Source organism: Carassius auratus, unplaced genomic scaffold (genome assembly GCF_003368295.1).
Source record: "Carassius auratus strain Wakin unplaced genomic scaffold, ASM336829v1 scaf_tig00030555, whole genome shotgun sequence".
Lineage (NCBI taxonomy): Eukaryota > Metazoa > Chordata > Actinopteri > Cypriniformes > Cyprinidae > Carassius > Carassius auratus.
In genome coordinates this window covers 10,330-82,418 of record NW_020525863.1, presented here as the reverse complement: position 1 = coordinate 82,418, position 72,089 = coordinate 10,330, and the positions used below count along the sequence as shown (strand labels likewise).

Genomic DNA, 72,089 nt, shown 5'->3' with positions numbered 1-72,089 from the left:
AATCAGTCATTTGAATGAATCGGTTGAATCTCAATGACTCACTCATTAATGGTCACTTGCTGTTACTGACTATTTTTTTCTTGTTTGATATTTTTTCAAATATTATTCAATGTATTTTACTCAAGTAATATTCTAAATGGTGACTTCAACTCCTACCAAAGTAATTTTCTGGTAATATATCTGAACTTTTACTTGAGTATGAGTTTCAGGTACTTTACACACCACTGGCTGGAAGCTAATATTAAAATAAATGAATTCAGTTGCTGGTTTAATCTGAGCTAATAATACCACAGAGCATGAGAACATGAGCTCGGTTTGAAGAATAACGTCAGCTGTTTAATGCTTGCTGTAGCCTGAGGAAAGAGCCACTGTTACTGCATATCAACCCGAGGAAAACCAGACAGCAAAAATAATTGGAAAAAGCAATTCAATACAAATCCTCGCCTGTGAAAGACCATTTCAATACTGCTTACCTCAGCAAATATAGACAACACATGCTTTTAAATTTACTGTTATTTTGTGTTTGCCTGAAATTCAATCTTGTTGTGCTTCAGGTGCATGTGTGTATGGAGAGAGTGCATTTAAAGGGAAACCCACTAGTTCAGGATATTTGTAATTTCCTTTGACATCCTCTCTGTCTTGAGCTGATTAAATATCCTTGGTGTGGTGTGCAATGATATGAAACCAATGATGATAAAAAAAAAGGACAGCATATTAGTATACAAGGCATGCACTAAAGCGTTTTGAGGTGATATTGTGCAAAAATATGCAAAAGTAACTCCTCATGAATTGATAATCTTGTTTCAGGATAAATCGTTATGTTTGCAATTACAAAACTTTTTAAATATGTATTTATATAGCTTTTTCCACATTTTATTGGTAGACAGAAGGCAGCTTCAGGACAATGTTTATATGCACTTGTTTTATATACTGTGAGAGCAATAAAATGGGTTTTTCAGATGAAGGGATGCAGTTTTTAAAGTATGAATTGCTCTAACATGCTGATCCACAGATGTTATTTCAACATTGCTTCAGGTTATTGGATTCATTATGCCAGCCAAAAATATTGTATTTACTAAGCTTTATTTTGATACATTTTTACTAAATGTGATATAAGAATGAAGAAAAACACTAACCACAAGGATTAAAATTAACTTTTATATTTTCTCACAAGTCATACACATAAAGAAACATAAGGTCAAAAGAGGGACAATTTAAATATATGGAAATAAGTGGAAACAAAATAATGTGAAAGATGTCAATGATATACCACATACATACAATTCTAAGTTTAAAGATCTCTGTGGTTAAATAATGAAGACATGAAATAAAACTATATGTAAAATGAAGCCATGTTCAAAAGTGTTTAACTGAAGGCTGTATTTTCTATATTTGAGTAGATAGGATGCTGTTGTAGTGCCACAACACATGATAAAGTATTAATTGCTATGACATTTGATTGACATCTGTTCGCCCGAGCTTCCTTTTTAAGCCACAGAGAATGACAGAGAGGAAGACATGAGCCTGTCACTGAGATAAACACACACAGAGAGAGCGAGAGAGAAAGAAACTTGCTTTAAACCTGACTTTTGTTCTCGTTCATAAAGACAGTCATAGTCCAGAGGATGATGTCAATGCTCAGACATGGGTGAGCGGATTAAACCTCTTTTTTTCTGTTTTACACAGCGGAACTTCGATGTCCTGTCTTTCACAGATGTAGAGTCTGCTTTATTTAAAATCTCTCTACTTTTAGCATGCGTTACAGAACTCATTTTACCTACCTGTTGCCTACCTATCAGTATGACCAAATGAAAGTGATTAATGGAGAATATTCTAACAGTTTTGTAGTGAACTGTACTGTGTAAAAAGTTTTTAAAACATTCGTGATGTGGACAAAATCAGTGATTTTGAGAAGATTGCTTTAGAATTAGTCTTAGACTAAAGGTCTGGAATCTATTTGATCTTTCATTGGCCAAGGCCTGCTCATGAGGCCATTTGACTGACATATCAAACAACCAAAATCACAGTTTGTGTTGTTCATCGTCATGTTTAAAGGCGTGGAAAGGTTGCCACAATAACAGACTCTTGGACATATTTTAAAGATTCTATGCTGTGAACTTGAAATATTTCACACACTTTTGAAAATCCAGTGTTTAGTTGATCCTGATATTCATTCCTTGTCACCATTTTAAACACGGGATTTTGGTGCCATGGTATCTTTGTTTCCAGGCAGAACATTAAAGAAAGCAACACATGTCTCACTGAAATCCTGTAGAATTCAACCAATCCGATGACGACTTAAACACTCCTGAAGTGTTTCCACTTTTGTGTGCCATATGCATCAGATGTTCAGCCAACGGTCCATGGTCGTGACGTCTGAGGCTGAGACTACTTTAGAATTGACCAAATGTAAGAATGTTCAAAAGTAGCAACCCATTATTATCATTATTCAAAATTCTTTGCTAAAGGACATCAGTATAAATTGTAAAGTTAAATAATAATAAAAAATAGCAGAGACAGATTTAGAGCTAGAACAAACAGCAACACAAAAATAATATGAGTAACAGGCTAACAGACTAATAATTATTTTAAGTCTTTAATAAGACTTTTTCAACAAATATATTGTACTAATTTTGACACAGGCACTTTAGAAATTGTGTTTTAATATACTACCAGTCAAAAGGATTTTGATCAGTAAGATTTTAATGACTCTTTTGCTCACCAAACCTTCGTTAATTTGTTCCAAAATACAGCAAAAACAGTAATATTGTTAAATATTTTTAATTAAAATGTTATTTATTCCTGTGATTTCAAAGCTGAATTGTCAGCATCATTACTCCAGTCTTTAGTGCCACATGATTATTCAAATATAATTCTAATATGCTAATTTGCTGCTTTAAACAAACAACAACAACAAAACCATTTATTATTATCATTAGATTTTTTTTTTCAGGTTTCTTTGATTAATAAAAGTTTAGAATAATAGCATTCATCTGAAATAGAAATATCTAAGCTTTTGGTATAGTCCATGAGTAATGTTAAAACCTGCTAGCCTGCACCCCGACGCGGACGTCCTCAACGCCTCTCAACTCGCACGTGTCAGTGTTTACGAATAGATTAAATGAAACAGGACAAATTTAATCTTGTCAAACTATATATCATTATAAAGATCTAAGCCTCATGCATCGACGACAGATATCGAGCTTCGCGTTAGTTCAGTCAGGCCACGTTAGTAATGCTTGCATCAGCTGACAGTCAGCTGTTCCTGACGTGAACCAATCCAATATTGACACCTATCACCTGCGGTCTATTTAAATTCCCATTCTTCAGTGTCTCTTCCATCGCATCGCAGCTTGCAGTCGTTCCTCTACTATAGCATTGCGTGATTGTACTGTGCTCCCATAGCATCTATTAACAAGTAGGAGTACAAATAAAGTATCATCTGGGAATGTACTCAGTTACTAATGTAACCTTGGTTCCCTCAGATACGGGAACGAGTAATGCATTGCTAGCCGTGCTATGCAGCTGCACGAATCAGTCATTGCTTCAGTCTAAATAAACTGTGAATCCTTTGGCAAATGTCCACTTATATAGCCAGATGGCTCCGCCCATTCTGGCAGGCTTTGTCGCCATAGGCTTGTGCAGCACCGCTTCCGACCCATTGGTTAGTTTTTAATGCCCTGCATGAACCAATGGCTATGCAATTTCAATGCATGATTGAAAAAAGTTCAGTTCAGGAGAAAATTATATATTTTTTTCCCATAGCGTCTTTCAGCAAGACACAGTACTCATTCCCATATATCAGGGAACCAATGTTACATTAGTAACAAGTACGTTTCACTTTATTCTCACCTCAGATCACCTACCTGGACTATGAAAGTTTACAACTACTAAGTTCCAGATCCGGTCAAGATACTCACCTGCTGTCTTACCTCTTAATCACCTGTTTTATAAAAACATTGTAACACTTACCTCAAGTCTCCACCTGACTCACCAGACTCTTTAAGGCCCCGATATACTTCAAACATAATTTCGAACAAAATCAGGCTCAAACGCTCAAAAGTTCATTTTATGTTCAAAACGAACATAAAACGAACTTTTGAGCATTTGAGCCTGATTTTGTTTGAAATGACAGTTTGAAACCACTCACCAAAGCAAACTTTTTGGGGAGTTCGTTTTGGCTCCCAAACATCTTTGAGCTATTGTACCATTAGTCTGTGGCAATTATGCAATAAGCGGTTGTGTTCTTGAACTCCAGCTTCTTGACATGCGATTTTTGTTCTGTTAATTTCACACTCAAGGGCAAAGGCCTGTTTCAATAAGGAAGTTTAACCAACTCTGAGTTGTCTTACTCTGAGATGGTAAACTCTGAGTTCTCGGATTCAGAACAGCTGAATCTATTTAGTTCAATAGACTCTTGAGTAGTTTGGCTTTAGCGCATGCACCACGACTATGAAAAGCCATGATCAGTAGAGCTCCAAAATTGTGATTCACCATGGCAACAGAAACTAATAAAAAGTCTTCAGCATACTTTCGAGTCAATGCATAACTTTTATTCTTAATCCCTGTTATAATATAAAAGGTAAAAAGTGGCAGAAAAGGTAAATTATTTGAGTTATATTAATTTCTGTCATATCCTACAGGCAAAGAAAATGAAAAAAGCAGCTAAATGAAGTATAAGAAACATAATTTATTCAAGGCTAAGCTTTAAGCATAAAATGTTCATGAGTGTAGGCTTCATGACTTTACAAGCATTTGACGTATTAAATAAATATCATTCAGGATCTATTTCAGTGTGCAGCAGCTTTTTCCACATAGTTTAGAGCTCTTTTCACATAATTAAATGTTCTCTAATCCAAACTGTTGCTTTTCTTAATTAGAGTAAATTAAATTAACATCTGACTTCTACTCAGTCAATGCCCCAGGCAGGAGAACAACATCTTAAAGTGACTAGCAACATAAATACACTGTGTCGAATAATTGAACTGCTACAAATATATCTGCACCTATACAATTGCTCGCGGAGAGACTTTAAAGTTTCAGAGGAAGCATTTAATTCCAAGAAAGAAATTGAAATGAAGCTTGGTGTAGACGACCCAGAGTTATGCAAAAAGAAAACATATATTTCAAATAAATGTACTGCTGCTGCTGCTGTTGTCTTAATAAGCCAATTTAAAAGGTATACAATAAATTAGATGCCAAAAGAACATATAATAATAAACCTTAGTTTTTTTTAAATCATGACACCACATACAGCAAAAAAGGTTTAATAATTTATCTGTCACGGTTTTACGCTGCCTGAAGGAATACGGAGTCGAGGATAAACAGAATAAGGCTTTTAATATATCCAACACAGGGGATATCCAACATGGAGCACAGAGGTAGACACACGTAAGTAGCAAGTGGCAAATGAAGACCCGACAAAACAGAACTGAAAGGACAAGGCTTAAGTACAAAGGATAATGGGGAAACACAGGTGGATGGAATAACTAAATTAACAGGGACATGGAACACATGAGGAATAGAATTGACACACCTGGGAACTAATCACGGAAGACAGAAACTGGGTCACTGGGGCAAAAACACTAAATGAGTCCAGGTGTGTGACATTATCCAGTTTAATAAAATAAATTAACAATAATAAAATAAAGTAACAAGTAGGTTTGTGTTATTGAGATGACTCAGATATTTTTGCCACATCATTCTAAATTTTCAGACTATGAGTCATTCAAACTTAAAGGACCGATTATGGAAAATGGTTCTTTTGTACTGCAAACATGACACTTGACTCTGAACTGCTGCTAATCATTATTATTTTGTATATAATATTCATACCATTGGTACCCAATGTGGAGGCGGGTTGGGGTGTAGAGGGTGTTTACCCTTAGCAGAGTCTGTAAATCTAATTCTTTGGCTTAATGGTTCTGATTTCGTTGTTGAAGTTCAAAATTGCACTCATACGGTCCATTGCAAAGATATATGGACACTCCAGCTCGCCCTAAGCCTGCCATCAAACCCTCCACTTCCCTGGACATCGGGATCATCTTTTCTGCCTTTCTGCTTTTCTGTCTCAGACTCCAACCCAGTTGTTAACCCAGAACCCATTCCTAAAAAACGGGCCAGAGAAAAAGCAGAGAAAGTCTAAGCATTCAGCAATTACTCAAGTTCCCAAGCTTGTCCTAGGATTGACTTCAGTTCCAGAATCTATTTCAGAGTCCTTTATGAGTCTGCTCCAGTCCCAGAGTTCAGAGTCCGATCCAGTTTCAGAGTTCTGAATCGAGTCTGTTCTAGTCCCGGAGTTTGAATAGGAACTCACTCTAATCCCCGAATCTTCCTGAGAGCCTACTCTCACTAATAAATTCCTAGTGAGATTCCTAAGTTTATCTTCAGTACAAGAATTTCATCCAGACCATGCACCCATCTCAGAACACAGCTCAAGATCAGTTCAAGCATCTGACCAGAGTGGAGAGATGGCTCTACTTCCTGACCAGAGTCAAGAGAAGGCTGTAGCCCCCAACCAGTGGCAAGAGAAGGCTTATGTTCCTGAGTTTAGCTCAGAGAGGGCTCCAGTCCCGAGTTTCGCCCAGAGAGGGCTCCTGTTCCCGAGTTAGGCCAAAAGAGAGCTTCTGTTCCAGAGTCTAGCCCAAATATGGCTCTAGTACCCAAGTCTAGCCTAGAGAGGGCTCCTTTTCCCAAGTTTAGCCCAGAGAGGGCTCCTGATCCAGTGTTCAGCCCAGAGAGGGCTCCTGTTCCCGAGTTTAGCCCAGAGAGTGCTTCTGTTCCTGAATTCACCCCAGAGAGGGCTTTTGTTCCCGAGTTTAGCCCAGAGAGTGCTTCTGTTCCTGAATTTAGCCCAGAGAGGGCTCTTGTTCCTGAGTTTAGCCCAGAGAGTGCTTCTGTTCCTGAATTCACCCCAGAGAGGGCTTTTGTTCCCGAGTTTAGCCCAGAGAGTGCTTCTGTTCCTGAATTCACCCCAGAGAGGGCTTTTGTTCCTGAGTTTAGCCCAGAGAGTGCTTCTGTTCCTGAATTTAGCCCAGAGAGGGCTCTTGTTCCTGAGTTTAGCCCAGAGAGTGCTTCTGTTCCTGAATTCACCCCAGAGAGGGCTCTTGTTCCTGAGTTTAGCCCAGAGAGGGCTCCTGTTCCCGAGTTTAGCCCAGAGAGTGCCCCTGTTCCCGAGTTTAGCCCAGAGGGTGCTTCTGTTCCTGAATTCACCCCAGAGAGGGCTTTTGTTCCTGAGTTTAGCCCAGAGAGTGCTTCTGTTCCTGAATTTAGCCCAGAGAGGGCTCTTGTTCCTGAGTTTAGCCCAGAGAGTGCTTCTGTTCCTGAATTCACCCCAGAGAGGGCTCTTGTTCCCGAGTTTAGCCCAGAGAGTGCCCCTGTTCCCGAGTTTAGCCCAGAGAGTGCCCCTGTTCCCGAGTTTAGCCCAGAGAGTGCTTCTGTTCCTAAATTCACCCCAGAGAGGGCTCCTGTTCCAGTGTTCAGCCCAGAGAGGGCTCCTGTTCCCGAGTTTAGCCCGGAGAGGGCTCCTGTTCCTGAATTCACCCCAGAGAGGGCTCTTGTTCCTGAATTCACCCCAGAGAGGGCTCCTGTTCCTGAGTTTAGCCCAGAGCGGGCTCCTTATCCTGAATTCACCCCAGAGAGGGCTCCTGTTCCTGAGTTTAGCCCAGAGCGGGCTCCTTATCCTGAATTCACCCCAGAGAGGGCTCTTGTTCCTGAATTCACCCCAGAGAGGGCTCCTGTTCCCGAGTTTAGCCAAGAGAGTGCTTCTGTTCCTGAATTCACCCCAGAGAGAGCTTCTGATCCCAAGTTTGGCACAGAGAAGACCAGTGCAAGTTCCAGCTCCTGACCAGAATCCAGTGCAGGCAAAAGTGGATGCCATTGTGTTAATGAGTTTTATAATCTTGCACATGTTTTAACTTTCAATCCAGTGCTACTGTTTACTTAAGTTTAATGAATGATTTAGATAGAAATCCGTTCTACTCATGTTTAATGTTTCTCTCTTTTTTTTCATGAAGGAGGTCCAGTTTTGTTTAAAGCAACGTGTGTAGACTGTACGATGAGGACACCAGTTGACTCGTACGCTAAAACGCACGTTACTATAAATGAATAAAATGTCATTAGCATGCGCTAGTGGTAAACAAAAAGTGCCTGATAAATCACACTTTAACGGTTGTATTTTTTATATATGTTTTATGTGAAAAAAGTGGAAGCAGCGAAAGAGGAAGGGATAATAGCTTGAGGTAAGCATTTTTAGTTTTTAGCGCCATGTCACATTGTATTTTATTTTGCATTTTTATTGGTTCAGAGTTTCAGAGTTCTGAATCGAGTCTGTTCTAGTCCCGGAGTTTGAATAGGAACTCACTCTAATCCCCGAATCTTCCTGAGAGCCTACTCTCACTAATAAATTCCTAGTGAGATTCCTAAGTTTATCTTCAGTACAAGAATTTCATCCAGACCATGCACCCATCTCAGAACACAGCTCAAGATCAGTTCAAGCATCTGACCAGAGTGGAGAGATGGCTCTACTTCCTGACCAGAGTCAAGAGAAGGCTGTAGCCCCCAACCAGTGGCAAGAGAAGGCTTATGTTCCTGAGTTTAGCTCAGAGAGGGCTCCAGTCCCGAGTTTCGCCCAGAGAGGGCTCCTGTTCCCGAGTTAGGCCAAAAGAGAGCTTCTGTTCCAGAGTCTAGCCCAAATATGGCTCTAGTACCCAAGTCTAGCCTAGAGAGGGCTCCTTTTCCCAAGTTTAGCCCAGAGAGGGCTCCTGATCCAGTGTTCAGCCCAGAGAGGGCTCCTGTTCCCGAGTTTAGCCCAGAGAGTGCTTCTGTTCCTGAATTCACCCCAGAGAGGGCTTTTGTTCCCGAGTTTAGCCCAGAGAGTGCTTCTGTTCCTGAATTTAGCCCAGAGAGGGCTCTTGTTCCTGAGTTTAGCCCAGAGAGTGCTTCTGTTCCTGAATTCACCCCAGAGAGGGCTTTTGTTCCCGAGTTTAGCCCAGAGAGTGCTTCTGTTCCTGAATTCACCCCAGAGAGGGCTTTTGTTCCTGAGTTTAGCCCAGAGAGTGCTTCTGTTCCTGAATTTAGCCCAGAGAGGGCTCTTGTTCCTGAGTTTAGCCCAGAGAGTGCTTCTGTTCCTGAATTCACCCCAGAGAGGGCTCTTGTTCCTGAGTTTAGCCCAGAGAGGGCTCCTGTTCCCGAGTTTAGCCCAGAGAGTGCCCCTGTTCCCGAGTTTAGCCCAGAGGGTGCTTCTGTTCCTGAATTCACCCCAGAGAGGGCTTTTGTTCCTGAGTTTAGCCCAGAGAGTGCTTCTGTTCCTGAATTTAGCCCAGAGAGGGCTCTTGTTCCTGAGTTTAGCCCAGAGAGTGCTTCTGTTCCTGAATTCACCCCAGAGAGGGCTCTTGTTCCCGAGTTTAGCCCAGAGAGTGCCCCTGTTCCCGAGTTTAGCCCAGAGAGTGCCCCTGTTCCCGAGTTTAGCCCAGAGAGTGCTTCTGTTCCTAAATTCACCCCAGAGAGGGCTCCTGTTCCAGTGTTCAGCCCAGAGAGGGCTCCTGTTCCCGAGTTTAGCCCGGAGAGGGCTCCTGTTCCTGAATTCACCCCAGAGAGGGCTCTTGTTCCTGAATTCACCCCAGAGAGGGCTCCTGTTCCTGAGTTTAGCCCAGAGCGGGCTCCTTATCCTGAATTCACCCCAGAGAGGGCTCCTGTTCCTGAGTTTAGCCCAGAGCGGGCTCCTTATCCTGAATTCACCCCAGAGAGGGCTCTTGTTCCTGAATTCACCCCAGAGAGGGCTCCTGTTCCCGAGTTTAGCCAAGAGAGTGCTTCTGTTCCTGAATTCACCCCAGAGAGAGCTTCTGATCCCAAGTTTGGCACAGAGAAGACCAGTGCAAGTTCCAGCTCCTGACCAGAATCCAGTGCAGGCAAAAGTGGATGCCATTGTGTTAATGAGTTTTATAATCTTGCACATGTTTTAACTTTCAATCCAGTGCTACTGTTTACTTAAGTTTAATGAATGATTTAGATAGAAATCCGTTCTACTCATGTTTAATGTTTCTCTCTTTTTTTTCATGAAGGAGGTCCAGTTTTGTTTAAAGCAACGTGTGTAGACTGTACGATGAGGACACCAGTTGACTCGTACGCTAAAACGCACGTTACTATAAATGAATAAAATGTCATTAGCATGCGCTAGTGGTAAACAAAAAGTGCCTGATAAATCACACTTTAACGGTTGTATTTTTTATATATGTTTTATGTGAAAAAAGTGGAAGCAGCGAAAGAGGAAGGGATAATAGCTTGAGGTAAGCATTTTTAGTTTTTAGCGCCATGTCACATTGTATTTTATTTTGCATTTTTATTGGTTCAGAGTTTCAGAGTTCTGAATCGAGTCTGTTCTAGTCCCGGAGTTTGAATAGGAACTCACTCTAATCCCCGAATCTTCCTGAGAGCCTACTCTCACTAATAAATTCCTAGTGAGATTCCTAAGTTTATCTTCAGTACAAGAATTTCATCCAGACCATGCACCCATCTCAGAACACAGCTCAAGATCAGTTCAAGCATCTGACCAGAGTGTAGAGATGGCTCTACTTCCTGACCAGAGTCAAGAGAAGGCTGTAGCCCCCAACCAGTGGCAAGAGAAGGCTTATGTTCCTGAGTTTAGCTCAGAGAGGGCTCCAGTCCCGAGTTTCGCCCAGAGAGGGCTCCTGTTCCCGAGTTAGGCCAAAAGAGAGCTTCTGTTCCAGAGTCTAGCCCAAATATGGCTCTAGTACCCAAGTCTAGCCTAGAGAGGGCTCCTTTTCCCAAGTTTAGCCCAGAGAGGGCTCCTGATCCAGTGTTCAGCCCAGAGAGGGCTCCTGTTCCCGAGTTTAGCCCAGAGAGTGCTTCTGTTCCTGAATTCACCCCAGAGAGGGCTTTTGTTCCCGAGTTTAGCCCAGAGAGTGCTTCTGTTCCTGAATTTAGCCCAGAGAGGGCTCTTGTTCCTGAGTTTAGCCCAGAGAGTGCTTCTGTTCCTGAATTCACCCCAGAGAGGGCTTTTGTTCCCGAGTTTAGCCCAGAGAGTGCTTCTGTTCCTGAATTCACCCCAGAGAGGGCTTTTGTTCCTGAGTTTAGCCCAGAGAGTGCTTCTGTTCCTGAATTTAGCCCAGAGAGGGCTCTTGTTCCTGAGTTTAGCCCAGAGAGTGCTTCTGTTCTTGAATTCACCCCAGAGAGGGCTCTTGTTCCTGAGTTTAGCCCAGAGAGGGCTCCTGTTCCCGAGTTTAGCCCAGAGAGTGCCCCTGTTCCCGAGTTTAGCCCAGAGAGTGCTTCTGTTCCTGAATTCACCCCAGAGAGGTCTTTTGTTCCTGAGTTTAGCCCAGAGAGTGCTTCTGTTCCTGAATTTAGCCCAGAGAGGGCTCTTGTTCCTGAGTTTAGCCCAGAGAGTGCTTCTGTTCCTGAATTCACCCCAGAGAGGGCTCTTGTTCCTGAGTTTAGCCCAGAGAGGGCTCCTGTTCCCGAGTTTAGCCCAGAGAGTGCCCCTGTTCCCGAGTTTAGCCCAGAGAGTGCCCCTGTTCCCGAGTTTAGCCCAGAGAGTGCTTCTGTTCCTAAATTCACCCCAGAGAGGGCTCCTGTTCCAGTGTTCAGCCCAGAGAGGGCTCCTGTTCCCGAGTTTAGCCCAGAGAGGGCTCCTGTTCCTGAATTCACCCCAGAGAGGGCTCTTGTTCCTGAATTCACCCCAGAGAGGGCTCCTGTTCCTGAGTTTAGCCCAGAGCGGGCTCCTTATCCTGAATTCACCCCAGAGAGGGCTCTTGTTCCTGAATTCACCCCAGAGAGGGCTCCTGTTCCTGAGTTTAGCCAAGAGAGTGCTTCTGTTCCTGAATTCACCCCAGAGAGAGCTTCTGATCCCAAGTTTGGCACAGAGAAGACCAGTGCAAGTTCCAGCTCCTGACCAGAATCCAGTGCAGGCAAAAGTGGATGCCATTGTGTTAATGAGTTTTATAATCTTGCACATGTTTTCACTTTCAATCCAGTGCTACTGTTTACTTAAGTTTAATGAATGATTTAGATAGAAATCCGTTCTACTCATGTTTAATGTTTCTCTCTTTTTTTCATGAAGGAGGTCCAGTTTTGTTTAAAGCAACGTGTGTAGACTGTACGATGAGGACACCAGTTGACTCGTACGCTAAAACGCACGTTACTATAAATGAATAAAATGTCATTAGCATGCGCTAGTGGTAAACAAAAAGTGCCTGATAAATCACACTTTAACGGTTGTATTTTTTATATATGTTTTATGTGAAAAAAGTGGAAGCAGCGAAAGAGGAAGGGATAATAGCTTGAGGTAAGCATTTTTAGTTTTTAGCGCCATGTCACATTGTATTTTATTTTGCATTTTTATTGGTTCGTCAGTAAATGTTAATCGTATCAGTAAACACACTATGCTATGATCATGCTGTATCATAGGCTGATAGTCATTAGATAGCCACAATCACAGAAATCACAATGATTGTTTCACGATGCCATTCTTTTGTCTGGGAGAGCCGAAAGTCATGCAGTGTGTTTAGGGCTGAACATCTCCCAGCCTTACTGTATACCACATGTTCCTCTGACCCTTGGTTTGCATCTTACTTGTCTGCAGTGCCAACTTTAATTTCCCTCCGTGCAATAATTTTGTACTTTAATGAGCATTAATTTTCATTAGGCACCTGTCTGCATTTGACAAGAGACAATATGTTGTTCTCAGTCAATCAGTCAGTCTGCCAGATGGGTGAGTAGGAAGACAAGCATGATTTCTAGGCATTTTTTTCTAGTCTAATTTAGTTTTCTAAATAATATATGCTTGCAGTCAATGCTTTGTCAACTGCCTGTCTTCTGCAGCCAGAAAAATAACTCTTCTCCTTATATATATCTTAGTCTTGTTTTACTGTTTATATCAGCACCAAAGTGCCTCATTTATAAAAGACTGGCCAGGTTATGTAATAAAAAATTTGTGTTCATGTTATGGAGGTGGAAAGGCCAACCCCTAAATATCAGTTATATAAAACAAGCCTTTTAGAAATCTTCTCCTCTTTTATTTACAACACTTCCCTAGTCTGCTGAAAATGTAACACTATAACAAAGACAAAAAAATGCATCTTCATTCAAAAAGTTAATTTTGTACACTGCAAGTTCGTAAAAAAAAAAAAGTAGACTTAGTAAATCGTTGTTGGTGTAATCTGTTGTAGTTACTTTTAAGTATCAATGCTCTCAGGAATGTTGTGTGAGGGTGAGACAGCAACTTTCTGTTGGTCAACGTAGTGGATCCATAAAAAACTTGAACCCATTGTGAAACTTGCATTGTGACATTTTTTGAACTTCAATCTAAATTTCTATATGGAATTTCTATGTAAGAAATTCCATATTTCTATGAAGACGATTTCTGCCATGAAAGGGCAATGCTTAGGTAAGTCATAATTATGAGATGAAAAGTCAAAATTATGACTTTAAATTTTGTAATTATGATATACTAAAAGCCAAGTCAAAATTTTTAATAGCTTTTCCACTTTTGAAAACTGTCAAGACTTGGTATATAACAGCTCCTGACCATCTGTAACTGCCTCTATCTGATGCTTCTGGGACTCATTTGTTCCCCTCAAACAAACACTGCTCATATAGCATGTGTCGGAAAGCGAGAGACTTTCAACCGGGGTGGATTTTGAACGCGGCTGCTGTTTAGTCTGAAAATCAAAGCTGTCTGGTAGAAGAGAAGCACTCTGAGACCTGTCTGATCTTCACAAGCATGCACATGTCCACTTCAAAGCTGAAGGCAGGAAAAAGAGCACATGTCTCCACTGGCATAGCAGAGAGATACAAATGAATACAAGACTAAATCACTATTCATATAATTCTAAATGCAGTCCACAATATAAATTTTAAGGCATAAATCAACTAATTGATAGCATAATAAGACCCATACATGACACACTGAATATATGAATACACATATCCATACGTAAGCTTATGTTGCACTACTGCTTAATGTCAGGACCTACAAAAAACAAACAAACAAAAAAAAAACTCTTAATTAGGTGATTTAAAATAAGCTGATGATCCTGACGAGTATTCAGAAGGCACAAGAGGAATATAGTTTGAACGTAGCTTAATATATTTGAACATTGTCATACTCCAGTATGCGAGAGAGAGACTCCGCCCCACTCATTGAAAGGATGCACCACAGGGCTGGAAGAGTTGATTGCCTATTGAAGAGATTCATGTAAAGCATTTACAAGAGCAAGTGAGGGCTTTTCTTTCTCTTAGAGTGGCAGAAAGGGAGGGAAAGAGAATGAGTGAGAAGCACTGAACATAGCGTCTATTTAAAAGACGACTGCCCTTGACCTGTTTCTGATATTCTTTTATGTGTCTGGGCTGAGAAAATTGCCCACTTTTCACTCTCCAAATCTCCAGGAGTTGTCTATTTTTTATCTTGTTTCAAATTATGATAAGTTATGGGATACATTATGACATAATTATGAGATGACATACATGATTTTTAAGTATGAGACACTAAGTAAACATGATTCTATAGATAGTATTTGCCTCTCTACCTCAAAATTCTGTATACCATAGTTACATTTAAAACATGAAATATAATTTTGACTTCCTCTCATAATTGACTTTTTGCCATAATTTAGCCTTTTTATCTCATAATAGACTTGTTTCATAATTTTGTTTTTTATCTCATGATCATGACTTAGTATATCATAATTTTGACTTCTGATGTCATAATTACATCATATAAAGTCTTATTAGTATGAACATTTCAGGTAGATTTTGTTATCTCATTTTTTACTCATTTAAAAGTTTTAAGTTAAAGGCACGTTCATACCAATAATTACTAATTGATAGCACAAAATCAGTATACTATACTATATTAATTGATAGCACTACACATGCTGTAACACTGTACATGATGTACTTAATTTATAAATACTGATAGACTACTTTGCATATTGCAAATGCTTATTCATATATTCATACATCAGTTTATATTGTACTGCTAAGAAAATGTCTTTTAATTGGTAAGAGATTTATGATTAGCTAATATGAAGATGTTTTCATCAAATGGTTTTAAAGAAGAAGTATTTTTGTCTTCATTAAAAAGGTTTACACTAAAAAATGAATCATTTTGTGAAAGTGTCATGGTCTTGTCATGATCCTGTCTCTATCTCTCTCTTCTTCTCCCTCTGTCTCCCCCTGCTGGTTTTTCCCCTCCTGTCTCCCTCGCTCTTCGCTTCTGTGTCACAGCTGTCTTCACTTCTCATTAAGATAATTCCCCCTCCACCTGGTTCTCATCTTGCCTTGTTATTTGGGCTACTTCTACCCTCTCGTTCCCGTGTCTCATTGTCAGATTGTTACTTCCGTATGAAGCTGTGGCCTTTGGCGTCCGTGTTAGCTGTTGGTCTCGTCCTGTCCTGTCTAGTCGGGGTGAAGTTAGTTGTCTACTATCGTTACCTGTACATCTCTGTGCTCACCCATTATACCCCACAGAACCTTACCTGCTGTTCTTCGCCGCGACCGCTCCGCACTGCGAGCTCCGATCCCCGGCTCTCCCCTGAGCCCAGTCAAAGCCTCCATCTCGCCAGCCTTCTGGTTGTTCCTGCCACGGAGGTTTCCTGTGTTAGTTTAACCCAGCCTTCGGGTCTTCCTAAGTTTTCATCTTTGTACTCCTTAGTTGGATTTTCCTGTGGCTTTCCTTTGTTGGATTAAAGACTGTCATTTTGCCCTCGCATTTGAGTCCTCTCTCTTCAATATTCATCACAGAACAATCTGACCATATGATGGACTCAGCGAGTGGCAGCCCGTTCCAGACCGCCGTCGAGCACCAGGGCGTCCTCCTCGGGAGGCATGAGGAGGACATCTCCGCTACCCGACACGCCGTCGGTTCTTTGGCCGCCCAAATGTCCGAGCTTTCCAGCCAGGTCCACAACCTCCGCCTCCAGCCCTCCGCCTCTTATTCTCCTCCTGGTCAGACGGAGCCTCGGATAAACAATCCTCCGGTCTATTCGGGTGAGCCAACTCAGTGCCGCGCTTTCCTTACCCAGTGTGAGGTGGTATTCTCGCTCCAGCCCGCTACTTATGCTAAGGAGAGGGCCAAGGTGGCTTTCGTTCTTTCACTCCTCCACGGGCGGGCTCGCGAATGGGGAACGGCCAACTGGGAGACGGAGGCAGAGTGCACCTCAACCTTTGAGCGCTTCAAGGAGGAGATGATCCGGGTCTTCGACCGTTCCGCCTACGGAGAGGAGGCGTCCCGTCGGCTTTCCACACTCCGGCAGGGAAGACGATCCGTGCCGGATTTCTCCGTTGAGTTCCGGACCCTCGCTACCACCTGTGGGTGGAACCAACCCGCACTGACTGCTCGCTTCCTGGAGGGCTTGTCTCCAGAGGTGCGGGACGAGGTCCTCGTCCGTGAGATCCCCGCCCGGCTCGACGACCTTATCGACCTGGCCATCCGGGTGGAGAGACGGTTTGATCAGCGCCGTCGTGCTCACCGCCTTGAGGAGAGTCTCTTCTCGCCGCCTCGAGTCAGCCCCTTCCACTCAGAACCGGAATCCATGCAGCTGGGTGGCCTGCGTATTTCGCCTAAGGAGCGTCAGAGGAGGATCTCTAACCGCCTCTGCATGTACTGTGCTAGTGCCTCTCACTTTGTGTTTTCGTGTCCTGTAAAAGCCAACGCTCGCCAGTAGGAGGAGGGTTACTGGCGAGCGCTACCACTAAGACCATCCCTTCCACTTCCTGCACGATACTCCCAGCGCACCTCCAGTGGGCGGGGTCGTCAGCCTCCTGTGCGGCCTTGATCGACTCTGGGGCCGAGGGAAACTTTTTGGATGAGAAGTGGGCGCTCCAACAAGGTATTCCGCTCACACCGCTAAGAGACTCCACCTCTTTATTTGCCCTTGATGGCAGCGCCCTACCTAGGGTACAGAAACAGACTATCCCATTAACTCTAACCATTTCTGGCAACCACAAAGAGACAGTTTCCTTTTTTATTTTTCAGTCTCCTTTTACCCCTTTAGTACTGGGGCACCCTTGGTTAGAACTTCACAATCCACACATTGACTGGGCTAGGGGGTCTGTTTTGTCTTGGAAGTTGTCGTGTCATGTTAAGTGTTTAGCCTCGGCTGTTCCCCCCGTGTCTTCTGTTTCTGTGTTGCAGGAGGAGACGGGAGATCTGACTGGGGTTCCGGAGGAGTATCACGATTTGCGAGGGGTTTTCAGCCGTTCTCGAGCCATGTCTCTTCCGCCCCACCGTCCGTATGACTGCGCTATTGATCTCCGCCCGGGGACCACGCCCCCTCGGGGTAGGCTCTATTCTCTTTCTGCTCCCGAACGGGAGGCTTTAGAGAATTATTTATCTGAGTCTCTCAGCGCCGGCACAATCGTTCCGTCCTCGTCGCCTGCCGGCGCCGGATTCTTTTTTGTTAAGAAGAAAGACGGTTCTTTACGCCCATGCATTGATTATCGGGGGCTGAACGACATCACGATTAAGAATCGTTACCCCTTGCCACTGATGTCCTCAGCCTTCGATATCCTGCAGGGGGCAAAAGTCTTTACCAAGCTCGACCTACGTAACGCCTACCACCTCGTACGCATTCGGGAGGGGGACGAGTGGAAGACCGCCTTTAACACGCCCCTCGGCCACTTCGAGTATAGGGTCCTCCCCTTCGGATTGGTTAACGCCCCCGCTGTCTTTCAGGCTCTGATCAATGACGTCCTTCGGGATATGCTCAATTTATTCGTTTTTGTCTATCTCGATGATATTTTGATTTTTTCGCCCTCTCTCCAGGTTCATGTGCAGCACGTTCGCCGCGTTCTCCAACGTTTGCTTGAGAATCGACTCTTTGTTAAGGCCGAGAAGTGCTCCTTTCATGCTTCGTCTATAACGTTTTTAGGCTCCGTTATCTCGGCAGAGGGGATCAAGATGGACCCTACCAAGGTCCAGGCCGTGCTCGATTGGCCCGTCCCTGAGTCTCGTGTCTCGCTACAGCGCTTTCTCGGTTTTGCTAATTTTTATCGCCGCTTTATACGCAACTTCAGTCAGGTGGCCGCGCCTCTCACTGCCCTCACTTCGGTTAAGTCTCGTTTCAGTTGGTCCGGTTCTGCGCAGGAGGCGTTTGATCGGCTAAAGACCCTTTTTACGTCCGCACCCATCCTCCGCACCCCAGATAGCTCAAGACAGTTTATCGTTGAGGTCGATGCCTCCGAGGTGGGGGTGGGAGCCGTTCTTTCCCAGCGGTCAGCGTCGGATAATAAGATACACCCTTGCGCGTACTTCTCCCACCGCCTTTCCCCCGCTGAACGTAATTATGATGTCGGGAATCGAGAGCTCCTCGCCATCCGCCTGGCATTGGGTGAGTGGCGGCAGTGGTTAGAGGGATCCTCTGTTCCTTTTATTGTTTTGACGGATCATCGCAATTTAGAATACATTCGCTCCGCCAAGAGATTGAACTCGCGTCAGGCTCGCTGGGCCCTTTTCTTTACGCGTTTTGATTTTGTCATTTCATACCGTCCGGGCTCTAAGAACGGTAAACCAGATGCGTTGTCTCGACTCTTCGATCCCTCGATCGGCCGCACCCCCCGAGAGGAAATTATCCCTTCCGGTCGGGTGGTGGGGGCTACGGTCTGGGGGATCGAGAGACAGGTTAAACGCGCTCTCTCTCACGTCGCTACTCCCCGTAACTGCCCTAGGGGCAGCCTCTTTGTCCCAATTCCCACACGATTAGCGGTTCTTCAATGGGCCCATTCTTCTAGACTAGCGGTTCATCCCGGTGCTCGAGGCACTGTCGCATTTATCCGCCAGCGTTTCTGGTGGCCCTCTTTAGAACGTGATGCGCGCCGCTTTATCGCTGCCTGCTCTGTCTGTGCCCAAACCAAAGCAGGCAACTCTCCGCCTGCTGGTCTTCTCCGACCGCTACCTGTTCCCTCTCGCCCGTGGTCCCATATAGCTCTCGACTTTATCACCGGTCTTCCGCCCTCAGCCGGCAAGACTGTCATCCTGACGGTAGTCGACCGCTTCTCTAAATCGGCGCACTTCATTCCTCTTATCAAACTTCCCTCTGCGAAGGAAACGGCCCAGATTATGATTGATAATGTGTTTAAGTATCACGGGTTGCCCACCGACGTCGTGTCCGATAGGGGTCCGCAATTCGCCTCGCAGTTCTGGAAAGAATTTTGCCGTCTCATAGGGGCCACTGCTAGCCTTTCCTCGGGTTTTCACCCACAGACTAACGGCCAGGCCGAGCGAGCCAATCAGATTGTTGCCCGCATGCTCCGCAGTCTAGCCTTTCGCAATCCCTCATCTTGGGTCGAACAGCTTTCCTGGGCTGAGTATGCTCATAATTCCCTCCCCTCCTCGGCCTCTGGTATCTCTCCCTTTCAATGTTGCCTCGGCTATCAACCGCCCTTATTTTCGTCCCAAGAGACCGATTCTCACTGCCCGTCCGTTCAGACCTTTATCAGTCGCTGTAAACGAACCTGGAAGAGGGTGAGATCCGCACTTTGTCGTTCTAAGAGACGCATGTGCGTGGCTGCCAATAAATCACGTGTCAAGAGTCCTCGCTATGCCGCGGGTCAGAGGGTTTGGCTTTCTACTTCTAATTTACCCCTCCAGTCTGACTCCCGTAAACTGGCTCCCCGCTTCATCGGGCCGTTCCGCATTGTCAAGATCGTTAACCCTGTCGCCGTCAAACTCCGGTTGCCGCATAATCTTCGTCGTGTTCACCCGGTGTTTCACGTCTCCTGCATTAAACCGACCTCTCGCTCCCCCCCTCCCACGTCCTTCTCTGCCGTTCGTATCGAAGACTCCCCGGTCTACACCGTCCGCAGGATCATAGATAGGCGGCGTCGGGGTCGTGGATACCAATACTTAGTCGATTGGCAGGGGTATGGTCCTGAGGAGAGGAGTTGGGTCTCCCCTAAGGATATCCTGGACCCCTCGCTCATTGATGATTTCCTCCGGTCTCGCCAGCATTTCCCCGCTGGAGCGCCTGGAGGCGCTCTTTGAGGAGAGGGTACTGTCATGGTCTTGTCATGATCCTGTCTCTATCTCTCTCTTCTTCTCCCTCTGTCTCCCCCTGCTGGTTTTTCCCCTCCTGTCTCCCTCGCTCTTCGCTTCTGTGTCACAGCTGTCTTCACTTCTCATTAAGATAATTCCCCCTCCACCTGGTTCTCATCTTGCCTTGTTATTTGGGCTACTTCTACCCTCTCGTTCCCGTGTCTCATTGTCAGATTGTTACTTCCGTATGAAGCTGTGGCCTTTGGCGTCCGTGTTAGCTGTTGGTCTCGTCCTGTCCTGTCTAGTCGGGGTGAAGTTAGTTGTCTACTATCGTTACCTGTACATCTCTGTGCTCACCCATTATACCCCACAGAACCTTACCTGCTGTTCTTCGCCGCGACCGCTCCGCACTGCGAGCTCCGATCCCCGGCTCTCCCCTGAGCCCAGTCAAAGCCTCCATCTCGCCAGCCTTCTGGTTGTTCCTGCCACGGAGGTTTCCTGTGTTAGTTTAACCCAGCCTTCGGGTCTTCCTAAGTTTTCATCTTTGTACTCCTTAGTTGGATTTTCCTGTGGCTTTCCTTTGTTGGATTAAAGACTGTCATTTTGCCCTCGCATTTGAGTCCTCTCTCTTCAATATTCATCACAGAAAGTTTCATGTTGTTCATGTGACATGGTCAAGAGCTCAGTATACTGACCATTGATGTGTTTCCCAAAACCATAGTTGCTAACCTGTTAGCAACTTGGTTGGCAATGGGAAATTGCATTGCAACCAACAAAGTTGCTAACTAAGTTATGGTTTTGGAAAACGCACACCAGCTCGATATTATTTTTTCTCGTTAACTCTTCTAATGATCAGACACTTTTATTTGCAGAATAAATTACCAGCCAGCTGCCAATATAGGGTGTATCTCATCAGAAACAGAAAACCACTTTTCATTGAAGAAACAAAGACACATGTTTTGAAGGACATGAGTAAATTATGACAGAATGTTCATTTTTAGATTAATTTATCTTTTAACTAAATGAGGTGATGCATCTTTCTGGTAAATGTGCCGCTTTTAGAGTAATTGCCTGTGTTTGCTTAATCAGTGTTTGCTTAAAACATACAGCACAAAAACACTAAAGAGGGAATCTTTCAGTTTTTTCCTTCTCAGAAAGTTCAATAAAATTTATGTTAAATGTGCAGTTTACATCTTCACACATTCACAGTTCCATTGAACATAGTTTCCAGTTCATCTGTAAGTTCATTCATCAGAGGCTACTGAGCGTATTATAGCGCTGTGACATGAGTTTGTCCTGCTCTCCGTGTGAAAGCTCTTAATGACTGTGCCTGCCATAGGGACGTGTCCTTAATGAGCAAGTGTTTCTTAGGATATATTTACTCTCTCTCTTTCTCTACGAAATACTCCCTTGCTCAGTGTCACTTTTATTTTGTTAGTTTTCTGCGTCATACCAGCTAAGCTTATTAAAAATTAATTCTTGCAAGGGGATCAAGTTTATCACCCCATAGAGATGACCAATCAACCAATAAAGGCTTCAATCTTGAGGTTTTCTAAGGGTAGGCCAGTGCATCAGTTTTAAAGGGGTCATATAATGCCCATTTTCCACAGGTTAATATGATTCTTTAGGGTCTTAATGAAAAGTCTGTAACATAGTTTGTTTAAAAATTTCTAAATGGTAGTGTAAAAAAACAAAATTTTTTACACTGTAAAAAAACAGCTCTTTTCAAAACACGCTGGTTTGTGAAATTCTCCTTTAATGCTAATGAGCTCTGCTGACCCCGCCCCTTTCTTAAGATCTGCTTTCTGAGACTCTTTACTTTAGCCACATCCATAGTGAAACTTGCTAGTTAGCACATTATTAGGAGATTTGCAATGATTCATTTAAATAAATTATACTCACTGCTTCTGTAGGTGATGCTTGATCATGAATGATTCACGTGAACATAAACGCATTTAAGTAGATCAAGGGCGCATTCCCTTCAGATCCTCAGATGTCGGGAGTAAATGACTACTGCTATGTTCATTATTACATCCAACAACAAAACGCCTCAATCACTTAGGAGTAAAGCTTGTCTGCATCTCGGACTGATGACGGCTCACGTAGGGCGGTCTGAGGTAAGACACAAGTCCAGTCTGTGCTGAAATGTTGCTGTCAATCAAACAATCATGTGAGGGGGCTCCGACAGTGTGATGTCACACGGACTTGACTCAAGAACGAGTCCATCTTTTGTTCATTATCTGGCTCGGCTCGGTGTTCATCTTCATTTCTCTCTTCACATCAGTTCAGTCAGTGTACTGTTTGACTAAATGAATTACTCCGGGATATTGGTTTGTTTTAACTCAGAGGGAGTGTCAGTCACATTGAAAAAGTTAACTGTTTAAGTAATTTGTGGAGTAATTTATTGGAGACACCGTTTTAAATGATTCAGTTCGATTTGGTGAACTGGTTCAAGAAGATTCGGTTACGTCGAATGATTCGTTCGCGAACCGGATATCATTGAACTGTTGTGTTTTGAACTCTCTCACAACAGACACGGAAGAGAAGACAATGCTGAATAAAGTCGTAGTTTTTGCTATTTTTGGACCAAAATGTATTTTTCGGTGCTTCAAAAAATTCTAACTGACCCTCTGATGTCACATGGACTACTTTGATGATGTTTTTCTTACCTTTCTGGACATGTACAGTATACCTTACACACAGCTTCAATGGAGGGACTGACAGCTCTCGGACTAAATCTAAAATATCTCAAACTGTGTTCCGAAGATGAACGGAGGTTTTACGGGTTTGGAACAACATGAGGGTGAGTTATTAAAGCTGCAGTAGGTAACTTTTGTAAAAATATATTATTTACATATTTGTTAAACCTGTCATTATGTCCTGACAGCAGAATATGAGACAGCTAATCTGTGAAAAAATCAAGCTCCTCTGGCTCCTCCCAGTGGTCCTATTGCCATTTGCAGAAATCCATCGCTCCCGGTAAAAAATAACCAATCAGAGCTGCGGTCCGTAACTTTGTTTGTGTTCAAAATGTAGAAAAATGTATATAATAAGCGAGTAAACCATGAATTCATTTTCCAAACCGTATTTTTAGCTTGTCCTGAATCACTAGGGTGCACCTATAATAAGTGTTTATATTCGGACTATTTTAGATTGCTTCGGGGGTACCGCGGCGGAGTAACCCAGTACCTTTGTGATTCTTCATAGACATAAACAGAGAGAAGATGTTCTTCCACAAGACGCAAGCAATTCTGTTTATTAACCGATAGAGCGTCAAAAGTTACCTACCGCAGCTTTAATGACATAATTTTGATTATTGGGTGAACTAACCCTTTTACATCCAACTTTTTTGAATTCACATGTACAATTAAATGCAATAGGTAGATGTAATATGTAATTGTTAGTAATAGTAGTAGTCGAATAAAATTAATGTTAAATGTTTTTTGTTTGATATTTTATTTAAATATTAAATTATTGTTAATAAATATTACTTTGTAATGCCAATAATGTAATTTAATACGCAATTCATCCTTTTTTTATGTTCCCTGAAACATTTAGAAAAAATGACATTTGTGGCCTGGAAGTTTACAGTTGTTTTGTTTACAGAAGCATCAATGCATTATTGAGTTAATAACGGTGCTGAAAATACTTTTCCTGTCTTGAAACTGAAATGAGGCTTTTACTCTGTGTCAAATAGAAAAACCCAGTTCTGCAGCCTTTTGAAAACTGCAGACAGCCAATTACTCTGGTTGCAAAGATTGTGTAATTGCCATAAATTCTTACAAGGAAAATGCCACATTCATGCGAGAGACTCCTACTGCTGACAACAGTGTTTGCTGAGGCAAATGTTAAATTAAAGGGTTAGTTCAACCAAAAATTAAAATTAGCCATTGTTTTACTCACCCTCAAGGCACCCTATGTGTATATAACTTTCTTCTTTCATACGAATCCAATTCGATTTATATTCAAAATGATCCTTTCTCTTCCAATCTTTATAATGGGAGTAGGCAGGTGTTTTCTTTTTTTTTTTTCAATAGTCCAAAAGACGTCAAATAAAGTGCACACATCCATAATAAAACATGCTTCACATGGCTCCTGGCCTGGAGGTGAATAAAGGCCTTTGTTTGCAGGAGCAAAGCAGTTTCCTTATTAGCAGGTTGTCTTCCCCTGGAGCAGTCTCGGGATGTAATGCTGAAAAATGCAATTGAACGGGTCTCCATTGACAGGCAGCCTCTCCAATCAACACAGCATCCTTCTTATCCCTATTTTGCTATTTTAAAAGATAGGTTGGATCGAGTGATCCAAGGCAAGACAAGATACAACTCAGTTGTTTGTACCTAAAAGCCGTTGGGAAATGCTTTTCCAGCCAGCTCATTGTAATCCAATGGCAGGCCATTTGGGACAGGCAGCAATGTAAACCGTGTAATGACACAATTCTTTTGGCCAGGCATTCACAAGAATGTGCACAGGTGGTGTGCGGCATGTCATGAATGTCAATTAGTGAATCCCCCGGTCTCCCCAAAAGCGCTGTTGTGCCCTCTTCGTCTCATGCAGGTTCCCTCCTAGAAAACTGGTATGTACAGGGGCATCGCATTGCATTAGATCAAGTGGATTATGCAACACGATAACCCGGAGGCAGTTTTTTATTTAGTTCAATATTTTTTTTCTATTTCTATTTAAGGATATTTTACTAAATATTAACATCGATGTAAGCAAAATAATCGGTCAGTCCACTTTGGCGAATTCTCTCATCAGAAACAACAAAATGCAAATGTACATGCAACGTAAATAAGAGATTAATTCATCATATACTGCAGGCAACATCACTGATTATAACTTACAATTTGTGAGTTACAGTAATTTATAGTTTGCTTACAGTCATGCTAGACTGAATTCAGTGATAATCTTTGATAATGTAAAAGCATTTTACATGATATTCTGTCATTGTGAAGGGGAGAAATAGGGATGTGCGGCGTGAGGCACCCAAGAAAAATACAACTGCTTTAGGCTATATTTATGGTCAGTTTAATAAATAATTAATCACAAAACTATCACAAAAATTAAGTATCTTGGCGATGGAAAATCTCGGACCGGGCTGCAGCACCCTCACACCCCTAGCTCCTACAGCCATGTATGTCATGTACATTACATGAGCTTTACAAATTGTCAGGCTTGGTAGGAGGGGCCTTCGGATAGTGAAAACAAAATTGTAATTGAAAACTCCAAACATATAACTCTAAATAACTTGCCGAGTGGCAAGGACCCTTCGAAGTCACACTGTGAGTGGGAGACCTCAATTATGAGGTAAATCAGACGGACAGGAGCGGGTCACATCAAATCTACCATCTCAACCTCCTAAAAAAGCCAGGCATGGTAGTGTGCAGCCGGCTGTATCATTTGCCAGAACAAAAAAAGAAAGTGGTTCAGTCTGATTTAGAAGTGATATTAGAGATGGTAGTAGTGAAAGAATCCCACATTGATTGGCCGAGCCCGATAGTCTTGGTACCTAAAACGGACGATTCTGTGTGGATTACCGTAAGGTGAATGCAGTTTCGAAATTCGACACCTATTCATTTCTGCAGGTTGATGAATGACTTGAGTGGCTGGGTACAGCTCATTTTTAGGGTGTACTCACACTAGCCAGTTTGATCCGTGCCCGAGTGCGTTTGACCACCAAAGCGCGGTTCGTTTGACTAGTGTGAGTGCTCCGAACCGTGCCCGGGCGCGGCTCGATTGGCCGCCCCTGGCCCGCTTGGAAGAGGTGGGCCAGGGCACCGTTCAGCTGGACTCGGGCACGGTTCGCATGCAGTGTGAGCGCTAACCATGCCGGAGCACTGAAAAGGACGCGTTGCGTCACGGTTTTGCGACGCTCCAAAACCAACATGGCAGGGAAAGGGTCGCTTTGGTCTACGGCAGAGGTGCAAAACGCATAAAAACTGCAAAGTCCTTGCTGCACTTCAGCTGGTACCTTGCAAACATCCTCATATGAGCAGCACGATTACGTGAAAATTTTCGCGCCACTAAGGTGACACATCTGTTTAACAACAGGCTGTGAGAGGGCTGACCAAACGCACAAAATGATCCACAAAGAAAACAGAGCGATGGACTCCATTGTGTTCAGAGAGCGCCGCTCTTCCGGTTTATCCCGAAACCGTCGCACCATAATGACGTAAGCGTGCTCCAGCACGAATGCTGAAACCCTATTTATGTGAGTGCAGGCCAGAGGGGAAGTGAGGAGGGGGGACAATCGTACTCGGGCCCGGTTCATGGCAACCGTGCCTAGTGTGAGTACACCCTTACCTGACACTAGACTTCCCTGGCAGATCTCCTTATCGCCCTTATCCAAAGAAAATAATTTGTTATGCTGCTCTTTGGGTTGTTCAGGGCACCGGCCACCTTTCAGCATCTCAGAATCCTCCGACCGCATACTGCCTGTGCTGCTGCTTGTTTGGATGACAACATCATTTACAGTCAGGATTGGCAGCATCATATGATGCATCCTGGCTGTGAGCACTGAGAGTGTCCAGCTAACAGCTAACCCGAAGAAGTGTGCAATTGGGCACATAGAGGTCAGGTATCTGGGCTTCCAATTGGGTCATGGACAGCATCCCCAAATTAGTAAGACAGCAGTAGATGCGACCTGTCCGAGACCCAATACCAAAAAGGATGTGAGGCAGTTCCTGGGGCTGGTGGGATATTATAGAAGGTTTGTACCTAATTATTCAGACCTCCCCAGCCAGCTGACTGACCTCACTAATAAGAAAGCCCCAGATCCGGTCCAGTGGACGGAGCAGTGCCAACAGGCTTTCATCCAGATAAAGGCTGCTCTGTGTGGTGGGCCGCTATCAGTGTTGGGGGTAACGCATTACAAGTAATGCAAGTTACGTAATTAGATTACTTTTTTCAAGTAACTAGTAAAGTAACAAATTACTTTTTAATTTACAAGAAAATATCTGAGTTGCTTTTTCAAAAAAGTCATGCTAGTTACTTTGTTTTCCCATTTATTGACCGACTCATTTTCTCATTATGGGAGAAATCGGAAGTACAGAGGCATTGTGTGTTCTGTGTGAACATGATGTAGTTCTAGATTAAATGTGAATGTGCATTCATTTAAAAACCAAAAAACAGATTTAGTATTCATCAAAATTAATTAAAACATTAAGTGATATGCAAACTCTATATGCAAAAATATCACGCAAACCTACAATAATTAAATATGTTAAATAACTCAAATGTATCTAATCCCATTTTATTAACCGATGTATTTGCTGCTGACCTTTGATGATCCAGTTCAACTATACTAATAAGCAAAAATTACTTTTGATAAACTAACAGTTGTGCTTCAATGTTTTTTTTTTTATTGCTGAAGACTGTTGAACCTTCTTCTCCTGTGTTCTGCTGTACAGACGGGGATTTACTTTTCTTTCAGCCTGAAGTTTATTCATTAAACTTTTTGGTGAGAAAGGGCTTTTACATTTTCTATAAATATAACTTCTTATATTAAAGACAATCAAGCACTGCTCAAATGATTAAAAAGTAATGCAAAAGTAATGTAATGCATAACTTTCTATAAAAAGTAACTTAGTAACGTAATTAGTTACTTTTTTAGTGAGTAATGCAATATTCTAATGCATTACTTTTAAAAGTAACTTTCCCAAACACTGGCCAATATTACACTCTCCTGACTTTTCTCTCCCCTTCTTGCTGCAGACGGACACGTCGGACGGGGCTTGGCCGTCCTCTCCCAGGAGATTGAGGGAAAGGAGTAGCCGGTGCTGTACATCAGTTGAAAGCTCTCTAAGAGAAAGACTACAGTATGTACAGCACCATTGAAAAAGAGTGCTTGGCACGCCCCTGCAGTGGCTCCACTGAAAGATACCAAAGGAAGGATCAGCCATTGGTATCTGGCATTACAGCCCTTTAAATTCAAGGTGGTCCACAGGCCAGGGGCATAGTTGGCTGTAGCCAACATTCTCTCCAGAAATGGGGGGTGGTGGCGTGGGGGGCTTCCCAGCCTGAGTCATGTGGTAGGGGTATGTGGTGAGGGGGGAGTGGTTCAGCGAGGTCTGTAGCATGATAAAAATTTTGGGAGACGAGCGGTTGAGTAAGTATGTCAAGTGAAAAGGGAGAACGCGGAAGGGGAGAGAGACTGGATGGAAAACTTGTGCGCACTCACATACTGTAGGCTGAAGGCCAGAGAAATCCAAGGAACTGAGTAATTGTGAGACTGGCAACTGTCTGAAAGTGAAGAGACTTTTATGTGCAATGATTGTTTTAATTAAATAAAAACGCACAAGTCTCTGTATGCTGACCCTGCCCTCTTCATTCCTTACTACAAATTCTGTTACAGCCTTTATTCAGGTTGTTTGAAAAAAATCTGGTGAAAATCTATTACGCCTCATTCTTAAAGAAAAAAAGGAATTTGTACTTCTGCTCATAAATCATTCATAAATCTGTAAATTGCACTGAATTAAATGTGACAATTAAATGTAAATGATAGCTTACATAAGAATGATTGTGATTGCTCAATACTTAATTGTGACGTAACCGTATCCTTTTGGCAAACAGCAAAGCATGTGCTTTAGTTTACCTATGTATACTGCTACTGTACAACAAAAGTCTAGGAACCATTTAATCAAATTTAATGTGACTTCCAAAATGAAAGCAATTCCTATTGTGTTTCCTCAGGCAGATATGATCTAATAGTGTTGTGATGTGATGACGCACTGTCTCTTCACTTGCTCTTGCAATACAATGTCTTCCACAATACTAAAATTATATTCACACTTACATTACAGTTGTTCTATGCTGTCTGCAGAGGCATTAAACACACTTTAAATCTATAACATTAAACCTAGATATATCAGATGCTAGATAACAGATATAAAACAAAGTCAGTCTGCAGATGCAGCACTGCATGTCAATTATATGAACTCAGAATCAATGTTAGAATCATTATTCAATAGCGTTTAATGTGCTCCATCTCCATTCTACACCAGGAATCAATACATGTGATTACTTTTACAACTTTACATGATAAGGCACCTACTCACCCATTTATTTCACTTGTACCAAACGATTTTTTTTAATGCATTTCTGCTTAAACGTTGATCATTTGCTCATCCTCATGTTGTTCCAAATCGGAATGAATTTCTCTCCTCTGTTGAAGACAAAAGAAGATATTTTGAAGAATGATGGTAACCAAACAGTTGCAATGCAGTAGCCACTGGTTTCCATATAGAAACCAATACTATGGATGTCAATTGCTAACACCAAACTAATATTAATCAGTATGGCTGTTTATGATACTTGCTAGTCACTCTGTGGATTTGCAAATCATTTGCTTTGTGAACATTTGAAGGGTTTTATTATTAGCAGGTAATTTTAACTCTCAGGAGTTGAAGCACTTGAGCATTTGACACGGCGCTGCTCCTCTTCATCTGAAGAACCTGTTCAACTGACAGAAGTACAAGTTCAGTACTTCAGAGTAAGTGGGTGATGGGAAATTGAAAACACTGATTTTTTGATGAAGTAATTAGTGTGATCTCAGTTGTTTTTACTGAAAGTTTTTCTTCAAATGAAACAGCATTTAATTATTATTATTTTTTTATTATTATTATTGTTGACTAAATGTGGATATTAGATCTATATTGGCAGATAATTATTAACTTCACTGCCAAGGTTGAGTCCCAGACTATGTACTTTTTTCCTGAAGGAACCATAATTTAACTACAGGGACATCTCTCTGATTCTTCAGGTTTGCACAAGAATATTTCCCTGGACCAGTGCCATGGGGCAGGAATCCCACACATCTGACCCTGGCAGGAGGACTATATACAAAACTGAAAGCATCAATCTGTCCCACTGGATACATGGCCTAACATTTGTCTTGCACTGCCTTTGCTGAAGGTTAGATCTGCTTTTATTGATTTGTTGACTGCAGTAAAAGGAGCAGGGGAAGATTATCGGTGAATAACTGCTTTTGATCGATTCATACCTCAAAAAAGCTTACCGCATGACTTAATAAAACTCAATTTTATGGGACTTTAGTGATATTTATTTTGTAACTTTGGAGCCATTCACATTCATTATATAGAAAACACTGGCCAGGATATCCTTATATTATCCTGATTAGGAACAGCATAAGCTTAAAAAAAGGAAATATGAGCGTTTAAATTAGGTGTATGAACCAATCACTGTCTGTTTGATGTCAAATGCTCAGCTGAATTAGTGATTGCGGACCCAATTTGACAAGGTTTTTGAATGGAACCGACCTATAATTAGAAGTGAAATTCAACTGCAGGAGAAAGAGACATTATCACAATTCATTACTGATGGTTAATAATGAAAATCTGAAATTCATTAAAATATTTTTAGATAGATTATAGTGAGATGGTGCTTAAACCCATATTTGTGGGTTTAGATAGGAATTCTTCCAAGATATTGTCCATGTATCCTTAACATAACTTTACTATGGACAGTCTATGAATGCACTGCAGTCAAAAGAAATGTCAAATGTAATAAATATAGATTATAAATGTATAGTGCCAGACTTATAAATAAAATTTAATGGCTGTGTTTACATATCATTACTCCAGTCTTCAGTGTCACATGATCCTTCAGAAATCATTCTAATATGCTGATTTGCTGCTCAAGAAACATTTCCTGTTTTTATCAATGTAGAAAACACAATTTCGAATTTTTCAAAGTAATTTATGTGTTTGTAAATTCCATAAATTGTATATGCCTTTTATATCCTCAGTATTTGTAAATGTTATGTATACTTTTTCCTAATAATTCTGATTTCCAAATTGGAAAACTATAGATTTTTTATTGTGTGTTGTCATGTGAACATGTTGCCATTAATGAAGATATATGCAATTAGTCACAAACACTTACTTTTAAACAAATAAAATGCATCATTGGCCCAAAAAATAAACACATGACTGTAAATTTGCAGAAATGCGTGTAAATGATCTGTGATATGTAAATCATCCTGGTTCCACAGAACAGGAAGGTGAATAGACTCTGTGACAGCATGAAATATTGATGAACAGAAAATATATGTGACAGCTGCCATTCATTGTTGATATAGCATTACAGACTACACGCTACAATTTAGTTTACTTCTAGAGAAGCTGAGCTCTGCATTGGCCCATGAAGCGCATTGATTATTTCCCCAAATCACTTAACAAAAGAGTGACAGGGCAGGTTAGTCCATCTCAACAGATGCCCCTCATTCACCCGCTTCGTCTGCCCCGGGAGCCTCTGATCTGGATAACCCTGTGCTGTTCAGGTGAAATAATTAAACACCTTCTCTATGGGCTGGAAATGGCAATGACCACATGCAGAGATTTCAGAAACACCTCAGGTAGATTGAGTTCCTGACAGAGAGAAAACAGAAAACAGCGCTACTGTTCACACACACACATGCATACAAATACCAATGAATTATATAAGGTTAATTGTCACTCACCATCACAGTTTGATAAATCTCTTGATTTATTTTTGTCTCTTGGAAAGTCACAAACATTTTATTGTGGATTTTTCTTTTGCTATTTGGAGAAAGTTTATATATAGACTGTTTGTAGTCATTTCCATTCACCACCATACGTTTACTCTATGACAATTTTCCACTTCTGAGAACCCTAAAAATGTGAAAAAGACAACGCTATCTCACGACCAATTCGTACGTATTTTACGAGGTGGCTTATTCGTATGAATTTGTACGACCTCACTCGTACGAATAAGCCACCTTGTAAAATACGTATGAATTGCTGTGAGATCGGGTTGGAAAAAGATCCTGGAGACATTGGAAATATGGCCGCCGAGTGAGCTTCCATTTAATCTCTAAGGAAAATAGTGTGAATTTATTGTATGAGATATTCCTTATGACAAAAAAATTGGTATTTTACTTGTTTCCACTTGAACCTTCCTTTGAGGCTTTTGAAACATTAAAATCTCTTAAAATAATAATATGTTCTGGTCTTGTTAAATCTCCATGTCACTTGGGGTCCTTTTGTTTTTCACTCAACATTGACACCTGAAGGTCTGTCAACGAGGCCACACACTGCGCTTCATATTGACTGAACATCTATTCAATTCTGCTTAAGTGCATCTGTGTCTTCTACTCAGTACAAGAGGCTGGTAATACAGCGGGACATTAAATGTTCTTCTGTTCTTAGAAGAAAACATATGGAGTATTCTTTGATCATGAGAATCAGGCCCCGTTCTCTGGTTGTCATGATGGAGAACCAAGAGCTCTTCATTACTGTAAATTCACACTCCACCTCTGAGTCACAAGCAACAAATGACATTTCCTGTGTTCGCAAGTGACCTTCTGTAGGTTCTGCTCTGGTATCATTGAGATAAATGTGAAAAGGCCAGGTAATGTGACATGACATTTGAAAGCAGATCATCTTGTGATAAACATTGTACTCATGTAAGTCTGCAGAGGATATGCTTAGTGAAATTTTCAGTCCGATTCTAATATCTTTTTTTATTTTGAACGTATCTTTGGTTAGTGACTAAATTAGCTCAGTCTTTTCCCAAAGGATTGTTGTATGCCAGTGACAGATGCTGAGCTTTATCCAAATTTAGTCAACTGTTCAGCATAATTATGATTATCTGTAATTCCCAAACCTACAGTAATTTAGTTTGGAGAGCACTTCTGATGACTGTACACACAGAAAAGCACCTAACGGTTTCCCATGTGGTATTCTTTTCAAAGTGAGAAGGCAAACCACCTCATTTAATTGTGAAATCACTAAAACAATTATTGATTGGCTTGATCTTTGCCCTTTTGATAATCAAATTCATATGAAGAGGCTTGTCAAAGTACACAGCCAAACAACCTTTTCACCTGTAATTGTCTGTCAACGCTGCTATCGATCAAGATGTCCACAGGCTTTCTCTTGTGTAATCAGTTTCCTTGTGTGTTGATCCATTAACTCAAAAAATGTCTGAGGACATATAGAATCTTAGTCTTGATAATTGATACCTAAAAATCAGACTGGATTATCAAACTATTCATTTTACTAAAATACTTGCAATAAAACAGTTATTCTATCACTTATATGTGTTTTCTCTATATTTTTATCGCTGAGATTTTGCGCCATGATTACAGTTCGAAACAGGTGTATATGTTCCATTGAGAAGGCATTTAAGTATGCAAGATGTGAATTTAAATTGTATTTATTTACAGAGGTATATGATGTCACACTTGTCTAAAAACACTGCAGGCAACGGCGCCGTGCAAATTCATTGATGGTTCTGAAGAGAAGAAAACTTAAACGGATTTCCCCTGCTCAGGGAATAGGGAGCAATGAACACTGAATAGGAATCATATCAGTCAAAACACAGTTTATGCACGTAGCTTTCTTCTAACGAGCTGGTTATCAGAATCAGATGTGTTAACTAAAAGAGATAGGCAAAATATGCAGAGCAGGGGACTGGGATTGGGAACCGCTGCAGTAGCAGATCTATACAGGTGGAGCTGGGGAAGGTGGAGGGTTTATGAAGTGCACTGCAGACACTAACCAAGTATTTCAATGTTTGGCAGCAAGCTCATTAGCTGCTAATGCAAAAGAAACCAATCAGCTGCACCATGTGAAAAATGATGTCAGTATGTCTAGAGTTTCATGAAACCATATTATGTGTGTGTATGTGTGTGTGCGTGCGTGTGTATGTAAAATATTTAAATTGTATGCTAAATATATGTATATATCTTTACTGAAATAATTTAGTATTATTTTATATAGTATAGTATAGTTTAGCATTGTGGTATTTTCTCATAACACTTTACATTTTTGTACAATTTTTCTAAACTATTTGAAAATGTTCATTCTCTAAAAGTGAACCCGTGCAAAATAATAAATTTATCAGACAAACCCTGTGGCCTCTGCTTGTCTTGTTAATAATGAGGGCTTCTGGATGTGGGCAGGGCTGCTGGGCTCTCCTCTCAGTCTCCTGCTGTTCTCATCTCTCACGCCACACACACACACACACACACACACACACGCCGATCCTGATGCTGGAGTCAGAGCATCACCTGCAGTGAGTCCCGGAGCAGCTCTCACTGCCGCTGTCTGGATGTCCATGAAAGGCAGAGGATCCAAATACCAGAAAAGAGTGTCTTTTTCTGAGGATGAAGATGAGCAGTGCTGGAAAGAGGAGAACGGCGGTGTGGACGCACATTACCTGAAATCCGGTCAGGGAAAGACGGGCAGGGATTCATCGGGATATAACCGGTACAACATGTGAGTGTTCATACAACTCTACAAACTCACACCACTGTCTTGGATTTCAGTGATAAAGTAGTGAAATGAAACATAACACGCAAGGACAGAATACATCATTGCAATTATATGAAAAGTGTAATAAAGAATATTTATGTATATTTCTCTGAGCTTAAAATAGGCTATACGTTTTAATAGTCATCTCTTAAATGTGTTTTTTTTTATTATTATTATTATTATTATTGTTAAAATAGCCTACATCAAATATGTTGTTCCAGTTGAAATAGTCCTGTTGAACCTCTTCTGCAAACATCTGTCATTAATAACTTGGGACTGAAATGCTAAGCAACGTAAAATACAGTTTATTTTTATTTTCTAATAAAAGCTGTGATAAATGAAGCCTGAAGCGACACCTAGTGGAAGATCATTTCTCCACTGAAGATTAATGTATGAGTGTGGGTTTACTGTATTTGTCTCCATACGTGAGCTAATGATTGTCAGAAAATGTCTTTCTCACAAGATATATTTTTAAACATAATGTAAACAAAAAGTAATATAAGCATCAACCGCCCCCGTCTTTATTGTGTACAAACTATTAGCAGTTTATTTATTTATTTATTTTAAAATATGTAATTCCTGCCTGAAATGAAGAAGTATGACAAGCATGACGTATAGCTGATTAGTAGCAAACACTATACACATACTGATTTTGAACTTACATGACCAGGAATGAATTTATTTTACCATCTCATGTTTGTAAAATGAATTGTCCACATGATGTGTCCACTGTTGATAATTAAAATAACAGCATGAATTACAATTATTTTGTAAAAAAAAAAAAAAAGAAAAAAAAAATTAATAAATAAATACTTGATATGTATATATAGATATGTACTTTTCAGGATCTACATAATTAATTCAGAACTGGAAATGCTCTTTCAACACATCACTTCGTCAAAATGTTCATTTGTGTGAGTGATGCATGTCATTAGTGGTGGATAGACTCTAGTAGTGTCCAGACTCTGAAATATCCAAAGACAGCATGTTCTTTCTGAATAAATAGAGCTGTGTCCTGCATAATGACAGATAGTCTTCCTCTATCTTGATTATGCACGTCTATATGAAGCATTGCTGTGCATTGATGAACATGTGCACGTCACAGGCACATTTTAACATTTCAAGCATTTTATACTCTCACTTTTGTCCCTGATTAACAAGGAGCTGCATAATTTATGCCAATCGATCCATTTTTCACAATAATGGAGAGGGTGTTTTAATGAGAGGAATAGAAATAGCTTCAGTCCACATTTTCTGCTTCAGTGTATTTTCTCTGAATGTGTTTTGACCTAATAAGGATTTTCTGATCCCTTTGGTTAAATTTATTTTTCACCACGGCTAACCTTTTAGTGGAAGTTAGTGGAAATTACTGAAAACATCATTTTAAATATATATATAGAAACCACACTGATTCGCTACAGAAGGACTTTATTCACCCACTGGAGCCATGTGAGGCACATTTTATTATAGATAGATGCGCTTTATTTGACTAACACCTGCCCATTCCATTATAAAGCTTGAAATAATTTAAGAATACAACTCTGATTGGATTCATCTGAAAGATGAAAGTCATATACACATAAGATGCCTTGAGGGTGAGTAAAACATGGTCTAATGTTCGTTTGGGTGAACTAAGACTTTAAGACGTGCTTTTTTGGGGCATTAAATAATGGTGCAATTTATACCATTAATTTGACTAGCGTAAATATTAGTAAATCACATTGTATTAGTACTCTCCTCCCATAAATTTTGCATCTGAAAGGGAAAGTCCTACATATGTATATTCAATAAGGTGAGTTGCAATGCCTTTTCACTGCTAATTCTTCACTGCATGTCTTTAGACAGCAGTCTTTTAATGCCAAAAGATGGTTTGTGCTGGCGCAAGCTGTTATTAAATCTTGCCATTATTCTTTAAAAGGTGTTCCACATGATATGTCCACTTTTAACATTAAAATAACAAAATAAATGATATTTATTTTATCATAATATTCATGGAATACAGGTGAAATATATAAGTTCAATTCAGGATAAAAGCATCTGACAAAACAATAAAATGTAATGTAAATCTTACAAATCCTGTAAAATCTCATAAAAGCTCAATATAAGGGAGTTTGATATTTTTGGTTACTACATATGCAGTAGGAAATTTAAACTTATTAATACCTTCAAGATTCAAGTCATGTCCTGTGTTTTGCTAGTTGAGGGGTTTTAGCGGAGGCCAAGCTCTTTGCGCTTATTGAACTGGCATGGTGGAAGTGTCTGCATGGAGAGTTTCGAGTTGAATGCTTCTGGCCTCTGGTGACGTGGGCATCTGAAGCTCCAGGGACCTGGGCTGTGTGAAATTAATTTCCCTGCTCAAGTAAATCCTGCAGTATAGACCGGGTCCATCTTGCTTCAGACTATAAATTCAGCCTTTAAATTAAACAAACTCATTCTGTGTTCATTTACTCCCTAATGTATCACCAGGTAATGCATGTAGTAAATTTGTGCTGAAGTCCTTTGATGTCTTGAATGAGTTTGTTTTTATAAGAGTAAAGAATAATACAATTTGATTTGCCTATGGGTTTTAATTTCTGCTTTTATTTTCATGTGTTTATGACTTTTGCTGACTGCAAAATATTTATTTAATATAATACAGCATGAATATGGCTTAGTAAACATGTTAACATTAAACATTCCAGCCATGCTTTGCTCCGAAGTAATTGCTCTCTGTGAGTGCAGTCTCTATAAAATTATTATAAAGAAAAGAAAAAAAATACATCAGTAATCATGAATGACTAAAAAAGTCAAGGAAAATCATTGTTCAAAATGTGAGAAACTCCTCTTAGAATAAGTTTTGCAATTAGGACAAAATTCCAGTGCCTCATTCTCAACCAATCGCAAAGATCCGTCCTCCTTAGGTACTGTTGCCATTCCCGACAAACAATGCCGCTCTTACACCCGAGACTGTCTTACTATAAGGAGATGAGAGGGTATGTATTTCTTACTACTGGAGAAAGCGCAATGGCTAACTTGTATAACGTGTCCCTTAATAACCAATCACAGAGTTGTGCGGCACTTAGTTGTCGTTTATGGATACCATAGGAGTATTGTTAAGTGTAAAGATTAGCAGATAGCTTGTTGATTCATTAAATGATAAGCCATTTCCTCTAAAAAGCTATTTATTTTGTGTAGTGAAGTCTCTCCTCCATTGACATCCATTAAAAAAAACGGCCTCTGGTCTCCTTTCCCATGTACTACCAGACCGGAAGTGTTAGCTTTAGCCGTTAAGCTTTTTCGGCTAATGGTTGCAGGCTTGCCTTCTAGTGGCTTTGCTAACACCACACTTCATGTTCTCACGCAGTGAAAAATACATAGCAGAGCAAAGAGGAAACTGACAAAACACCAACAGAGAAGACAGAACAGGTTACTTCTGGTGTGAAACAAGGTCTCAGGACTCTCAGCTTTTAATTGTCCTTTTTTAAGAAATTCAAACAATAAATACCATTTTGTGACTCTTTAATGTGTCATGACAGTTCACTATTGCCTCAGTTCAAACACGTGAACCGATCATCTTTTCATATTTACCAAGCACGAAAAGTTTTGTTTAGGGGTTGTACTAGAACAGAGGTGGCCTAATTAAAACTTACCTGTTTGTAGCTTCCTGCTAACCATTCCGACCTTGATTAGCTTGTTCAGGTGCTTTTGATTAGGGTTGAAGCAAAACAGGGATTTATTGTTCTTAAATTCTAACATTATAACATGAATTGCAGTGAAACTATAATACATTTGAATTGATTTATACCATAGTCTAATGTTTCCAAGTAGGTATAACTATAGATCTCCAAAATGGGGTGTGAACTCCAAAAGTGGGCAGAACCTCCAAAATGGGATGGGGTCTCTTCATGCAAAGACTTTCACCATCGGCTCTGGCTTCAGCCAATTTACATTTCAAAATAAAACTTTATAAATGAAACATTGTTTCTAATTGATATAAAATACAATATGCTATATGAATAAATATACTCTGTAAGAGCAGAGCCCTTCCACAAGCCGTCTCTATGCAGCGCAGGGGGAAATATTTTACTCTGTCACTTTGTTTTAGCCAATGGTGGTGTCCCGAGGCTCTTTCAAAGGTGGAACTCAACACTGTGATTGACACAATTAATAAAATCTTTCAAATCAGCTGTGGATTGGGAGAAAATAATTGTGTATGTGTGTCACGTGCCTTTTTGTCAATGGGAAGAAGCCATGCCCCATTCTGGGTCTCCCACTCCATTCTGGGGTTCCCTCCCACACCTCCAGTGTTTCCCACAGACTTACACTCTATTTGCAGCGATAGAGATAGAGGTTTCCCCGGTAATGGCTGTACACAATGCAGTGCTCTACTCACAAACTCTGCTTTGTCAGAAAAAAAACATGGAAAATTTATTCAACGAAGTCAAAGCCTTTTGGAAAATCTATTTGTGGTGGTCAGTTTTGATATTATGGCAGGCGCCACAAATAAATCAATGTATGAAAAACACTGTAGTCTTATAATTGAAGTTTAAATTCTGCAGATTTCATCATTGTCCAGTATTGTACTGTCAGCAATTTATAAAAACATTTTCATAATTGTAACATACATAATTATAAATGTGCATGTGTAATAACTTGTGAAAACTGAAGCACTTCTCCTTCTACGTCGTCATCTTGTCTGATGCACTCATCCAAGCATTCTAAACACGACCTCGTCCCTCCTCACCCCCAAATCATTCGAATTTCCTTAGATAGGAATTGTTTTAAGGATATACAAATGTGCCACTTTGTGACATCTCAAAACCTGGAAAACAATGTCGTAGTCCAAACGAGCCATTCGTTGTATTTCTTTCGTTTTAAAAGAGACTGTAGCAAATTAGCTCAAAAGGGAAATATATATAAATAATTATAATTGATTATGATTAATTACAATTATTTATATGAGGGCCAGTAGTAACTGTAGCAGTATTAAATTGCCATCGACTAATCTGTTCGTCCAGCTAACATTTAGTGTGATTTCATATAAACTCTAAGAAAGGATATTTTTGTGGCCACAGAAACAACCACCTTACAGTAGCCTAATAATGCATTAGAGCATGTAGCAAGTATCAAAATCATAAAGGGGCATTCGTTTGCAAGACGCACCTGATTGAGAACAGGCTTAGGAGGACAGGTTCAGGAGAGTTCGAACTGTTTGCACATTGCATGAATCAGAGGTAAAAAACGATATGAAAACTGTTCCGTTTCTTAAACAGACCGATCGTTTTGTGTCTTGACACATCAATGTGTTGTCATGAGCCACAGGGTTTAATTTGGTTTTGTTTATGTTTTTTTATTTTTTATTATTATTATTGTAGGTTTAAGCTGTGATTCCCATTCACATTGATTATAAGACTGACAGACTGCAATGGTTTGTGTTAAAAATCTCTGTCTGTGTTCTACTGAAAAAACTAAGTCACCTACATCTTGGATGCCCTGGTAAGCAGATAAACATAAAATGTTCATTTTTGGGTGAACTATCCCTTTAATGAGTGGGAAGTTGGCATAAAGCGACCCAAGGTTAGCCGCATTGAAAACAGATGAGAGCACCTCACTTGTACATATACAGCTCCTGATAGGGGTGAAGTTCATGGGACTTTAAGAACGTTTTTCGGTCGATCTGTTTTACCCCGTTTAAACATGGATCTCTATGGAGAACGGCCATAGATGGGCAAGATGACGTAAAGCAGCAGCGGCACATAATAACCACGTTCTGATTGGTCAGATCGCCTGTCAATCAAGCTCTTTACAAACTTAACTCTATTCACAGGTGTCACTTCAATAAGACACTCACCTGTCATGTGATTGTGGCATCTGTTGAGTTTCATTAAAAGGCTATTAAAAGCCAGAGGGCGATCTCGCCTTCAGCAGGACCGTCTGTCCCGAATCACCTTCTGCTATCTGTACCAGTGGGATCACGAACCTGATGATAGCTACACCACTTCCCAGCTCTCAGTGAGAAAGTCAGATTGTTGGCTATTTGTCAAAGGCATGAGATATAATCAAGCAAAACCAAGTGCAGAAAAAAAGTCACTTCCACTTGGATGAGCTTGAATAATGTATGGTAAAAACTCTACCTCTTTTTCAATTGCAGGAAATCTTCGGATAGCTTCCCCCATCGCAGGATGACCCTACCACGAGAAAAGGGCCGCAGACAGGCTGTTCGTGGACCGGCGTTCATGTTCAATGCCCGTGGCAGCAGCCTCACGGCAGAGGAAGAGCGCTTTCTGGACGCGGCGGAGTATGGGAACATCCCAGTGGTCCGGAAGATGCTGGAAGAATCATCCACACTCAACGTGAACTGTGTCGACTACATGGGACAGAATGGGCTACAGCTGGCCGTCGGCAACGAACACCTGGAGGTCACCGAGCTGCTCCTGCGGCGAGACAACCTGGCCCGTGTCGGGGATGCGCTCCTGCTGGCGATTTCAAAAGGTTATGTGCGTATTGTGGAGGCACTGCTGGGACATCCATCCTTTGCGGGAGGCGAACGACTCACCCGCAGCCCCTGTGAGCTACAAGACGACGACTTCTACTCCTACGACGAGGACGGCACACGGTTCTCGCCCGATATCACACCTATCATCCTGGCTGCCCACTGCCAGAAATACGAGGTTGTGCACATGCTGCTGTTGAAGGGAGCCAGGATAGAGCGGCCACATGACTACTTCTGCAAATGCGCCGACTGCACGGAGAAGCAGAGGAAGGATTCATTCAGTCACTCGCGCTCCAGGATAAATGCGTACCGTGGACTGGCCAGTCCGGCGTATCTCTCTCTGTCCAGCGAAGACCCGGTACTGACCGCGCTGGAGCTGAGCAATGAACTCGCCAAACTCGCCAACATCGAGAAAGAGTTTAAGGTAGGATGGGCGCCACTGAGGGACTGGATTAATATGCTTTTGTTTTTGCTTTAATGGCTTTTTATTTGTTTTGAATGTTTTAGTTTGTTTTGCATAATCGTTTTTCTTTATTGGCTGTGTACACTGCAGAGTTTTGGAAGTCACAACCACTTTTAAATATGAGTGAATTAGTTGCACTGTTTTTTTTAAGTGTTTCTGAATGTTTTGATACTACAGCAGACATATTTTTCTTAAATATTTTGCATAATAGTTTTTATTGGTCACATACACACTGCAATGTTTTGGGAGTCACAACTTTTTTTAAATAAATTTAAAAAATTGTAATTCATCTTTATTAGTGTATTGCATTTAAAAATAGGTGTCACTTCAGGGCTCCGACTGCTATAAATAATTATTTTGTGTAATTAATAATTTTATCAGGTTGCGTTAGTTGATCACATCTTTAAGTGACACAGCACCAAACAAAGCATGAACCGTGGTGTCTGATTTGTGAACAAATGGCTATTATGATTTGGATCAAAACCAATCAGTAATAATATTTTCAAAACGTTTGTGATTTAAATCTGATCCAATAAGTGAATCATTCAAAGCTGTTACTGAGAACACAGCTGACTTCTTTACTGAACTGAGTCATTTTATTTTGTCTTGTTGCAAATGACCCTGCAGTGTAAACACAGCCAGTTGCAATCTACATTTTGAAGTGTCAAACTTTACATTTCCTTCTCCATCCCAGACTTTCACAGAATCAGAGTTCATCTTATGTTTGCATCACTTATCTTAACATTTATCTCCATTGTAACAACATTTTTAACTTCTGTTGCGTGTCTGTTTGTGTGTGCTGCCGCCGTCAACAGGATAAAAAGAACCGTAATAAAGAGACATCGCAGCACAATGGCTTCTCTCTGGTAAATATGTTTGACTACATAATTTTCACTAACCCAGACTAACAGTAACTAACTGTCATGCTTGCTGATTCATCTCTTATGTCAAGGCTGGCCTGTCTGCTTGTCTTGTCTGGAAAATCGAATCACTGAAAAGCTATCAGTTCTTGCAGCATAACTGTGAGATGTCAATGTATCATTTGTTTATTTTATTAAGCTCCAGAACTCATGTATTCAAAGTTTACTGGTGCACAAATAACCAAAGATAACATATATAATGATGCATAAATTTGTGAATCTCACAAAACCTCTCATATTTCAATCTAAATTTAAAAGAATATAAATTGCATAAAGAAAATTAAGACATTTTGTATAACCATAACCTTTTTGCATTTGCATATATATATATATATATATATATATATATATATATATATATATATATATATATATATATATATATATATATATATACCTATATGGCTTCTGTTCTTGTTGTAGCCTATACTTTTGCATTCTCCCTTATTGTGCAAATTAATGTCACACTGTCACACGCAACTATTGTATACCCGTCATGCATGTAATAAAAGCCTTCATAACACGGTTTCTGCTCCTTATGTAACATATTGTCAATACCATTACATTTTTTCATGGTAATAAGAAGTTTGTTGTCATCCTGGTGTTGTGAGAATGTATAATATTTTCCCACAGAGAATAATAAAGCACGCAGCGTGTAATGTTTTAAACAGAACCTCAGCAGCAGTGCATGCTGGGAGATCACACTGATATGGCGTCTACCTGATTATCTATCAAGTGAACCCTGTGGAAGACTGCACACTGTTTGATTATGCTTATTCAGTCCTGTCAATAATGTTTTTAAATGAAGCAAAGGACCATTTGGCATCATAAGTTGAATGTATCTGAGGTTAACAAGTGAAGTAATGACTTTTCAAAGTCAAAGAAACTCTCATGAAACAACTAGTCATGTCAAGTGAACCAATAACCAGGATTATCTTCTAGAGTTCTAGAAAACACAGTTCATTGCTATTGGAAATAGTTAAGAGTCAAGACTCCATCACTTCTTTGTTTACATTAACACTTGTCAAAACTGTTGGCATGCTGCTTTTGAATATTTTTTAACTAAATGAGCTTTGATTGTGTAATAACCTTTGAATTTTTCTTCAAAGCTGCAATAAATTCAACATGAAATTATAGTCATAACCCATTTTACTTAACACTGGTTATTTAAAGAGAAAAATATAGGGAGGGACTTAAAACGATTTATATTCTGAAATTTGGTGGTTGCATGTCAGAGTTTCCCCTCTTGAAACACTAATTGTGACCATTGATTGAACAGTCTTGATGATTTTATTATTTTAGCTAAAAAGGAAATAAATTTATGAGATTATGTAATTCAATAATTTTAATTAAATAAATAAATAAAAATTTGTGTGTGAAATAACAGGCACCAAGACCAAGTCTTTTACGTCGAGCCCAGTGTTATGGAATTAATAGGATGAGTTTTGATTTTATGTTTACTTTTGCTTACCATTTTCTGTTGTTTTATGCTGTGATGCACTTTATGATTATGTTCCCCCCAAAATGTTTTATTTTTATTTTTTTTGCAGAAAAATTTACTCACCCTCAGGTCAACCAATATGTGGAGTTTGTTTCTTAATCAAAGAGATTTGCCATTGCTCACCAGTGGTTTCTTGAATAGGTGTGCCATCTGAATGAGAGTTCAAACAGCTAATAAAAGCATCATAATAATCCACAAGTAATCCACATGACTCCAGTCCATCAATTAACATCTTGTGAAGTGAAAATTGTTTGTAAGAAACAAATCTATAATTAAATTATTCAAAAACGTTGCTGGACAATGCTGATATTTGCTATTTGAAATCCACCTAAACAAACACACCCCTCTCTTGTTTGCTCTGCCTCCGAAACACCTTACAATCCTAATTGCCCTTCTCTGAGTCAGTTTTGAACCCCGGGCGCCCATATGCGAGATGAATGTACTAACAATGAAGCTAAACACCATATTCTCTAGCAGTCGTCAGCGCACCTCTTGAGTTCAGATGTTTACCTTCAAAAAACTCACTAGCTGGCCTCCATTACACACAGAATGCAAGAATGGATGTCTAAAAAGTGGATACCTTTATCATAGCAGACACTCAACAAAATAATGCTTTACAAAAACAAAGCGCATAGAAGGAACAAATAACAAGGAAGCACAAAAAATGAATTTATTTTACACATTAGTAAATACAAACAAGAGTTTGTTGTTATTCACCAATAGCACAGCTTCAGACAATCAATTACACTTAAAACCAATATTACTCAAGTATGGAGAAGAGTTTCCAGTAATATTCCTCATATTCCCTACTATTGCTTGTTTTCTCTCCTCCACCGTCATATGACCCTAATGTTTGTTGTTGTGTCAGTCCAAGTAACCTCTAAAAACCAATCGACCAAAATATATATATTTTTTTAATGTTTTGGTTTTGGCTTGTATACTGTGCCTTTTTTGATGTTTTTCTCTGCATATTTCTCTCCTGATTCAGACGAGAGGACTTTTTCCACTGGAGAAAGTAATATTATGGATAGAGGACTTAGTTGTAGTTGATAACATCTTAATTATGTATTTGTTACAATGTTACGGTAAAAATGGCAGCTATGGTGTATTTGTATTTGGTGTAACACACAACCCTAATAGAAAAAACTGATAAGAAAAATACTATATATACATAAACATAGTTATAAAAAAAAAAATTTAATGCAGGTAATTCTGAGAATGTCAGTTTATGGTTAATTACTGTAAATGATACGGTCTTTATCACTTACATAAAATTACATGTAATGGTTTTTACCGTTAAATTCAGGGTCATTTACAAACACATAACTTTTCACTTAAGACAACTGGAGTCATGTGGCTTACTTGTGTATTATTGTTATGTTTTAATCAGCTGTTTGGACTCTCATTGTGACGTGCACAAATTACGAATTAATTCCCTCAATTTACTAAAACATGCGCACAATTTATAAATGGAGGAAATTAAAGGGGGGGGGGGTGAAATGCTTGTTTTCACTCAATATCCTGTTAATCTTGAGTACCTATAGAGTAGTACTGCATCCTTCATAACTCCAAAAAGTCTTTAGTTTTATTATATTCATAAGAGAAAGATAGTCTGTACCGATTTTTCCCGGAAAAACATGACTGACTGGAGGCGTGACGTGTGGGCGGAGCTAAAGAATCACGAGCGCCAGTAGGCTTTTGCGTTGAGAGCGAAGCTGTGACAATACCGTGAGGACAAAACCAACCAAAACAAACCATGGCTTACAGTCAGATTCAGCGTATATTTATGATCCAGAATCAGATCCAGAGGCTGAAACTGAACAAGAGCAGCAGCAGCAAAGGCTTCTCTATGTGGTATGTACTGAAACTGTATATATTTGCTTAGCGGTTTTGGAAAATGACTAAGTTCCACTTTGTCGTCTTTTTTTTTTTTTTTAAGCTGTACATGTGGAAAGTGCAGTTTGATGACGACATCGCATGTTGTTTACTTGATGTGCTCACTCGCCGATAGCTAAGTTAACAACACAGAGATATTTGAAGCAGTTTTACTCACCATATGCGGTTCCAACACACGATCGTGACCCTTTTTCATTATCCTTAAGAAATAAACGATGTGCAAATCCGGCGTCAAACTGGGCCTTGTTTGTAAAACAAGCATCTTCAAAATGCAGGGAACAAACACAAACACTTGCACAACTCCGTTGATGCTCTGTAAAAATAAACTCCATCCACTGGTCCCTTAATGCTTTTTCTCTTCTGGTAATCTGTGCAGGGTTGTCTTGCCATGGCAACCAAAAACACACTTCTTTTGTGACAACTCTCGCTCTGATCAGTGAATGTCTGTTGTGCTCTCAGTGCTCTGCTATACGGGAGCGTGTGCTCTTCCGGCAGAAGTGCCTCAGGACCCATATAAGGAAATTCCGCTCCATCTAACGTCACACAGAGCCATACTCGAAAAAAACTTTCCGAAACTTGTGACAAACCGGAAGGAGTATTTTTGTAACAGAAATACTCCTTCAAACGTACAACTTAATTTTTGAAACTTTGTCCGTGTTTATCATGGGAATCCAACTCTTTAACAGTGTAAAAAACTCAGTATGCATGAAATAGCATTTCACCCCCCCCCCCTTTAAATAGTAAATCGTGAAAATCTTGACAGAATCTTCAAGACAAACTACTTCAGAAAATTGTATTCATTCTTCTTCCATGAGAACTATTAGGTCTGAGTGGTGTTGTGTTTGGAGTCTAATGAGTCAGATGTTGCAGTGGTTGTTCAAGACTGACATCCTTTTCACCTGAAAGACCCTTTGGACTGTGAGCTCTTGTTTTACAGTGTTTAAACCAACCTTCTCTGCTCTTTCTCTCCTTCTCTACAGAATGACTACAGGAAGCTGTCTATGCAGTGTAAAGACTTTGTGGTTGGCGTTTTGGATCTGTGCAGGGACACGGAGGAGGTAGAGGCCATCTTGAATGGAGATATATCTGCTGAGCTCGAGGAAGGCCAGCATCATCGCTCCCTGCTCAGTCGAGTCAAACTGGCCATTAAATATGAGGTCAAGAAGGCAAGTGTCCATCTAATGATGCCAATTCACAGATTACACTGCACTTTCAAGGATGTTTAGATGTTTTTTTTAAAGGAAAAGGATATAAATAAATTGAAGAATCCATAAACACATCAGCTTTTTAATGAACAATAAATAAATTTGTTCTAGCAGGTATATTGTGGCCCAACCAATCAGACAACATCACACTAAACGCTGGCACTTTAAATAGTTTAAATCCCCAGAGAAGCATCACAGACAACATTGTAATTCACAAAACTGTGCCTGCCGTCCCCATGATCATCATGAGTGTAGGATCTGCAGCCCGCAGCAGCCCTTTCACTCCTGTCATTAGCACAAAGAGCTGCCCTAGAGCCACAGCGAGCAGCATCTGATCCTCTGCGAGTGGCCAGCAGGGACAAACCGGCTCATTACAACATCAGTGTCAAACACATCTCTGTCACTCTCCTTCAGAGAAAGCTGATGCTCGCTAAAGTCTGAATGTCTGAGATTGGACTCCCTCTGCCCAACCACAGCTACCACGACACATTCAAGAAGATTAATGAAAGCACGAAGGAATAATAAATCTGATAGATGATATATAATATATAGATGATATTAAACCCACAGCAGAGCTTAAAGGAGGGATGCCTCATAACTAAACTGCCACCATCCAAAACTAGTAACCATACTATATGAATCAAATATGAAATCTAAATTCATAAATGCAATTGATTTTTAAATGCAACTGTCCAAACCTGAGACTGCATGCCAGTTATAAGTGGCCCCCCAGCCATGTAAACCACAGCATGCCTGGAGATCTGTTCTAGGCACACTCCTGCCCGGAGGAAGGTAAGATCTGACCATGGGGTGAGGGTTTGGTGACAGGTGAGTGCCGGTGAGTGCTGCTCTTCCACGTCCACATGCAGGGGCGTAGCACCAAATTTTGGGCCCTGGGTACAAACCATCTTGCTGGGCCCCCGTACCAAATACCATAGTGATACCAATGGGTGGGATATTTTGAAGAAAGTCGGTAACCAAACGACTGATGGACCCCATTGACTTCCATAGTAGGAAAAAAAATACTATGGAAGTCAATGAGGACCAGCAACTGTTTAATTGCCAACCTTCTTTAAATTATCTTCTTTTGTGTTTAGCAGGAGAAAGGAAACCATACAGGTTTGGAACAACTTGAGGGAGAGTAAATGATGACAGAATTTTCATTTTTGGGTGAACTGCCCCTTTAAAGTTTAAATGTGTACAATAACAATGTACCCATTTTGCTTATTTCCTCTTAATACTTAATTACTAATTACTAAGTGTTAAAACAGGCAATTCCGCTAAAAGCTCACCTTGTCTCACTGTCACATCCACCTCACTGTCACTGCTTTCACCTGGCCATGATGAGGGGCCTGCTGCTGCAGGGTCTGAAACGGAAATATATGGCTTCAAATGGTTGCTAAAATATCCTTTATTGTCATAATACCTTTTTTAAAGTGTAGGCTAAGTACAAGTTAATTGCTGATTATTTGTCTGTTTAAAATAAATGCAGACTATAGAATCACAGGGTACACTAAATACCAAACTAGACATTCAGTCTTTACGTTTTAAAATAAGTAATTTTAAATCATTAAGATGTGCATTAAACTGATAACAATCCTGAGCATGCGCGAGCTAATTTGCATAACAATGCGGTAAAATAGGCGCTAATGATCTGTGTTTTCGGGGGTGTTAGATTTTGACAATGGAGGGAAATATACAGTGTTTTCATGTAAACTTCTGACACTGGGGAGAACTCCTCCAAGAGTAGATATTTATGTTATGACAATGTCAATGCTCGATTATGCATTTGGAGCTCACCTTTCTTTTCAAAAAACTGAGTGAGCAACTGCTTGCCCTCATTTGCCTTTCTCTCTTTAATCTTCGTTTCTTTTCGTTTTTGAGCCCCTGATTTTCCTTTCTTAAGGAAAGACATGACTCTTCCCCTGTCTTCCTAGTTAATATCACGGCTAACTCCAGCTCCTGTCTTATTTTACTGTCTATGCTCCTGTCTCATTAACTGATACACCGCTGGTCCGCAGCTGAAGCACCTGAACTGCGGGTCGTACCATTTACATTGATTCGAGAGGGGTGGTGGGGCCCTGCACAGAATGAAAATGACTTTGTTATACCAAACCAGTGCCTAACTACAAGTTTTTTTATTTGTACATAAATGCTATACAAATGTTAGTGCATGTAAATGTATGTATAGAAAACTGACTTTTAAGGGCCCCTCCCCTGCCTCGGGCCCTGGGTACTCGGTACCCTTTACCCCCCCAGTCCGACGCCCCTGTCCACATGGCCCACTCGACCATAAACAGACTGAGGAGTGTAGGTGCCAATAATAATAACTATATATAGATAATAACTTCATAATTGCAAGGTCATGTTGCATGGTTTTGATTTTGGTAGATGGTCTGAGATTATTCACTGTCTCCTTGTGTGCGTGAGATCCATTGGTTTTGTGGAGAGCAGCAATTGCTTGGTGTTTCTGCTGAAGTAAATTATGCTTGGAGGGAATCCAAACGGCAGTGATAGACCCTTGAAAAGTTTCCTGAGGTGTTGTCTTCATCTCAGGTTACACTAACACAACAATGGTACCTTTCTCAACAGCCTGGCGAAGCTCCAATCTGATCAGGGTCCACAGGTTTATATCTGTCTGCTGGTAACGCCAGCTAACCCACAATGCAATCAAGACTCATTGCACCGAGAGGCCCATTACATCCTTGAGTGTGGTACACATCACTTTTGTCCAGTACATCACTTCATTTTTGTCTTTATCTAGACAGAAACCTATTTTTCCACTGCACAATCTCAGAAACCAACTACTGTCTAAGATTATTAATGTGCATACAGTAAATTACATTATTTTTTAATAACGTCTTCAAAAATGTTCTAAAACATTGACATGTCCAGTTTTCTTGTCATGATTAGAACATTAAAGGTTACACAAACAATCTGAAAAAAAAAGTTATTTGAACATTGTTTAAATATGAGATATGGTGAGATATTATCTATAATATTTAATGTATTGATATTAAACTTTGTATATGATCTATAGTCATCTAATATAGCTATATTTGAATATTGTAGCATATATAATATACATAATATTTTAATATATGATGTAAATGTGATATGTTAACATATTTTACAATATATTATAATATAATAACATTTTAATAATTAATTTTTTATGGTAGAACATTACATGTAATAACATATATATATATATATATATATATATATATATATATATATATATATATATATATATATATATATATATAAGCAAAAGCACTAAAACTGGATGTCCCTGTTCTAAGATATTTCATTCTCTTTTCTCAGTAGTCTAATTGTAGTCTGTTATTCCTAGCTGTTCTCCTGCCCTGAGTTCACATTCTTTCATATAATTATGTGGATGTATTTTCATATCATTTATTCTGAGCCTCGTAATTTATGGCAGGAAGAGGTTTATAGGACAGGCGTGAAATTAACACCTGTTTGTCTCTCAGGACTCAAATTAATTAACCTACTACCTTAATAGAGAACGACAGGCACACGGGAGGTGGTGTGTGTTTGTGTGTGTGTGTGTGTGTGTGTGTGTGTGTGTGTGTGTGTGTGTGTGTGTGTGTGTATGTGGCCCACAAAACTTAGTTTGAAATGTAGAGGGTTTCCATGAACTTTGATAGCAAAACTTCTAACTAACACTCTTACAGGTAAAACTGTTTCTTTAGAATACCTGAGCCATGTTACTGCCTTCAACCACACATTCTCTCTTCAGACATATTGCAATGTCAGCAAACCTGGACATGGAAAATTATCAAGTGTAAAAAAAATAAAAAATAATAATTACTTCAGCAAGATGTCATTTACTGATATAATATTACTTATGTGAAAGTTAATAATTATTCTAAGAGTCTTGAAAACATTTACAGTAATAATAAGCAGTGTTATATCACTAGTGTAGTTTTTATGAATATTCTGAATATTTTTTTATTTTAATATTTTCTAGGTTTTTTTTAATGTCCATATTTGTATTATGTTTTTGCTTAGGGGTTTAGCACATCAAGGTAAAGTAATTAGAAAGACTAATAAGAAATGTTTTGGTAATTAGCTAGTTGAAATAAAACAATACGTTTATTATGATTATTATTGCAAAAAAACAAAGTTGCAAAGTTCTTTAAACAAAGCCATATTCCTTTATTTGTAGTGTTAAACTGTAAAAGATTTTTACGAGTTTGCATCAATTAAAAAGGTACACATTTGTACTTAAAGAGTGCAATTTAATATATGTTAAAAAAATTTTTTTATATATAATATAATAACTGAATTTGCATAATCATTACTCCAGTCTTGTCTGTGTGTGTGTGTGTTTATGCTTTTACGAATAGAAACTTCAAAATATATATATTTTTTATAGTAAATACAGTAATGAATAGTATGAATACAGTAAAGCTTTATTTGAAGCCTTTATACATAATGAATTATAAATGTATTTTTAATGTATTACTTAGGCCCTGTAATGCACCTTACAATGCATGAGCTCATGAATAATTGTAAACACAGATACACAGTACATTATAATACTTTTCCATTAGTTGCTACACCTTTAGAAAGTATAATGCTTTAAAAGGAAATCTACTTTAAAAAGGAATCTACAAATATCATAATTTTTGCATTAGCATTAAGAATTTTAGCTTTAGATATAATTATACATAAAGATACAATGCTTTACAATGTACATTATAAATGAATATGCAGGATACATAAAGGCTTCAAGAAAGGTGCTTCCAAAAACCTAGAGTTATATCATGAATCTGTCTTTGTTTCTGCAGTTTGTGGCTCATCCGAACTGTCAGCAGCAGTTGCTGACGATCTGGTATGAGAATCTGTCTGGTCTTCGGGAGCAAACCACTGCAGTGAAGTGTCTGGTGGTTTTGGTGGTGGCGCTGGGACTCCCTCTGCTAGCTGTGTGGTACTGGTTTGCTCCATGCAGTAAAGTAAGCCACATTAAAAACCTGTCAAAAACATGCCTGGGTCCTGCAGTAACCATTTTAGACACACTCGTTATTTAGCATTTACTTAGAATTTAGTGTTAGTATTTTATCTGCTGATGTCAACTTTATGTAGTCACTTTTGTTTCTATGATGGTAAATGGTAAATGGACTGCATTTATATAGCGCTTTCAACAGACCCATGGCCATCCAAAGCCTCACGTTCACCCATTCACACACTCATTCATACACCAACAGCGATATTTTTTATGATGCTATTATAGTTAGTCAAAACTAAAATTATAAATAAAAACATAAAAATGTAAAATAAAATAGTAACATAAAATGTTACTTAACCATAAAAAAAAGATATTTTAATACATCAGGTTAAACTCTATGAAAAAGATAAATATTTCCTGCAAACAGTATTTCCTATTTCCTTATTTCAAATAAGGTTCCTTTTGTTTTTTTATGGTTTTAGTCAACTATAATAACCCTGGCAGGTGACACATTTGCAATACCAAAATGACAGAAAGTCTTATTGTCTCAGAATAGACAGCTACTTGTGAATGCTGCCATCATAGTCTCTCTTTATTTTTCTCAGCTCATGTCCAGTTAATTTCTCACAAAGCCATTAAAAAAATTCTATAAATTGAAATAATATAGAAAATAAAATAATTTATATATAAATATATTTCAGCAATAGATGCCAAGGAAACATTTTCTTGTTTATTTAGTTTAACTTGATGTACTAAATAAAACTGAAATAAGAATAAATACAAATTATATAGATGTGCAGTATAAAACTACTAAAAATGACAAAAAATAAAATAAATAAAAACATTTATAAAAATAAATAAAAACTGATCTAAAATATTAATACAAACTATAATAGAATGCTGCTGTCTACAGTATCTGCCATTTATAAGATGCGTGCAGTGCTACATTATAAAAAATATTTTTTAAAGATAGAGATAAAACAAAGATCATTGAAGTTTTACCAAAATGCTATTTCAGTCTTTCTACAGTATTTCTAATTTCATATTTAATTCAGTATTTTACATGCCATTTCTTTGTAATTATTTGTGAAATTTACCAGTAATTGAGTAAAAATGCTTTCAAAGTCAATTTTACCCAAATATATATATTTTTTTTTCAGTATAATGAGTTTGTGTTCCCATGTTTTCTCAGCTTGGTAAAGTACTACGCAGTCCTTTTATGAAGTTTGTTGCTCATGCGGCCTCCTTCATCATCTTCCTCTGTCTGCTGGTGTTCAATGCATCCGATCGCTTCGAAGGCATCACCACCCTTCCCAACGTCACCGTCACTGACTACCCTCTCCAGATCTTCAGAGTCAAGACCACACAATTCTCCTGGACAGAAATACTGATCATGGTCTGGGTAGCAGGTAATGCACCAACATTGGTAATCAATATTCATTCATTTATATGATTTCAGCTCTACATGATCCCTTTGTACAACCAACATTAAGACCAAAAGAGATTTGCAAGGGATTCGATGAGAAGTTAATCTCATTACTGTCTAGGAGAAGCAACTGAGAGGTTGTAGAGATCTCATTAGTGCTTGTTCTTTCGTATATAAAATTTTAGTATTACAGCCATTTATTCAAAAGACTGCAATATTTATTTCCTACACTGTCAGAAGTAGAGTTCCTCACTTCAGGACCAAAGCAGGATGATTAATCGTGATTAATCGCATCCAAAATAAAAGTTATTGTTTACATAATAAATGTGTGTGTACTGTGTATATTTATTATGTATATATAAAGACACACACATACAGCATATATTTCGATGTATTAACATGTATATAAATATAAATGTTTTAATATATAAACTAGGGCTGGTCAAGTTAACACATTAATTGATTAATGCCGATAATTATTTTATAGCACATTAACAAAAACAAAAAAAATCATTATGAAAGTCCATTGCTCACTGGCTCTGAATATACATACAGACAAATCATGGGGCACAGGAGGGAATGCTCCCGATCAAATTATTTAGGCTAAGCATCCCCTTACCAAAGTTTATTTTATTAAGTATTCTTAAGAAAATTTCAAGTATATTTTTAAGTATACTTTATGTAGCAAGTATACAAATATCAGTGTTCTCGTAGTATACTAGAACATTGAAATATCTTCTTCACTTGGTTTTTTTTTTTAATTCTGTACAGAATGTGTACTAGCGCCCTCTACTGTATAGCAATGAAAACACAGATTCTAGGAGCACAAGTATAGCTAAAATATATTTAGACTTTTTGTATAAGTCAAGTATTCTTAAATGAGTACATAAAAAGTAAACTAAAAGCATATTTTCCTAATTTGAGTTTAAAAGAAGTATACTAATAGCACACTTGAATAAACTTCTTTTTCGCGATGGTCAGCATACACAAACCACTGTCTACTGTCATTTTAAAAGAAAAGAATGCAACGAGCTCGTAATCACAGCTTCATAAATGGGAAATAGGAAGTATCTGATAGCACGTGAAGACAGCAGAGAAGCTCTTGCTCAGCACAGTGGAGTGCATTGTTTTGTTAACTTTGTGGTTTATTGTTTTGAGTCGTATGGGACGCGGTAACACATGTCCCTCTCACAATATATTGCTTTACACGTCTATTCCTTTTGCCGTTCAGAAATATTCACGCAATCATGCAGCATATATCAGAAGATCTGCACTCCGGCACAGTTAGCGCTCACACTCACTGATCTACAGATAACTGAACCGCGCTCTTGCCCAACTCTTCCAATGGAATGCATTATTAGTTTTGTTTACAACAATGTGATTAATTGTGATTAATCTCAGACAATCATGCGATTAATCATGATTTTTTTTTTACATTATCATTGCCCAGCACTATTATAAACATATATTTATTATATAAACATAATATATTTGTAAAAAAATATATGTATGTGTGTATACACAGCACACACACATATATTAGTAAACAAAAAACTGGAATTTGTAATTAATTACATTAATTGCTATTAATCGTTTGACAGCACTAATTATTATGCATAATTACATGGAAGTAACCCTAATCCTTACACGTTTGGGGTTGGTCAGAATTTTTTGTTTTTTAAATAAGTCTCTTATGCTCAACAAGGCTTTATTTATTTGATCAAAAATAGAGTAAAAAATTTGCAATATTATTTAACTTTAAATTTAAAGTAACTGTTTTCTATTTAAATACATTTTAAAATGTAATGTATTCCTTTGATGCAAAGCTGAATTTTCAGCATCGTTAGTCCAATCCTTCAGAAATCATTCTAATATGCTGATTTGATCCTCAAGAAATTAACTTATTATTAGTTAGTTAGTTAGTTCTTTCTTTGAAACAGCGTTACCTGAACTAGGTACCTGATACCTGAGCTTATTTTTGAGGACGTTTCAAGGTTCAATGCTCACTTTAAGAAACTCAAAACAAGCAAACAAACACTGTTCAGCATATTATTTTAGAGTCATTTAAAACTAGGAATGTTCATTTATCACTGTCACATTGTGAAAGGATCTAGTAATGCAAGGCTTTTCACGGGCAATGCATCATTGAGAGGGCAAACTGCAGATTGGATTGGGTTTAGAACATTTTCCTATTCCGTTTGTGGTTCGGAGAGTTCACCCACGCTGAGTGCACCTCATTACATTTGATGTATGAAAATGTTTCGCCATTTCATCCAGGACAAAATTCTGGGGTAACGCATTAAATAAGGGAAACTAATATGTGTTGCATGCCATGTGATGTTTGCATCTGTTATTTTTCATTTTAAGGGTGATTAAGGGCGAGTTTTTTTTGGATTGTTTTCATCTTCTTATCATGAAATTGAGTTTATCATTAAGTCAGTGTCACCAAATATAATGTGCTGTTGCTGCAGTGTTCTTTATAATTCATGACACCATGTGACTTTTGCTTGTTTGCTTGCATGGTGCAAACATCTAAAAGCGTTGCTTGGCTTCCATCGGAATAGTGACAGAGTGACGATCTTTCAGTCGGTGATGACACCTTTGACATGTTATAAGTGTAAAAGCCATCCTTGTTGTGCTTAGAAGTGACCATGCGCGAAGGCCATTAATAGGTTGACCTTTTTTTAAACCAAGCACACACTACAAGTCTTGAGTGTGCACTAAGCTTATGGATAATTGGATTTTTAAATGTAAGATATAGTGTGTTTAGAATGTGTTTGGAATGTTTGTTCAAAGTGTGTGTTCAGATGTTCATTGAAAGTGTGATTTTAGAATGTTTTCCCATAGTGTGTTTAGAATGTTCATTCATGGTGTGTTCAGAATGTTCATTTCAAGTGTGCATTCAGATTGGATGTTCAGATTGTTTATAGTGAGTCTTTAAAACATTTACTGACAGTGTGTTCGGAATGTTCATTCAAAGTGTGTTTTTAGAATATTTGTTCATAGTGTGTTCAGAATGTTCATTCAAACAGTATTTTTTTTTCTTTCAGAATGTGATTATAGTGCTCATACAAGTGTAACATTGTGGAAGTGTGTGTGGGAAGGTCCATTATATTGTGGTGATGGCTGAGGGCTCAACATGCCTCCTCTGAACCCAAACCTCTGACTGGTCCCCCTTCAACACAACCTCCTGTCACTGTTCTCGCTCAGTCGAATGGCTTCTGCTGAAATAAGGCATTTAGTTTTGGAGATAAAAAAAAAAAAAACCTTTCCATCTAGCTTGCTTTTAGTGTGAGAGTGAATTGTGTGAAGTTTTTCATTAATTGGATTTCCTTTGGCATTCTTCTGGCTTCGATTTAAAATTAAAGATATAATGCAATGTAATTCGCTGAGGCTCCATCATAATTCTCCTATCAGGCTGTGTTCTCCTCAGGCTCTTTGATTTGTCTGATTAGTTCTCTCTCTCTTTTGATCTCTTCCTCACCTCTTATGTTCTGATGTCTCAGTATCTCAATATGACCTCAGTCCACAATCTGTTTTGTCAGCTCCATGATTTTCTTATCTGATTGACTGAGTAAATGTTACAAATCCATGCCCAACTTTTACCTTTTAAAATAATATGTAAGAAATAAGGAATTTATATATAATATATACAAAATATATGTTGTTCAATGTGTCAATTTTTGAATTTGACGTTTTGTGATAAAAAATTATTTAATAAATACATTTATTTTTTATTTGTTTATTTTTTAAATAACAGTTTTTAGTAAATAAATAAACTGCAAAGTTCATTTTATCAATATTCAATAATAATTTATTACAAATGTGTTTCATTTGATTACAAAACAAAACATTTACCGTAATACAAGAAAAAAAAACCTCTATAATAAAATGTCCAAATGTATAATGGTTATATGAGTTTTGGGGTCGAAATGTGCTTAATTGTCCATCAATTTTCAAAAAACATTTCTTATGCAAAAATGTATTTATCTGAATATGTGACCTGGATATGATTTTGTGAAATTTGCCTCACTATTCTCGTCTATTTTTCATATATCTACACAAATACATCAGAATTGCCTTCCATTGTTTTTACACGTTCATTCTAGCACATTTCCATCAATCTGTTTTCCGTCAGAAAGAGAGAATGAAGGATGAATGTTTAGGTATTTTCTGGCACAGTGTAGATGCTTGAATTGCTTGAGTTTGAAGTTACCACAAGAAATGATAACTACACTGCAAAACAGGTCTTGTTAAGTTCATTCAACTCGCACAAAAAAGCTTATTTCTATTTTCAGCTACACTGCATAGAATGCTTATAAGCTACTGCTGTGTTGACCCTAAATACGCCTCTGTTTTCTGCAGGAATGATGTGGTCGGAGTGTAAGGAGCTCTGGACGGAGGGGCCGAGGGAATATATCATGCAGCTGTGGAACCTTCTGGATTTCGGCATGCTCTCCATCTTCATCGCTTCATTCACAGCCCGCTTTTTCGCCTTCCTACAAGCAATGAAAGCCCAGGAGTATGTGGATGAGAAGATCCACGCTCCAGACCTCTCAATGGTCACGCTGCCACCAGATATCAAATATTTCACATACGGTGAGAGAGTATGTGTATCTGTATCTGTATCTGTACACACAAGCAATTAACATTATGTTCTATATGAATATTGGTAGTTTTATATTATAAATAAAAACATGATTAAATGTAATGATTTCTTTACAGGCACGGATTTGCTGATGGGTGTGCACACTATAGTAATTTGTTCCATTTTTGTTACTTGAAACTAAATAAATGTAAATGGACTAAACTTAAATTTCCTGTATTTTCAGCGAGAGATAAGTGGGTTCCGTCGGATCCTCAGCTGATCTCTGAGGGTCTGTACGCCATCGCTGTGGTCCTGAGCTTCTCTCGGATCGCCTACATCCTCCCGGCCAACGAGAGCTTCGGGCCGCTGCAGATCTCTCTGGGACGAACCGTGAAGGACATCTTCAAGTTCATGGTCCTCTTCATCATGGTCTTCCTCGCATTCATGATTGGCATGTTCATCCTTTACTCTTACTACCTGGGGGCAAAGGTTAACCCCGCCTTCACCACGTGAGTGACATGCATGTTCTGCAATGCATATTGAGGAAAATATAAAACATATGTATAATTATGGATGTGTATAAGTATACATATTTTCAAATGCACTAGTTGAGTTAACCAGGTATATATGGATTAGTTAATGTTTACACATTCTTGTGCTAAAGTCCATTAGTAAATAGTAGTCCATTAGTCCAAAGTAATTACAGATAAAACAAAAATGCAAAAAACAGGCCAGTTAAATTAACTAGTGAACCTCAGAAACTGATTAGTCAGCTGTTGCAATGACTAGATGACAGTTTTACAGTTAACTTTACAATTAATTATAGAAATTAATTTTAACATCTTAAAATTATTTTTTATAAAACTGACTAGTCAGTGTTGCAATGACCATTATGACCAACTTAACACATATTTTTAAATACTTCAAAGCAATTCGTTTTACAAAAATTATTTGGATATCTTAAAATGATTTTTCTTTTTTAAAAGATTTTTTTTTTTGCATCAGTTTAGTTACATTATTTAGTTTAATTAGCAATTAATTCTACCAAAATGATTCTGAAATTGTTTTAAACTCAAAATAACAAGATTATAGACAATTTATTATTAGATTTTTTTTTATTTGCCTTGTTTTAGGTGGACTTTTTTTGTTTCTCATTTTACCACGATAAATGCGACTTTTGTGCAAGATGGTCATAAATATACCACATGCGGCTGATCAACTCAAAGTAAGGCTCTGTGTTCTGTCAGGCGGAGCATCTGTAGTGAATGTGTCAGTCCTGTGAAATGAACTCTTGGTTTCCCAGCATCAAATGTGAGGTTGTCAAGTATACTGGAGGTCATTTCACACTAGAGTGCCTCCAGCGGGATGAGGTTTGTTTCACAGCAGGTCAGAGGTGATCAAACAAGACCTACAAGTCAGCTTGTGTGTGTGTGTGTGTGTGTGTGCGCAGCCTGGTCTTATTGTTTACATAGGTATTAATACGTAACATTTACAAGCACAAAACATACATTTCGTACATTTTTATTGATGCTAAAGCAAATCGCTACGTATTTTTATTTTTAAAAAAAAACTAAATATATTTACGTATCTTTTATATAATTAAGATGTTCATATTAATGAATTTTTTTTATCATTTTATCAGTAAGCGATTTAGATTTTTAGACATTTTGACCTACCCCAAACCTAAACCTACCCATTTTATAGCGAATATTAAAAGGATATAAAATGCAATTGATCTAAATAAAGATTTTAGTAACAATTTAGCATTCAAAATATTTTTATAGTCGCTAATACGACTCCTACCTCTAAGCCTAATCATAGCTGTTTATGTAACGTTACAGTATAAGAAAAACATGATCAATGCAATTACAATCAAGTTTGAAGGACAAACAGTTACTGAATTTTTTTTCAAAATGGATTGTGGACACTTCATGTTGACTTTAAACATTCTTTTCGCTCTTGTGTGTGTTCACAGGGTTGAGGAGAGTTTTAAAACTCTCTTTTGGTCCATATTCGGGCTGTCTGAAGTCTCTTCTGTGGTGCTAAAATACGATCATAAATTTATTGAGAACATTGGCTATGTGCTGTACGGGATCTACAATGTTACCATGGTGGTGGTTCTGCTCAACATGCTCATTGCCATGATCAACAGCTCGTACCAGGAAATAGAGGTGAGCTGTCTTTCAGTGCTCTCTTTAGAGAATCCCACACGAGTTTAGAGTTTGCATTCAGATTGAGTGTGAGATCACCAACACCGATACTTGTGCCAAAATGAGACCTAAGAGCAAGCTAATCATAATCAAGATTTACAAAGCTGTGATTGAGAGGTGAATAGAAAGAAAAAACTTCCACACACTTTTGAACCCTTTTTTGTTCACCAGTGGATCTTCTGCAGTGAATGGGTGCTGTTAAAAAAGCTGATAAAAAGATCACAATAATCCACAATCTCCATCAATTAACATCTTGTGAAGTGAAAAGTGGGTTTGTTATAAACAAATCCATCAAGACATTTTTAAAGGAATAGTTAACCCAAAATGACTTTTTTCCTGAATAGAACAGTTAAGAAGGTATTTAGCTGAAACCGTTTTGTGATTGATAAAATGTCAAAGTCTCAATAAAGCATAATAAGGAACACAAAATAAATATACCTGTGGATTCTGATTAAATATTGATGTCTTTTGAAGCTAAACGACTGATCAGTTCAAGAAACTGAACATCTTTCTATCCATAATATTGTTTAATCCAGTAAAGTCACCACGTCTGAATCAGGAGAGAAATATGCAGATCAAGCACAGTTTACAATCAAAAACAGTCCAAAACAGTTCTATACAGATGTTTCAGTGGGCTTTGATGTGAAGGAAATCATAGAAATCATATTTTCACTTCACAAGACTGAATTGATGTACTGGAATTGTGTGGATTATAGTGTTGTTTTTATCCACTATTTTGACTCTCATTCTGACGGCACCCATTCACTGCAGAGGATCCACTGGTGAGCAAGTGATGTAATGCTAAATTATTTAAGATCTGTTCCCTTGAAGAAACTCACTCATCTACATCTTTGAAGGCCTAAAGATGAGTACATTTTCAGCTAATTTTCATATATGCCTTTAATTAAAGTCTTCTTTGCCAAAAATATGTCTGGAATCAGATCAAACTTGTCCTCTGTGTTTCCAATTGTCCCCTGGGAGAAAAATAATGTCTGAGGCTTTTGATAACGCTGCTGTTAAAATGACTGTAATCTTGCAGAAGGACTCTTAGATGGGGTTTTGACTCTCACTGAGCAATTATACTTGAGCAAATGGCCCATACTTCAGATTTCTGGAGAAGAGGCATTTAGTGTCTATTGCTGACCGAAAATGTAACACTGAACCTCAGCTTAACCCTTGCCATGCTGAAAATTCTAGACCTAATTAAGTTTTCCTGGTCAAAAATGACTGGACTTTTTTAAAAAATCTCTCATTATGCTATATTATCAAACATTTTCATTTATCAAAAAAATGTAAACAATTCTAATAGTTTTATACCGTATCTAACATTTTGTTTTTTGCAGGATGACGCAGATGTGGAGTGGAAGTTCGCTCGGTCTAAACTCTGGCTCTCATATTTTGACAACGGCAAGACTCTCCCGCCTCCGTTCAGCATCGTCCCCAGCCCGAAGTCCTTCTATCTGTGTGTCAAGAGACTGGTCAACCTGCTGCGGTGTCGCCCGCGCCGCCTGAAGAAAGACGTGGAGCTGGGCACGGACAACTCCAAGTCCAGAGTATGTGCTTGCTGATGAGGATTGTTTTTATTTGTGTGTCAGGGTTGCACAAAATACTGATTTTAAGAAATGTATTTTTCAGTTCATGAGCGTGAATTTAAATTGAATTGGCCAAAATACACAGAAAGTTGAATCAATACATTAAATCTACATGTACAATGCAAATGTTTACATTATATACAAACACACAAATATAATATTTATATTTAATATATTTAGTCAGTAGATATTTGAAAAATGAATTTCTGAAATTTGTTTACCTGAATTTAAAAATACAGTATACAATGTCTTATAGTGTTTACGTTTGAATCTTCAAAAAGTAGATGTATAACATTTTATCATTCATCTAATTTTATATATTATACATATGTAAAGTGAAACCCCCTGTACCACAAAACCAGTCTTAGGTGGCTGGGGTTATTTATATCAATAGCCAAAAAACATTTTATGGGTCAAATTTATCAATTTTTCTCTTTTGCCAAAAATAGCATTGCTAAGGGCCTCATTCAGTATTTTTTTTTTTTTTGCACCCTCAGATTCCTGAATTTAAAATCATTGTATCTCTGTGTGTGAAGGAGCTCTTGAATGATGCATGATATCTTTCCTCCTCCAGTTCCCTCTTTCTTAAATCTGTAGCCTGACACAGTTCTCCACCTTCTTTTTTTTAAAGGATGAAGTACCTCTCCACCATCCGCCCTGCTCTCAGTGTGATAATTCACTCAACACCATTCATTTTCTGTCTCCATTCTTAATAAGTCTGTCCTTTTTGTCCAGTGAGAGCCACAATGATCTATCTGTCCAATAAAGCCCAGATAATACCTCCCTATTTAATTAACTTATCGACATTTCCCAATCCAAACCGTTTTTTAGTGTTTCCATGAAAAAAGACAGATAGTTCTCTTTATTTAGCCTACGGAGAGAATCGATGGCGTTTCAATGCAGAACTGAGGGGAGCAAACTCTGATGAAGAGGTGAAATCATTGCTTCCTCGGGGCAAATGTCACTTCATCTCCTGTGCGAGCGTGAGCACATGACCACAAAACCATGAGAGTAACCGCATTATTGAGATTCATCTGTGGCAGAGGCCTCCATCTAATTCACTCTGATCAGTTCAGCGTCTCCCGTGGGCTGCGTAATTGAAAAACTGAGGAGAACATGTGCAGAGCAGCGTCTACAAAAGACACGGAAGAGAGGGGCTCATCTGCTGGATGCTTGCATGACTGCTGTTGTTGATGTTGAATCAGTCGCGAGGGCATCAGGGAACATTCACTCATGCACAGGGACAGTCACGCTGTTATGAGCTCAAGTATATAATCACATTAGATTGTAATTTGTTTCAACCACAGATGGTTGAGTCTGTCTTTACAGTGGGAACTGTTGAACTACACTGTAAGAAGTCTGTAAAATAGGGGCGCAATGTCCTGTTAGGGGTGTTTTACAGGTGTTTTCTTGTATTTTGCAAATCATTGCATTATATTTTAGGGTTGATGGAAATGTCCATTGATGGATTACTGGATACTGTCCTGGCAGAAAATTGCCATTGCATTTTCTGTCTTCTGTTTGAGAATTGCTGTTATTTTAGTGTTAATTGCTATAGTATTTTAGTGATGTTTTAAATATCTTGTATTTTCAGTTTATATTTTAATTTAGTTTAAGTTCTTTTATTATATGCTTTTGGCATTTTTATTCATTATTGTTGTTTTTTCAGTATTTTCCAATAATTCTAGCTTTAATGTAGTAAAATATACTACAAATATATAATATTCCGTATAGCCTTTTAATATTTCTTAAAATTTCCTTTTTTAGTTTTAGTTTTAGAACTTAAGCTTAAAGTAAAATTAGATATTTAGCCTTGGAAAACAACTGAAATAACTGCAAGTTTTTATTATTATTATTATTATTATTATAAATATTTTAATGTATTTTATTTTATTTCAGTTTTATTTCAATTTCTAAAAAACATTTTTTTATGGTTTCAGTTAACACTAACAACAATGCTGAGAAAGTCTTCAGTCATTTCAGTGATTTGTTACGCCCCCTGGAGGCCAAAAATTATAGATAATTTTATTTTACATAAATTTGCTTCTGAAATTTGATCCGTTTGATCCATTAAACATTATTGTCTCAATTTTATTGTTATTTTTGATTAATTTCTTTTTATTAACTGTTAACTTAATTATTTGAATTATTAACTGTAAAAATGGCTACATGTAATTTCTTCATCTGTTAACATTTACATTTACATTTACATATATTATATTATTATAGAATGGATGGATAGAGATATATCTCATATTAATATCGTATTATACATAGGTTTTGTTGTGTTGAAATTGGAATTATCAATTGTGAAATTTCAGTGGTTTTGATCTCAACTACTGAAATCTGGTAATCAGTTATTGAAAACCCCTGCGAGATCATCATCAGTAATCAATATTTCTCAATGCTTACAGCTGAACCTCTTTACCCAGTCTAACATGAGGATGCCAGACTCTCACAGCTTCAACAGCATCCTAAATCAACCCACACGCTATCAGGCAAGACCTCCGTCATCTCTCTCTCTCTCTCTCTCTCTCTCTCTCTCTCTCTCTCTCTCTCTCTCTCTCTCTCTCGCTCCTATGATGAATTATCACTGCAGAATTCACCCTTATCCATTTCTCTGATCTTCATTTTGTCTGATTCCCTCACACAGCAAATTATGAAGCGTCTCATCAAACGCTATGTACTGAAAGCACAAGTGGACAAAGAAAATGATGAAGTGAACGAAGGTGAAGTGTGACTTACACTTACAATGAGAACTAGTCGGATATTAAAAAAGGATGACTCTATGATAAATCTAATATGATTAGGATGTAATAATTCTCAAAGTTTATGTAGGAGTAAGTCTGACAAAAACATGTTGCATCTCATAACTGAAAGAAAGAAAAATCATATTTCGATTATAGAATATTAAGCCTATTTAAGGATCATTAGGAGTTTTTATTATTATTATTATTATTATTATTATTATTATTGCAGGACAATTATGCATATTTTTACCCTCAAATGTTCTTGACAGTGTTGCTATTTTCATATATATTTGTGTTTGATCTGTAGGCGAGCTGAAGGAGATCAAGCAGGATATTTCCAGTCTGAGATATGAGCTGCTGGAGGAGAAATCTCAGGCCACAGAAGAACTCTCACTCCTCATACAGACACTCAGTGACAAACTCAACCCACGATCTGTCCATCCACACTGACACAAAGCAACGGTGAAGTCATTCTTTATCTGAAATAATTTAATATGCAGGGATCCCGAGCTCTGTCTAAACAATAGCAGATGAGGGCATAAAATATACACTTCTTCTTTAAGTTACTGTTAACTAAGGTAAAATGTGGGTCACTCTACTGGACAGTGTTTTGTTTTCTTTTGTTTTGTTGATTGACAGCTCCACTCAAAGATTTTTGTATTCGAATTTCACATACAATTTCCAGCCATTAAGGTTACACAGGTAAAAAAAAAAAAAAAATTATAAATAAAATAATAATAATAATACATTTAATGCATATTTGTCAGTCATACATAAATGGCTTTCAGAAAGATTCAGTATTTCAAAAATGTTAATGTCTTTGAGATGCTGTTTTAGCTCTATTCATATTTTGAATCTAGTTTTATTTATTTTACATTTTATTTTCATTTTAGTTAACGTTTTTAAAGTTCAAATTTTTCATTATATTTCTGAATATAGTTTATTAAATGATTTAAGTTTTCATTATTTTAGTTAATTAATTAGTACATTTGATTAATCCAAATTAAAATAAGAAAAATCACCTGGGCAATTAGCTGAAGAAAGTTTTTTTTTTTTTTTTTTTTTTTTTTTTATTTTATAAGTTGCATTTAAGTAAAATGTATTCAGATTGCTCAGCATAAATCTGTTCATTGTAAAAACAATTACATTTATTCAGTAAAATATCCAAATAGTTAAAATATAGATTTAAACAAATTATTATTGGTGTTAAATATATATAATTGTGTACTGTATTTAAAATGCATTCATTTTATGACTATTAAAAAACTTGGTAACCTGTTTTATTTATGGATGACTGACACATATACATCACAGTATGTTTAGTTCATGTTATTTTTTTTTATTTATATTTAGTGGTTGTTTGTTCCACATCTGTGATCATGCATTTATGTAAAATAGTGGTAATTCTGAATATTTTAATTAGCTAAATGTACAGTATTTCTCTTTAAGCTTTAGGCAGGGATGTTAGTTGCATCTGTCTTTATCCATTCCCAGAATTCCTTGAGAACCTGTATTAGAGTAATTGTAAAACTTCAAATTTAATAGATGAAATATTAGTGGTCATGTGTCCATAAACCCTCGAGCACAAATCTATGCAGGGTCAATGTTTGTCTCTACATCACAGTTGGCAACATCTTACAGATTATTTTTAATAATATTATTTATTGTTACAGTCACTTTAGTTGTTGTTTTGTTACAGTCACTTCAACTGTGTGCACAAAAGTTAATTAGCTGTTTACTTTTTTGTTTAACTCATATTCAGGAATTGTTGCCTGAATCTTATTTTAAGCAATAGTTTGTCCAAAAATGCAAATTCTATCATCATCATTTATCAAACCCATATTATTTATTCGTGTGAAATACAAAGGGAAGACATTTGAGATGTGTTTTTTTTTTTTTTTTTTGGTTTTGTGACGTCAGAGCAGAACTAGGCTTGTGGAGATTATGATATCATATTTAAAATGTTTTGTGTAAAAACCTGGACTTTGAGAACCGATGTCGTTCAGCTGAGGGTTTTTTCAGTGTCATCATGAATGATCGATCCATAGAGGGCGCCGTCTCATTTCACAAAGTGTAACTGTTCTTAAAAGAAAAATCAAGGCTCTCTTGATGAATTATTTATGTAGGCTAAATCCAAATGAGTAGATGTTATATTTCATGATAGACACAGTATATCTGCAGCAGCAGGCAGTATATATTTCATCAGATCAGAGCAAGGCTACTCAACAACAACACAAATATGTGTGAGAATGTCAATTCAGATTTGCTTTTGCTTGCATTTTCGTTTCATTTCCTTAAATGTATAAGCTATGCATTATTTTCATATAAACATTACATGATTTTAGTGGGAAATCTGAGAAATTTACCTATAAATATTACTGTAATACAATAGCATTGAGACTCTAAATTTGAAATTTGTAATGTTTTCTATATAAAATCTATTCATGAAAACAAATGTGTTGTAATTCATTTATTGTGAGCACATCACACAGGTCTACAAGTGAAACCTAAAGTAAATGTCTTTAACAGTGCCATCGCAAACCATTCTGCAAGTGTGTTAATATCAGAATCAGATCTATTGAAACAAACACGCTTTCGATGAGATCTTTTCACAGAGAGGTTCTTCTGGTCCTTCATCAGTGCTGATACAAATTAGACAAGACCGTTACTAAAGCTTTACACAATCCTTTAAATAACTGAAATACAGATTAATCAGTGTTCTTAAGAATGCTTTGATGTCTACACTACACATCCACAACTTAAATCCACCTTGAGGATACTGCTTTTGATATTCAATGTTTTCCCCTTTATGCCAACATACAGAGTCAGGTTTATATGAAAGTGTGTTTCTTTAATCACCTCACATGGTCTGACCCTCAGGAGTCACAGCAGAACATTCTGGAGAAGTTATTTATGATGTCCCATGGTTCAGTTGTGACATTAAATATTATATAAAGGGCCTGCTAACAATAAATGTCTATACGCAGTGACGAAAGCTGTGCTATTTTGAAGAAATGGTATTAATTTCAACACAACAACACATATAAAATACCATTTGTAAATGAACAGATAAATAGTAAAAAAAAATATTTTACTCTATACGGTTTACTCACAGTTTGTCTAAAGAAAAATAGGCCTAGCTGAAATTACAAAATAGTAAAAATAGTCAGATGTAATAGGCCTATTAAAATACATCTCGAGTGGAAAAGTTGTATTTTTTATTTCACTGGTTAAATTTAATATTTTAAAGTTTTGACCTGTGGATTTTGGTATTAAAACATAAAAAAATTCTAAATTATAACAGTAGCTATAGAGAACCCACTATAATTAAGAAACAAAACATAAATGTATTGTCCCGTTTGAATGTTATATATATATATATATATATATATATATATATATATATATATATATATATATATATATATATATATATATATTATATTTTGACCTCTGAACAAGGAAATGTTTTCAGGAATCTGGTTAGCTATCAGGAAAACCACCTTAGAGGCAATTCACCTCAGGAAAATAAGATTTAATAAAAATCTGTCTGTCTTATAAAATGCGTTAAATTTAGCCAAAAAGATCAACATCCATAATGCATTTATATAAATGGCAAAATCATGATATACCGTATTTATGTCAAGTCTAGTTCATTTTATTTGAATAGCTCTTTTCACATTACATGTCATTTTTGCTGAAAATCGTCCTCTAAACCAAGCAGCCACCCTCTTTTTTTCAAGCATGTTCAAATAAACCCTGGGGATTTTATTATGCATTGCGTTTACAGGGGCGTTTTTCCTTTCTGGCAAGTGTTATTATTCACTTCTGTTGCAACTTTCATAAAGACTGATGACTGTATAAATGTTTACATTCTGTGACAGATCTACATAATAAGCCTAGTTGTACTCGCATTCTGTGCACGAGTGTGCTCATGAGTCAGGATGGCCGAGCGGTCTAAGGCGCTACGTTCAGGTCGTAGTCTCCTCTGGAGGCGTGGGTTCGAATCCCACTTCTGACAAACACACTTTTTCTTTGAAAAGAATCCTAAAACACAATGCTGCTGTTATCACACAACACCAACAAATGAGTGGCCGACAGAAGTGCTCTACAGGAAATCTACACATTTATATTTGTAAGCCGTTTTTCTTTTTTGTCTCAGTGAAAAGCATGTGTATCTTTCAGGACACACCCAATCATTCAAATATAAACAAGTTCAACCTTAGCCATATTTTTTCTTTTGTCATATCACAAAGAAGCATGCCTCAAACAATGAGTTCAGATTACAAACCATTAATTACCCAGACCTTGTTTAACATGGTTTACCTTTCTGTGATGCTCATTAAATATTTAGGAACAAATTTGTTGGACCATTTTAGTAATTTTATAAAAAAAGAAAAGAAAAGGTAATTGTTGACTCTTTATCTAACAATTCAGATTTTTTTTCAGAATTGTGAGATAAAAGGACTGTGACAGATACAGGCTTCCGTAGAAATGGTAACGGAGTAACACTGTGACAACTAGCCCCAGTATTTCTCATGTAAAGCATAGTGTCTAAAAATTCTGTGTTTTACATACTTTTGTGTGACTATTGTCTTTATCTTGTTTAGTTCAGTAATGCACAGCATGTTTGCTTTTCATTGGCGTTTTATTAAGTATGTGATTAGCGAACTTGTAACATTGCACCTTGTTTGTTTGATTTGTGTGGGTGTATAGGAATTACTCACATCCTGGCGCTGATTCTTTACAGAGTTCAGCACTACTTTATAATCCCTTGTTAAATTATTAACATGAAATATAGCTATCTTCTCTTATCATTACAAGTTGGTATCATTTAATGGTTTTACTGATGTACATTCATTCAGGCAAATATCACATTAACCACTTAATACATTAAACACTAACATACTGTATAGGACTGAGCATCACTTTTAAATATTAAGTCCAGTTCATCTAAACCTGTCCAAACAATTTGCACCTAAACATTTCATGAGGATCCAGAAAGCAGAGTGTTAACTGGGAGCTGTAACATGATAGTTTGGGAATTGAATGGTGTTTTGGCATGCTGTCTGCAGGTGGTGTGATTAGCAGTGACAACAGGCAAGAAAGAAAAGGAGGGACCTTGCATGTATGAACATACATTTTTCTTGGCCTGAATGCATGGGCGTGTGCTTCTATACTGTATGTCTGTATTATCATCATGACATGACAGTCTTTACTGAACAATATAGAAATGTTAAAGGGGGGGTGAAATGCTATTTCATGCATACTGAGTTTTTTACACTGTTAAAGAGTTGGATTCCCATGCTAAACATGGACAAAGTTTCAAAAATTAAGTTGTACGTTTGAAGGAGTATTTTTGTTCCAAAAAAACCTCTTCCGGTTTGTCACAAGTTTCGGAAAGTTTTTTTCGAGTATGGCTCTGTGTGACGTTAGATGGAGCGGAATTTCCTTATATGGGTCCTAAGGCACTTCTGCCGGAAGAGCGCGCGCTCCCGTATAGCAGAGCAGAGAGAGGCTGTGCACAGCCTGATCAGAGCGAGAGCGTCGAGAAAAGTCACAAAAGAAGTGTGTTTTTGGTTACCAGGGCAAGACAACCCTGCACAGATTACCAAAAGAGAAACAGCATTAAGGGACCAGTGGATGGAGTTTATTTTTACAGAGCATCAACGGAGTTGTGCAAGTGTTTTTGTTTGTTCCCTGCATTTCGGATTGCACATAGTTTATATTTCTTAAGGATAATTCAGTCCCAACGGAAAAGGGTCACAATTGTGTGTTGGAACCACATGCGGTGAGTAAAACTGCTTCAAATATCTCTGTGTTGTTAACTTAGCTATCAGCACGTAAGCACATCAAGTAAACAACATGCGATGTTGTCATCAAACTGCACTTTCCACATGTACAGCTTAAAAAAAAAAAAAAAAAAAAAAAAGACGACATAAAGCGGAACTTAGTCATTTTCCAAAACCGCTAAGCAAATATATACAGTTTCAGTACATACCACATAGCATACCGCCTTTGCTGATGCTGCTCTTGTTAAATTTCAGCCTCTGGATCTGTGTCACAGCTTCCACATGCTCTCAACTCAAAAGCCTACTGGCGCTCGTGATTCTTTAGCTACGCCCACACGTCACGCCTCTAGGCGCTCGTGTTTTTCCGGGAAAAATCGGTACAGACTATCTTTCTCTTATATAAAATAAAGACTTTTTGGAGTTATGAAGGATGCAGTACTACTCTATAGGAACTCAAGATTAACAGTATATTGAGTGAAAACGAGCATTTCACCCCCCCTTTAAGGTATTCATTGCACCCTGTGCATCTTTTGAATATAGATACATTGTATATAGTTAGAACTACACAGCTTATTTTCTAACTACCTAGCCTGACTATATATATCTATAGAGATATAGATAGAATTCAGTGTTAAGATAAGCATATCATGGTTCATGTTTGTAAGTTTCTGGATGTCAATCTAGGAACCAAGCCCAACCAGAAGCCTAATTCACTAAATCTGGGTTTTAGAACTGCAGATGGAACCATATTATACATGTTTGGTTCAGTTTTCATTTGTCATTTTTCCTGATGATTTATTTTGGAAGAGTGAGAAGATAGTTATGGTAGATCACTTTCATCATCCATTTTTAAATGTACAGTTAATCATTTATGAGGATAATATAATATAATATCATTTTATTTATTTATTTACATTTAATCAATTAGCAGATGCTTTTATGGCGACTTACAATATTTTTTACACTTAAACAACAGATTTGGAAATAATATAAGTGCTGTAACAAATCAGTATAAAAAAAGTTGATATAACATAAATAGAATAGAGGATGCTAGTGTTAGACAGAGGTGGGAAGAGTAACCAAAAACTTAAAAGTAAAAGTAATTCTAGAAATATTTATTCAAGTAAAAGTAAAAGTACTAGATTTGAATAGTTACTTGAGTAAGAGTAAAAGAGTATCGGATAAAAAAATCTACTCAAGTAGTTAGTTACTAGTTACTTTGGGTATATATACGGAGCCCGTTTTTATTAAGATATATAGATAAAATGTATGTAATGTATGTGTGTGTGTATAAATGTATATATTTCATCAGCCTTTACTCCAATTTATGTAATTTATTATAAAACCCTGTCTGTATACTTAAGTAACAGATATAGGTGTCATGCCATAACATATTTTTAATACGATTTTATATTAAATGTGAATTTAACATTGAAAGTTAATGTGATATAAATATTGCTACTAATCTTTCATTGATCAGAAAGAGAGCAAATAACATTTACATAATTAAAGATCATTTTCACTGACAGTCTAGATTTCAATCACTCTCAGAAACTCCCATTAAAATCACTGAAACTGTTAACACTGTGAAATCAATATCTTAATAATAGATTCGTACACACATCTGCACTTTGTTGTTTCTGACGAGAGAATTCGCCAGAAAGAGGTATTCATTCATTGAGCGAGTGAAGGAAGCACCGGCATTTCAGCGATGACTCATCGGAACACCTCTGATTGGCCATTGCATTCAAAAGCTCAACAGAACCGTGTGTGATTGGTTATAATGCGCAGCGCTGTAAAAACGCGTCTGTCTCTGGCTCAGCGCCAGCAAGCGATCACAGATCTGAATTTAGCAGCTGATGATATGACTTGCTGAACATACTCGCACCGGTGTGATTGTATTAAAATTAATAAAATCTTAATCGGCTATTTTTTTGTCTTTTGGAAGCTGCATTCAACTTGACTCCCCTGTGTTATAAGCCACGTACAACAAACTAATGCCACAGTGGTATCGT

General features: G+C 38.3%; 1 protein-coding gene and 1 non-coding gene across 2 annotated transcripts; both read left to right on the top strand.

Annotated features, from left to right (window-relative positions):
• The first annotated feature begins 33,877 nt into the window (after nucleotides 1-33,877).
• On the top strand, nucleotides 33,878-65,187 carry LOC113080254 (short transient receptor potential channel 3). Its single transcript, XM_026252460.1, has 12 exons — nucleotides 33,878-34,248; nucleotides 40,415-41,180; nucleotides 46,517-46,702; nucleotides 51,559-51,723; nucleotides 52,909-53,125; nucleotides 57,508-57,741; nucleotides 57,975-58,239; nucleotides 59,706-59,901; nucleotides 61,284-61,493; nucleotides 63,947-64,030; nucleotides 64,186-64,261; nucleotides 64,590-65,187. The coding sequence occupies exons 1-12, from the start codon at nucleotides 33,923-33,925 to the stop codon at nucleotides 64,730-64,732; spliced, it is 2,868 nt and encodes a 955-aa protein (XP_026108245.1). The 5' UTR covers nucleotides 33,878-33,922; the 3' UTR covers nucleotides 64,733-65,187.
• Nucleotides 65,188-68,220: 3,033 nt separating this feature from the next.
• Nucleotides 68,221-68,303, top strand: trnal-cag (transfer RNA leucine (anticodon CAG)). The gene has a single exon. It is a non-coding gene; the product is annotated as a tRNA-Leu (tRNA).
• Nucleotides 68,304-72,089: the final 3,786 nt, after the last annotated feature.

What these genes read in the sequence shown, in the direction of transcription:
- LOC113080254 (XM_026252460.1), top strand. Translation starts at nt 33,923, where the DNA reads ATGTGGGCAGGGCTGCTGGGCTCTCCTCTCAGTCTCCTGCTGTTCTCA. An exon ending in TTAAATATGAGGTCAAGAAG is followed by an intron (nt 46,703 to 51,558) that starts GCAAGTGTCCAT and finishes TTGTTTCTGCAG; the next exon opens with TTTGTGGCTCATCCGAACTG. An exon ending in GTTAACCCCGCCTTCACCAC is followed by an intron (nt 58,240 to 59,705) that starts GTGAGTGACATG and finishes GTGTGTTCACAG; the next exon opens with GGTTGAGGAGAGTTTTAAAA.